The sequence below is a fragment of the Canis lupus genome, chromosome 1 (genome assembly GCF_011100685.1).
Source record: "Canis lupus familiaris isolate Mischka breed German Shepherd chromosome 1, alternate assembly UU_Cfam_GSD_1.0, whole genome shotgun sequence".
Lineage (NCBI taxonomy): Eukaryota > Metazoa > Chordata > Mammalia > Carnivora > Canidae > Canis > Canis lupus.
Genome location: NC_049222.1, coordinates 49,555,961 through 49,616,908, shown reverse-complemented (window position 1 = coordinate 49,616,908; position 60,948 = coordinate 49,555,961). Strand labels below are relative to the sequence as shown.

The 60,948-nt window shown below is 46.2% G+C and overlaps 5 protein-coding genes and 2 non-coding genes across 18 annotated transcripts in view; 3 read left to right on the top strand and 4 right to left on the bottom strand.

The window, feature by feature from the left end:
• Positions 1 to 217: 217 nt before the first annotated feature.
• Positions 218 to 18,402, bottom strand: PNLDC1 (PARN like, ribonuclease domain containing 1). Of its 5 annotated transcripts, none has more exons than XR_005353761.1 (19): positions 18,269 to 18,402; positions 17,822 to 17,879; positions 17,497 to 17,570; positions 16,425 to 16,464; positions 15,572 to 15,695; positions 15,321 to 15,409; positions 13,614 to 13,762; positions 11,989 to 12,065; positions 11,662 to 11,805; positions 11,158 to 11,227; positions 9,539 to 9,624; positions 7,874 to 7,929; positions 4,823 to 4,887; positions 4,340 to 4,393; positions 4,085 to 4,127; positions 2,505 to 2,604; positions 2,108 to 2,201; positions 1,812 to 1,910; positions 218 to 708 (listed from the first exon to the last, which is right to left on the bottom strand). XR_005353761.1 is itself a non-coding variant. In XM_038526492.1 (19 exons), the coding sequence occupies exons 1-19, from the start codon at positions 18,342 to 18,344 to the stop codon at positions 645 to 647; spliced, it is 1,644 nt and encodes a 547-aa protein (XP_038382420.1). In that variant the 5' UTR covers positions 18,345 to 18,402; the 3' UTR covers positions 218 to 644. The 5 variants fall into 5 exon arrangements, 3 of the variants coding, with proteins under 3 accessions (XP_038382420.1, XP_038382421.1, XP_038382422.1); XR_005353762.1 differs by having other exon boundaries at positions 2,538 to 2,604; XM_038526492.1 differs by having other exon boundaries at positions 2,026 to 2,201.
• Positions 18,403 to 19,888: 1,486 nt separating this feature from the next.
• On the bottom strand, positions 19,889 to 24,755 carry MRPL18 (mitochondrial ribosomal protein L18). 3 transcript variants are annotated; one of them, XM_038526491.1, is made up of 4 exons: positions 24,541 to 24,755; positions 24,112 to 24,298; positions 20,958 to 21,018; positions 19,889 to 20,301 (listed from the first exon to the last, which is right to left on the bottom strand). In XM_038526491.1, the coding sequence occupies exons 1-4, from the start codon at positions 24,632 to 24,634 to the stop codon at positions 20,230 to 20,232; spliced, it is 414 nt and encodes a 137-aa protein (XP_038382419.1). In that variant the 5' UTR covers positions 24,635 to 24,755; the 3' UTR covers positions 19,889 to 20,229. The 3 variants fall into 3 exon arrangements, with proteins under 3 accessions (XP_038382419.1, XP_038382418.1, XP_038382417.1); XM_038526490.1 differs by having other exon boundaries at positions 19,889 to 20,315; positions 20,787 to 21,018; positions 24,541 to 24,754; XM_038526489.1 differs by having other exon boundaries at positions 20,787 to 21,018; positions 24,541 to 24,752.
• An 817-nt stretch (positions 24,756 to 25,572) lies between these two features.
• On the top strand, positions 25,573 to 34,328 carry TCP1 (t-complex 1). Of its 2 annotated transcripts, none has more exons than XM_038526480.1 (12): positions 25,573 to 25,800; positions 26,642 to 26,727; positions 26,928 to 27,056; positions 28,469 to 28,566; positions 28,943 to 29,053; positions 29,331 to 29,512; positions 29,906 to 30,032; positions 32,099 to 32,274; positions 32,659 to 32,782; positions 33,087 to 33,279; positions 33,411 to 33,574; positions 34,029 to 34,328. In XM_038526480.1, the coding sequence occupies exons 1-12, from the start codon at positions 25,737 to 25,739 to the stop codon at positions 34,243 to 34,245; spliced, it is 1,671 nt and encodes a 556-aa protein (XP_038382408.1). In that variant the 5' UTR covers positions 25,573 to 25,736; the 3' UTR covers positions 34,246 to 34,328. The 2 variants fall into 2 exon arrangements, with proteins under 2 accessions (XP_038382408.1, XP_038382409.1); XM_038526481.1 differs by lacking the exon at positions 25,573 to 25,800 and adding an exon at positions 26,395 to 26,511.
• LOC119869912 lies at positions 28,719 to 28,858 on the top strand. Its single transcript, XR_005354895.1, has one exon. It is a non-coding gene; the product is annotated as a small nucleolar RNA SNORA29 (small nucleolar RNA).
• On the top strand, positions 32,916 to 32,970 carry MIR1836 (microRNA mir-1836). The gene is given in 1 exon segment (NR_049245.1): positions 32,916 to 32,970. It is a non-coding gene; the product is annotated as a microRNA mir-1836 (primary transcript).
• On the bottom strand, positions 34,233 to 52,136 carry ACAT2 (acetyl-CoA acetyltransferase 2). The gene is made up of 9 exons (XM_038526482.1): positions 51,994 to 52,136; positions 51,320 to 51,454; positions 48,302 to 48,483; positions 46,791 to 46,908; positions 37,277 to 37,420; positions 36,352 to 36,474; positions 35,618 to 35,772; positions 34,988 to 35,098; positions 34,233 to 34,634 (listed from the first exon to the last, which is right to left on the bottom strand). The coding sequence occupies exons 1-9, from the start codon at positions 52,046 to 52,048 to the stop codon at positions 34,464 to 34,466; spliced, it is 1,194 nt and encodes a 397-aa protein (XP_038382410.1). The 5' UTR covers positions 52,049 to 52,136; the 3' UTR covers positions 34,233 to 34,463.
• Positions 52,137 to 59,485: 7,349 nt separating this feature from the next.
• The window catches only part of WTAP (WT1 associated protein), a 28,116-nt gene continuing 26,653 nt past the window's right edge, over positions 59,486 to 60,948 (bottom strand). For all 5 annotated transcript variants that reach the window (XM_038526487.1, XM_038526483.1, XM_038526486.1 and 2 more), the window contains exon 8: positions 59,486 to 60,742. In XM_038526487.1, the coding sequence (XP_038382415.1) occupies positions 60,159 to 60,742 (584 nt within the window). In that variant the 3' untranslated portion in view covers positions 59,486 to 60,158. The remainder of the gene's footprint in view (positions 60,743 to 60,948) is intronic.

The following is a 60,948-nucleotide window of genomic DNA, read 5'->3' as shown; positions in this document are numbered from 1 at the left end:
TGGCCATCTGCCTTTGGCTGAGGTCATGACCCCAGAGTCCTGGGATAGAGCCCCACATCCAGTTCCCTGCTCAGCAGGGAGCCTGCTTCTCCCTCTCCTCCCCATCAGCCCTCCACTCCACTCGTGCTTCCAATCTCTCTCTCAAATCTTCAAAAAAACATCACAAATACATATAGACACTTAGCTTCATTTTTTTTTTTTTTTTTTTTTTTGCCTCTTTACTAAACTCAGGCTGGTAGAGGTTCCCAACTGGGAAATGGCCTATCGGCCAAAACTTTCTCTCCCAGAAATAACGTAGTCTTTGGTTCACCTGCTGTCCAGCTCCCATGCTCATGGTCTGTGCAGGAGACCCTCTGGGGGTGGGGTGGGGTCTAGCCTAAATTCCCAGGGGTGGGAACATCTCCCCATTTACAGAAAGAAAAGTTCTGGCCACCAAAGTGCCACATCTAAGGATTTCTTTATCGTTGATGATCATTACAGTATTTCACATTCAGAACAAAGCTTCTCATAAGGACCTCACAGATCGGTCTACATGTAAAATATGATTTATACAAACAAAACCCACAAAGAAAAAAAAAAAAAAAAAAAACCCGGCTGGCTGTCCCAGGTTGGTGCAGAGATAGGACAGGGGCTGCAGGCTGCACTCAGGGGCCAGGTCTTCCGAGGAGAAGCGCCAGGAGAGCCCAGGTAGTGACCACACCACAGACCCTGCAAGACAGAGAGCAGGTCAGCGGCTCCACCGACAGCCGTGTGAGAACAGGCAGGTCCAGAGGACAGACAGGCAGGTCCAGAGGACAGACAGGCAGGTCCAGAGGACAGACAGGCAGGTCCAGAGGACAGACGCGCAGGCCCGGCCCCGCTCACCCAAACATCCCCATCTTCCCATCCTTCTCCCCACATGAACTTCTGACTCCAGGGCAGAATGGCCCAAGACACATGCAGACAAGTCATTTTCCTGGTGATTTACATCAAAGGTTGACAGATGGAAAAGATAGCCAAACATTTTTCTCCAAGCATGTGGTTTTCTACAGATAAGGCTCTTAACCAGCAGCCAAAACCCTCATAGAGCAATTCCATCTGTGTCACGCAGGCTGAAAACCCAAACTCGACCCTGCTCCAGGCTGCCCATGATCCCGCCTCAGCACCCCACTCTGCCACCAACGCAGTCCAAGCCCAACTGGACAGGATGCCTGCCTGGTTTCCCGACCACCTCCCTGGCCCTCTGCAGCCTGCCTCACACAGAGCACCTCACCTGGCCGCCCACAGCTCCTCCCAACAGCCCAGGCCCACAAACCTCTCCAGCCCCTCTCCGTGGTCTCCTCATTGCCCCTTGGCACACCAGACATTTCCCCACCCAAGAGCCTCGGCCCCACACCCAGGCAGTCTCCCCCAGAGCTCTGCCGGGCTCATTCCCTCACATCCTTTAAGACTTTAATGGGGTTCCCATCTACTCCCTCACCGGCAGCCCCCCTCTAGCCCCCTACTCCCACCTTCTGACCTGCTCTTGTTTTTGCCACACACTTGTCACCTGATCTATAATTCACTTGTTCACAGTTACCTCCCGCTGGAGGGTGAGTTCCAAGAGAACAGGGATTTTGTTTTATTGGCTGATGCAACCTAGAACCCACAATAGTACCCAATATAGCAGATGTTTAATAAATGCTTGCCCGGTGTTACCGAACGACACTCAGGTCACCATACTTGTCAATGACCCCTTCATAACACACACTAGCTAGTGAACTCCACTCCATGCAGAGCCCACCAACATTGTAGTCTTAGTCCGAAAGGCGGCCTTGGTCCTGGTCACTTACTGTAACAAGCAGTTGATGTTCGGGGAGTGTCTCCAGTATCGGTACAGGGAGACTTGCAGGGTGGGGTGGCCCCTGTACTCCTTCAGGATGCTCCGAGCGCTGCCAAGAGGAGTTCTCAGGTCAGGCATGCAAGTATCAGACCTGCTGCCCCAAGAGACCACTAGGAGACAGAGGCTGTGGGGCCCAAGGACAGGCTGGAGGCCAAGGCACCTACTCCTTAAACTTATTGGTCAAGAGCAGGAACTGGCTCCGTGAGAGGCGCCGCACATCAAACTTGCAGACATTCTGAAACTCACGATAGACTTGCTGCTCGCTGACCCCAGGCCACCTACGGACACGCAGGAGGAGGATGGGAGGCCGGATACTGGGGCAATCTGGACCAGAAAAGTTCTAGAAGACAGGGAGAAGAACAGAGATTTTCTGAAATTCCCACTGACAAACTACCTGGTTTGAAAATCCTGAGGCTACAAGATGTCCTGTGTGGACTGGGAGGGGGATGGAAGGAATGTACACATCCGCATTGGTTTGCGCAGGAAGACAAGGAAAGAACAAGCCTATCGGGGTGGAAGCATCCCTCTTCACTCTGGTTTTTGGTCGTCATCAGACCACCTCTGAGATATCCCCCAGGAAACCAGGCTGCTTCCCAGCACATGCCTCTGAGTAGGGGAAAGGAACAAAAGAAAGGCTACTCACAATCTTAGGGACCCCAGCTCGGATAAGATTCACCTGGTTCACATAGGGAGCCAGCACGTCAAGGTAGAGAGAAAAGGAGGGCTCAGGCATGGGACCAGCACTGTAGGGACAGAGAAAACCCCAGAGCATTCAGGCAGAGCAGCGATCAAGCACAGGTCCTCAGCCACAGCTAAGAGTCCGCTGATGGAACAGAGGAAGGGGCCGCCTCGGATCACTCTTCCCCCTCCTCCCTCCAAATCACCGTGCTTCCCCCACCAACCAATCTCACAAAGTTCTCTCCAGGGCCCAAATCAAAGCAGGGCTTCCAGGTGGTCACTGCCTGTTGGTGACACTTTTGGTAAGAATTCCTTGACAAATGTTAGCAATGGGCTCAGAGAATTAGTGAGAGGCCATGGTCCAGAGGTGCACTTGACAGGACATCACCCTTGATTCCTAATGGCCGCCCCTCAGCCGTCATTCTACTATGCCCTACCTCCATCCAGATACAACCACACATCTGAGCACAGGTCCGTGGAGAAGCACAAGCCTTGGAGCCAGGCAGGCCCCAGGCCACTATAGAACTTCTCTAAACCTAGGAGGGTTTTTAAGTCATGAGGTTCAGAGCAAAAGGCTGTAAGGCACCCAGGTGCAGGGCACGATGGGGCTCCCCTGCCATTAGCAGCCTTCACTGTCTTGCATGCATGTACCTCCCCAGTCAGCACTCAGATGCTGTCAAAGGAAAGAGTAAGGGGAGGGGGTGGGGACAGACTTCTTATTCAAGCTATCAGCCTCACGTCAACAGGTCATAGAGTATTTCTATGCATAACAGCCATTACTAAAATGGGCAAATGCAGGCAGTACCAAAGTTAAATTAGTCCATGATTATTAGTTTTCTTAGTCAGAAAAGGTTTCAAGTCAGCCTCAAAGACCCTGCTACAATTTTGATTAGCTCCTCCACCAGGCCTAATTCCTACTTATCAAATGCATACACCAAGGACGGGGCTACAGAACACATATTTCTTTTTTTTTTTTTTCAGAACACATATTTCAAGTGTGGCATCGGTGTCCTAGGAGCCTGGTGCCATAGGAATCAAGAATGCTGCTGCCATGGGGAAATGCATTTACGATGCCAACTTGGGGTTAAGAAGCTCTTCCCTACAGCCCTTATTCCAAGCAGCTCCCCTTCTCCCCAGCCTGTACAGGCCCCAAGGAGGTGCCATTCATTGACCAGAACACTCCGTCCTCCTACCTGTGATTTATGCAGTTAGGAGAACCAGGTGGGTAATAAAGCCAGCATACTACACTGGGAAGCACTGAGGCAGGTGCGGGGACCTGCAGCTGACCTCCCTCCCTTGGCCTCCTGGCACGTGAACGATCCCAAAGTGGAGACGAGGGCCCAGGACCAGCAGGGAAGGCCATCCTCCACGGGGTAGGGTGGGGGGGTGGGGGAGCTGCTGCCCAGTCAGGGACCATCCCTGCCCAATGATACTGCCTCCCCCCGTCTTTGGGAGAGCCAGAGGAGCCAGGAGGTCTTAGCTTACAGCGAGGGCTCAGAATGCGGCCACTGTTCCGGGAACAGGACGAAAGGAAGGAACGCTCACCTGTGTACTCTCCATAGGAGCAAGTGTGCCACTTTCAGAAGAACTGGTGGTGGGGGGGGGGGGGGGGGGGGAGAGAGAAAAGCTAGAGATGTAACACACGTCCAGGCTCAACCGGATCACCTCCTCAAAATATGCCAACTCCTGCTTTGTGTCCGTTACGTGCAACCCACCTGGAAATAAACGGAGACCCTCAGGATGGTGGGAGATTACCACAAGTAAAGCAGGAGCCCCCTTGCAGAGGAAAGCAACTCTCACCTGATCCACAGAGGAAGGCGTCATAGGCGGCCTCATGGGGGTACTTGGTCTCAACTGAAGAGAGAGAGAGAGAGAGAGAGAGAGAGAGAGAGAGAGAGAGAGAGAGAGCGAGCGCGCATGGAGCCACCATCAGAACACGGCCTGGACGAGGAATCTCTTCCCCACCCAGCTCCACACCTGCACCGGCCAAGCACACACCACCAGCACCCATCATTCCTCCAGAGAGGTGTGTGTGCTTCTCCCCGCCTGTCTTCACCGTGGGCTCCCGCCGCCCAGCAAGCCAGCCACATGTCAAAGGGGGCAGAGGACCCCCAGGAGTTACGATCCCTTCCAGGATGGCTCCTTCATAAGGCAGAGGGGAGACATAGAGCACCCCATGTGACCTTCCCACACACCTGCCCCTGATCAGGAGAGGCGAGGCCTCATCCCTGGCACCTCAATACTTTGCCAACCATGGAGCAGCATACACTCACAGGAACATACCGTATTTTTCACACTTGCTTGCATGAATAACCACTGGCCCAGAATTTTTGGTAGGATTCAAGTCACTAGTAGAGAAAAGCAGCGTAAGGAACAGTCACTGCAAATAAGCCCTTCTTGGGCTCTCCACACCACGTTAAGTCAATAAAAATAAAAGGGTCCTAGAGACTGGGGTGCCTTTCTAAAAAGAACAAAAAGGCACAAACCCAGGAGTGGGGGGGGGAGGTAGGGTCTTGGTAACCAGGCAATCGGGCAGATGTGCCAGAGGCTGCAGCTGGGTCACTCACTCTGAGCAACTGCCATGCACCGAGCCTGATACACTTGGCATCAGCTCTGCCTGGAACTACCCTGTAGTCTAAAGGGCAGGTTGGGAGCTGGTCCCACTACCGCAGCAGCACCCCAGGAGTCCTGAACCACAGGAACTCATACGGTTGGAGGCACAAAGAGGTGTCCGGCAAGTTGAACATGGAGAACAGGCAAAGGCAGCAAGGCCCAAACAGTGCCACTGAGGCATTAAGTGTGGCCAAAGCCCCCATGGGAAGGGCAGGGGCCAGGAAAAGAGCTCGGATGATCGGGGAGGAGAGGTGAGGGGGTATGGAAAGCCCTTTCAGAAACATGGGGAAGACAGCCCAGAAACACAGCCCAGGTGATTCATGTTTTAAAAGATCACACCAGTGTCGATGGGAAACGAGCCAGACAGGCCCTGAGATGCCCACAGGTTGCATGCCTGCAATGAGAGAGGACGGGGCGAAGGCAGGGATGCTAGGCATACAGAGGAAGGGCACACGAGAAAGCCTCCAGGCATGCTCAGGGCGTCAGCCGACTAGGAGTGGCTGGCCTGGCCCGGCTCAGGCACAGGTGGGGGCACTCCACGAGGAAAACTTCCCTTGGTTTTCCAACAAAGCCTCTCAACATGGGTCAGTGCCAAGCACCTCAGAACTGCCAGCTTCTGTCTCAGGTGTGTGCCCATTTGGTTTAGGGCCACTGGCTACCATGCCAGCCGCCAACACCAACACTGCACAGGTAGGGACCCTAGTCCTTCCCTGCATGTGAGCTGTTCACCTCTACTGCCACCTGTGGGTTTCCCGTGGCCACTTACTCGGGTCACAGGCGGGAAGACAGAGGCCCAGAGAGATTCAGTCATTCTCTAGAGGTTGCTCACAAGCCACTGGGTGGCAAAGCCAGACCTTGAACCTGAGGAGTCTCAGTTCAGAGCCTAGGCATTTCCAGTAGAGCCTCCCACATGCACATGGGCCTGGGGCCAGAGGACCTAGCAGGGGTTGCCTCAGGCACAGAGGTGGGCTTGAGGGCCAAGAACAGAGCAGGTTAAAAGTGGTTTGTGGCCATGCGGGTAGGAAGGGCCACCAGACAGGGGGCAAGCGAAGGGGCCCTGGGGGTCTCAACAGTCACAGGTGGTGGCAGTGGAAGCTGAGGAAGTGGATTCAGTCACCCAGGGACATGGTCATGAGCAAGAGGAGGGCTGGGGAGCCGCCCTGAAGGAACTAAAGGGGTGGGTGGAAGAACAAGACCCCAGGAAGAATGGATTAAAAAAATTAAAAACCCACCAGAAATCTGGGAAAGGATCTTAGGGAAGGCCTGGGAGGGGAGAGGCTGGGAGTGCCAGGCACCAGAGGGTGGGTCATACACCATGCACCTCACACACATCGGCCCCTCGGCTGCGACCATGGCAGAGCCTGCACCCAGCAAGCTGGCAAGAACAAGGTTCATGAAGGAAGAGAACCCGACCTCCGTGGGCCAAGGCTATGTAGAGCACCCTCTCACCCCGCCCTGCATACAGGCGGCGCTCACATGTGCAGGCTGGCAGGAGAGACTCTTAAAAAGACAACACTGGAGGGCAGGGAGGGAGCGGAGACTCCCCGCATAGGGCCTCTTACTGTCTTCCTGTAACTAGACCATGGGCGCCGCTGGAGGACCCAGTGCCCAGGCATGGCACAGCAAGGGGTGGTCAGAAGACAGCCACCAACAGAGGCACAGATCTGATCACCTCTCAAAAAGGTGCCACTTTCAGCTGCCGCAATGTGGCACTCTCCCCACCGCTGCTCTGGGTGCTAGTCCTCCCAGCTGGGGCAGAAGGAGGTGAGCTGCCCCTACACCCTTGGGTTCCCAGGCCCTGTGTCCCCACCAACTTGCACCCAGGCCACAGTGGGTCAAGGCCAGGAAGGGAGGTGGGAGCTGCTTCTCCTACAGAAAGATCAGGGTCGTCCCTAGTACTGAGGTCGTTCATTCACTCAAATGCTTGGGGGCACATCTACCAGCTCTGCTGTGGGCCCAGGAGAACCACCATCAGATGAAAGGAGACGAGCCTGATCTCATGGAGATTATCTCCAGTAATCAGAAACCAATCAAAAGAAATTAAACCGTGGCCAACAGAAACCACCACGTAGGGACACTTGGGTGGCTCAGCAGTTGAGCGTCTGCCTTTGGCTCAGGGCATGATCCTGGGGTCCTGGGATCAAGTCCTGCATCGGGCTCCCTGCATGGAGCCTGCTTCTCCCTCTGCCTGTATCTCTGCCTCTCGCTCTGTGTCTTTCTCATGAATAAATATATAAAATCTTTTTTTTTAAAAAAAGGAAGTATCAATATTTTGGGATGCCTGGGTGGCTCAGTGGTTGAGTGTCTGCTTTCAGCTCAGGTCAGGATCCCAGGGTCCCAAGATCGTGTTCCACATCAGGCTCTCTGCGTGGAGCCTGCTTCTCCCTCTACCTGTGTCTCTGCCTCTCTGTCTCTCATAAATAAATTTTTAAAAATCTTAAAAAAAAAAAAAAAAAAAAAAAAAAAAAATCACATAATCCATCAGCCGTAGGTATTTTACTGGATTCCTGGCCCTCTAGACAGGGTTAACCTCAGCACTAGAACATTTCGGGCTGGAGAATCCTCTGCTGTGGGGGGCTGTCCTGTGCCTCTACTCAGCAGATACCAATCCAAAGTCTCAACACTGCAGCCATGTCCTGGAGAATAAAATTCCCCCTGCCCTGGACTGAGAATCCCTGCACTGCTTTTTAAAAAAAAAAAAAAAAAAAAAAAATTCCTTACCTGTTTAGGACTTCATAAACTTCTGAAAGGTTTGAAACTCTTGGAAAATTCAGTTCCTAAAATTATGGAAAACAAATCAGGGAGATAAAACTTGTGCTTTTGTTATCTACTTTGAGGATTACCAAATGGCCATTAAAGAACCTAGAAAATAATCCCTATAAGCCCCTCTTTCTATTCAAACTTAAATCTCCTTATTCTTTGATATCTGGGCACCTACTAATCTTGGGTTTCCTAGAAAGTACCCAAAGACCTAAACTAGAAGAATGGCAACAACTACTACCTTCCTTCAAAGACAAGTGTTTAAGAGGTTCCATAAATGTATGCCTCCAAGGCTCCCGGCCATGGCCAAGGACATACATGTAGAACACCAGGTGCTTTGAGAACTAGCAAGCCTTGGGGAACTCCAGGTTGCCTTAGAGCTCATCAACTCTTGTGTGGCAAAGGGTACACACGGTCCCCTCAGATCAGCCCACATCCTCTCTGCTTCACCCTAGGACTCCACCACATGGACACAGACAACATCACATTAGCGTGTTAAGAGCTAGGAACTGGTGAGGTGCAAGTAGTGAACACAGCTCCAGGCAAAGATGTACCAAGTAACCCAGTGCCATTTCTGTGGCTCCCTTATTGAGTAATTCATCTTAAGTGACCAGCTTGAGGCTTTTAAATGTTGATCTGAGGGACACCTGGGTGGCTCAGTGGTTGAATGTCTGCCTTCGGCTCAGATCGTAATCCCAGGATCCTAGAACAGAGTTCTGCATCGGGCTCCCTGCAGACAGCCTGCTTCGCCCTCTGCCTAGGTCTCTGCCGGTCTCTCTGGGTATCTCTCATGAATAAATAAAATCTTAAAAAAAAAAAAAAATGCTGATCTGACTCCTCTTCTCTGTTCTTCAGTTTAATTTCTAAGAAACATTTAAGCTAGCTGGTGGGTCCCTTCTCCAGGTGTAGTTCACGCCCTAACTGCACAACAGAAGCCATCTGGGAGCTTTTAAAACACTCGCCCATCCCTCTAAACCACAGGAAGCTGGTGGTGGGACCCAGGTGTCAGGACTTGGTTTCCCAGGTGACTAATGTGCTCAGGGTGGAAAACTCATGACCTTATGGCTCAGTAAAGATTTTTCAGAACCTCCTCCATCCTGATGCTCTTGAAGTTGGCTGCAAATACTCATCACTCATATCAAGCTCTAGAACAAGCTGTTCCATGACATGCTTATTTAGATCAGACAAGCTAAAGAGAACTCATTCAAAACATGAGAACTTGGGATCCCTGGGTGGCGCAGCGGTTTGGCGCCTGCCTTTGGCCCAGGGCGTGATCCTGGAGACCCGGGATCGAATCCCACGTCGGGCTCCCGGTGCATGGAGCCTGCTTCTCCCTCTGCCTGTGTCTCTGCCTCTCCCTCTCTCTGTGACTATCATGAATAAATAAATTTAAAAAAAAAAAAAACAAACAAAAAAAAAACATGAGAACTTGAAGGAAAAATAAACTCGGAAGCTAATAGGATAACCCAACGCTAAAATACAAATGAAAAAATAAAATAAAATACAAATGAAGCCAATATTGGTGGTAAAATAGAGAAGGGTTCCAGGAAAAACTTTTAGAAAGAGACAAAGTGAAGTGTGACTGGGACAAAGCACTCCTTAACCCAAAGCAGTCCCGTTCATTACCTTCCAGATGTCCTTGGTCACATTCTTGGTGTCAATGAGAATGGGAAATAGGTTGTGGATATTCAACTTAAATTGATCATAGCTTTCTAAAGGGAAAGACCAGACAAAAGAGGGTACGTTGGTAAAAATGGGGAAGAAGATTCTCCAATCTAACTTGTCACCAACGCTAACAAATAAAGCAAACAAAACGAGAATTAAAAACATCCCTGCTCTTAATCATTAAGAATTGACAGATCTCAAACCAACCTGCCATCACCATTCGTGGTGGTGAAAGCCAATGACTATTAAATTCAGGATATTTTCTATGGTCAACATTAATGTAGTTTGCAAGGTTTTAGCCAACGGGGAAAAAAAAAAAAAAGGAGAAAGAAATGCTATTGGAAAGGCAGATATGAAATTGTCATTTGTAAGGGACTGTTCAGAGAAGATTCAAGAAAAGTCAACTAAAAATTATATTCAGATCAAAGGCCTACCTGCATATAGTTTAAAGAGGTTTGTTGCGAAACCAACCAACACCAAGCCTTGCTCTCCTCTTCCCACTCCCCACACACTTTCCATTCCTTTTCTCTGGGTGTTTGTTCCCAGATCTCTCAACGGGCAGCACCATGCTGCTGCCAATTTCTCCAGTTTTAGGCATCTACCTGTGATTTCCTACAACGTAGGAGGACGGCTCAACTCATGACTCATCTCCAGCCCACACCTCCTCGCGCTCTCACAGGGCCAGGCCATGTTCCCCGACCTTTCCTTACCCAGCTCTGGTTCTCCTAGAAATCTTGTCTTAGCTCTTCTGGTGAATGCTTATTAATTTTACCCCTACTCCTCCCCCAATTTTCTTAGTATGCTCAAAGTAAGGTGTTTTATCAATACATTTCTTGGGGAAATCTTAGCACCATCTTGCCCTCCTTGTCTAGATAGTGTACAGGACTTCATTTAATCCCTGTATCAGGATGTTGGTTCTATTTTTACCCTCAATTTTATGGGCAAGGAAATGGAGAAAGTAGCTTGCTGGAGCTCACACAGGTAACAGGGGTGGAATGAGGACCCAAGCATGGCTCTCAAGTCCGTGCTTTAACAGCAGCACTACACGGTTGTATATCCAAGCAAGGGCATCAGTCATAGAAAAGCACGGTCCAGCCATAAAACAAGGCCACACAGCCACCGAATTGGCATTTATTGAGTGAATGACATACATGCTTTGGGTAAGTGGGGTGGTGGTGGGGAGAGCCAAACAGCCAAACATACCATCAACTATGTAGTGCGACCTAATTTGTGAGAACTCAGAGGAAAAAGCCAAGTGTTAGGATTATAGCTGAGATTGAAGGCAGCTTCCCTCCTGCTCCCATTTCTGATTTTGCAAGGTTATATATGAGAATAAGGGACAATTTCCATAATGGGGATCAGAGGATCAAGTCAAATGTAAGCTTTCCTGCCAGAAAAATCAGTCACCTGGCTTCCCCTCTGGGAGGATGGCAACAAGGACAGATGTGCTGGAACTCTGCAGAAGCCCACCAAGTCGTGGGGAGCAGTGCATGTCAGGGCTACTGCAGGAGCACTCTGGACCCAAGCCCCCTGCAAGGGTCGAGAGAAGCCCGGAAAGGGAACGGAAGGTGTACCCGTACCTGGGAGCGGCCTGAAGAACTTCTCGTGGAGATGCAGCAGGTCCATCATCATGTTGTGGCCCACTAGGGGCTACTTGGACGAATCGACAGGTGCACAGAAGAGGTGTAAGAACAGACATCCTAGGTGAACACCCTCTCACAGAAGGGGTGGCTTTAGAACCCACTGTGATCTTTCACCCCACCCTCATGACACTCGACGCAACCGCTCCACGGCCAGGACGACAAGCAGGGTGTAGGAGGATGTGGGACAGGGTCCACGCTGGGGCTCTGAATGAAACAAGGTTCCCCCAGCAGTTCTAGGTCAGCTAGTAGTGAAGCAGCCGTGTATGTAACAGCGGAAAAGAACCACAGTGTTTTATGCGGACCCTCTGTCCCAGCTTAACTCATCAGTTTAGGGGAAGCAAGGCTAGATCCAGAAAGCCAGTTATGGACAAGAAAGAACCACTTATCTCAAGGAATACAAAGGACTGCTAGAGAGCAAGAGAAGAGATTTTTCTTGCCTACCTTCTGGGCTTTCACCAGCATCTGGAAAAACACCGAGAAGCCCCTCGCAGAGAGAAGAATCTTCTCCTTCCAACAGCTCTCTCGATCACAGGAGGTGTTCTCAAGATACCAGCGGTGTTGTTTACTCACTTTTTTTACTATAATCTGAGACAAAAGTAGAGACAAGTTCTCTGAATCCTGGGTTCCTGGGAACAAAGCCAAAGAAGTGGTTCATCTCACGAGGAGAAGGGGAAAAGACGAAAGAAAGAAAGCCTTTCAGAGGCCAGATTTGGTGGGATGAGAGAAAATGGGGCCACTGAGACAGCCTGCTCGCAGGTAGGAACTCACCCCCTGGTCTCTCAGGACCGTCCAGATGTCAGGGAGGGCCTGCCTCAGCACCAACTGGACCTCAAAGGCCTGGAAGCCTGTGGCAAGGAGACATGAGGCTCGCATAGAACCATCACAGACGGCAGTCTAGCTTCCTCAGGAGGAGTTGAGAGATGCATAGAGCCAACGGAGAGGCAGCGCGGAGGTGTGCCTAAGCCCAGGAGCCCCATGACAGGACAGCACAGCATTCACATCCACATCCATTCTTGAAGTTTACTTCAGGGCCACTCTGAGATGGAGTACCCCGATGGGCCTTTGTGGCCGGCGGGGGGGGGAAGGGGGCGTAGGTGATAGCTTTTGACACTTAGCACGTTAGAACAGCGTGCGGTAAACAACATAAAGAGTTCTCTTTTAAAATAACAAGCCCAGAAAAATAAATAAATTAAATAAAATAACAAGCCCAAGGGCTCAGTCGGTTAAGCATCTGCCTTCGGCTCAGGTTATGATCCCGGGGTCCTGGGATCCCGGTTTCCCCTTCTCCCCACTCGTGCTCTCTCACATAAATAAAATCTTTACAAATGTAATAAACCCATTATATCGCTGCCCATGGTTTTGTAATCTCATGCATTGGTTACGTGAAAGATACTGGTTTGTGGAGGTACTCGAGTCTCCTGAAGTTCACACATTTCGTTAAACGCTATCAACAAGAGACACTTGCACATGTGGCCACCGACCATCAGAAAGGTCTCGGTATTGGCAAGCTGTCAAACTCCTGGTGGCAGAGCCAAGTTTCCCAGAATTTTAGTTTCTGATTGAAAGCTCAAATTTTATCACTAGCAAATTCTGTGAGTTCTTTTTCTGCAAGTGACAGGTTTGCTTTTCTCACTTGACAAAATGGCTGAAAATACCCAAATTGAAATAACCACAGTCAGCACTGTGCCGAGGTGCTGGCAGGGTTACCCACCAGTGCTTCACTGGCTACTATTCCTGCAAAGGCACAGTGACAACGGCCAGTGAGATTCTGAAATACTTTCGAACTTGTGGACGCCCAGGGAAAGGGTTGGAGACCCTGGGGTTGGGAGGAGGTGTCACAGGCCAGGCCTGAGAACCACTAATCCAGGGTATGTTCATTGTGATTCTACACTGTGCCATGAGGGGAAGAAAATGCAGAGATGAACAAGAGAGCCCCACAGGACTCTCAGGATTGGGATGAAAAAGACGACTCTAAACAGAGCTGGACTTCAGTCTGAAAACTCAAAATAGGGGCGCCTGGGGGGCTCAGTCAGTTAAATGTCTGCCTTCAGCTTGGGTCATGATCCTCGGATCGAGGCCCCTTATCAGGCTCCCTGCTCAGTGGGGAGCCTGCTTCTCCATCTCCCTCTGCCTCTCCTGCACCCCCTCCACTTATGTGCCCTCTCTCAAGTAAATAAAATTAAAACACACACACACACACACAAACAACTCCAAATGGGTCAGAAAACCTCAAGCTTCTGAGTTGAGGTCAGAGCTTTAACCCCAACGACAATTCACCTGCTGAGCCGGTGCCCAGAACATACACTCCCCACAGGGAGCAGAGTGTATGCTCCCCCCAACCCCTGCACCCAACAGTCACCAGCCCCAACACCCCAGGCTGGGGGACAGCCTACCAGCGATACCGGGGAGAGTCATCCAGTCGCCCTCCTCAGCCAAATCCAGCCACCGTGTCACCTCATCAATCACCACCTTGATCTGGTCTTTATCCAGAGAACTGAAAGTGGGCACATGAGAGTGGGATGCTGCAGAAAACCACCAGAACCTTAAAAGCAGAGTTAATGTGACAGCAGTTTTGGAGGACTCCAGTCTTAACACTGCCAACTCAGCAAAAAAATAGATCCAAATAAGACTATATTTTCTGAGTCTTGTTCTACAAGAAAGCGCCAACCACTCGGCCCATACTCTCCCATACATTCGCAGGAGAAGGTCCCATCCCTTTCTCCTGCATGGGAGCTAGCCAGCACTAAGCACTACTGTGAGGCCTGTCTGCTTAATTCAGCGTTTGGGGTGAAAAAGCACCATCTGGTGAAATAAGGAAAAGACAGGAACTTTGGTAAGCACGTCTTCTCCTATGTTAGAAACGTAAGAACACGATGTTATTTTGAGATGAGGAAAGACTTTTCTCCAACATTTGAAAATAACAGAACGTTAAAAATTCAAATAGTTCTTCTCTTACAAAAAGCTACATTTTCGGGTGCCTGGGTAGCTCGGTCGGTGAAGCATCTGCCTTCAGCTCAGGTCATGATCCCAGAATCCTGGGACCAAGTCCCACATCAGGCTCCCTGCTCAGTGGGGAGCCTGTGTCTCCCCCTCCCTCTGCTCCTCCCCTTGCTCGTGTGCTCTCTCTCAAAATCTTAAATTAAAAAAAGCTACATTTTTATATGAAAAGCCAAGAATAAGAATTTCAGAAAAAAACAAAAACTTCCACGGGCACTTGGCTGGCTCATTCAGTGGAATACAAGACTCTTGATCTTGGGGTTGAGTTCAAGCCCCACATCAGGCATAGAGCCTACTTAAAACAAAACAAAAAAAAACCTCTACTAATACATGGTTTTCTGGACCCAGTATTCAAGTTACAACATTCCAGAGCTAAAAATCAGGGTACTTTAACCCTGTCCTGATAAAGGTAAAGAATCGAAAGCTCAAAGAGCTGAAAGGACTAGTTCAGCTCCATCCAACTCTGCCAGCATGTCTTCCTGGGGCCCAGGTGACCACACGATGCTATCACGCCATCACTCCTGGCCCTGTCTACAGCAGTATTGGGTTTTAAGTAGGACAAGTGGCCTCGAGGGGTAAAGAGAAAAGGCTGAGACCCCGCCTTCAGGAGTGCACAAATTCAGGAACATGGGGCAGGATGTCCAGGCGAAGGTACGTGACTGGCATGGTCACCTGTGATTTACTCCCCAAGGTCACACTGAAGGCCAGTGTAACATCCCAGAGTGAGTCCAATACAACCTGCTTCTCCCCCTGCAGCACTGGAATGAAGTTCCTGCTTTTTCATTTGAGGACGTAGAGTTAAGAGTCTGTGTTTTCTCTTTTCCCCCCTTCACTTTTAGACATTAAAGATCGTCCTCAATGCAGTAAGACAGCTCTCATCTGAGATGAGAGAACAGGACCGCCAGGACTCGGAGCTGCGGTGTCTGGCTGATTGTGTGCTGCCAAAGCCACTCAGCTAAAGGTGCTGGCGTGAGGTCACCGTACCCCGGCGCCAGCACGCTAACCCACAGGAAACACAGAAGAACGCCGGTGACAGAGACAAGAGACACCCCCGCCCCCACCCCTACCCCTATCCCCAAAGCACCTGGAGAAACAGGCTCTACCTGCGAACTCTCCAGTTCCCAGTCAGGATGTTGTGTTTGATTTTCTTCTCCTGCTCTTCATTCATATAGGGGATCCCATTTTTGAGAAACTAGACAGGGGACAAGGAGACAAGTGGAGGCAGCCTCTACACACAGGAGCAGAGGGGAAAGAAACCATCCTCGTCCAGGTCACATGGAAGGCAAATGGGACTCCGCCCACCTGGACCAAAGAACTTTTCCAACCTTCCCCTTGCCCTCCTCTGCTGCCATACCTTGTTATAGTCGAAGCCATACTGATTCAGAAACTGAACACTAGAAGCCTGGAAAGAGAATTCGGAATCCAAAATCCCAAATGTCGTAGGGAAGAGAAAGAAGTTACATGAATGGGCTACATACCTATGAGAAAAAAATAAACATAAGGAAAAGCCAAAACGGTCTTTAAAATTCTAGCTCACAAGGGACACCTGGGTGGCTCAGTGGTTGAGCATTTGCCTTTGACTCAGGTCATGATCCTGGATCCTGGGATTGAGTCTCGCATCAGGTTCCCCACAGGGAGCCTGTTTCTCCTCCTGCCTGTGTCTCTGCCTCTCTGTGTGTCTCTCATGGATAAAAAATCTTAAAAAATTCTAACTCACAGTGCAGACTTGGAGCAGGCTCCTCCTTTCATTCGAGGAGTGTTTGAATGTTGGCTGTTCCTAGTACTCCTGCCTGGCTCTGGGTCCAGAGGGAAAAGGCAGAGATCCTGCCCCCTGGGAAGGGTCTACTCCCCATCCCGAGCCTACCGTGTGGCACGCTCTCTGACGGTGCCCAGGAACCAGGTCACCCTCACTAGGACACCATGTTAACTGCTCCCCTGAGGCACAGGTGCAGAAACGGGCGGGGGGCGGGGCGGGGGCTCAGTGCTGGGAAAGGCCCCAGAAAAGATGCTGGGCCAAGAGAGACTTGGAAGAGCCAGAAGCCGCAGAGGACAGTGGGGTAAGAGGGCACAGAAGCAGGTAGAAGGGCAAGAAGACTGTGGAACATCCGGGGCCCAAGTGGTTCAGACCCTGAGGCAGGAGGTGGAGGGCAGCAGGTGAAGATTAGTGGGCAAGTGCCGGGTGCTTTGCAAAAGGTCTTCATACTTACTTGTTTGATTCTCCTTCAATACTGGAAAACACGGACAATCCTAGAAGAACGAGCACAGAGGAAATGAATACCAAAGAAAACCTATCTGAAGTGAGCTTCAGAAAGGCAACATTTTGACCAGTACTTTGCACCTAGGGATATTGTGTATGCTTTAGAATAAGATCATCTCTTAGACTGGAAACAGGAGAACTGTCAAGCTGTAACTCATACCGAAAATACTACAATAGAACATCAAGGGGTTTTTCATGCACAGAATATTGACATTTTTTCTAGTTTTAAAATCAGAGATTTATACACTTAATGGCTTTAAACTGTCCATACTGTTAAACAGACCCTGCACAAAATGAAGAAGGCTTCAAAGTAGAGGAAGACAACAGAAACCTACTTATTTGTTTTGTATACTTTTCACAGAGGTCTTATAATTATGAAAAACACCACAATAGAACAATAGCAGAGAAAAAGGATAGAGCACACACACAGATGTGCATCATTCACAGAAAAAACAGGCGTCAGTAAAATCTGCTGGGGGTATACCGAACACATATATACAAACCAAGATAATTAATACAGCTTGTTCTATCACACACAGAGTATCCTAATATGCATCATCAGGAGACTGAGTCAATTGATGCATTCACTTTGTAAGACTAGGGAGTCACATAGTTAAAAATGGAGGTCTGTTTATGCTGATATTGAAATATCTCTAAGCCCCATTATTGGAAAAAAAAAAAAAAAACAAACCAGGCTGCGGACAAGATGTTTATAACACAACCTTGTTTCTATAAGTTTTCTGTAAACAAAATTCCTACAGGTCTTCCCTTGAATGATGGTAAAGCCTCCTTAACGTTGATTAACCGTAAGGCATGGCAACGAAGCTGCTAAATTCAGTTTCTGCTTGTTCCACAGCGTTGGCCCCTGCAGGCACAACACAGCCCAAAACGAAACAATCACGTGAAACAATAGCCAGGCTCTCTGAAAGGAGTCCAGGCCGTTTGTAACCAGTGGGAATTACGGAGATGATACAAACACCTCCTTTATTAACTCCTTACAAACAGCTGAAGAGCACACTCACCAATCTGACAGATGGTGAACTGCTGAACACTGTGGCGGGTCTTCAGATACCATTCCGAGGGCAAGTCAAAAAGACTGTGGAAAAACACAGGCATCTCAGTGCCCAGGCAGGGAGAGGGCCGGAGGCACCTGCTGGCTCAGCACCCTGTTACTACTGGGGGCAAAGGCCGGGTCCCCAGGCCCTCTACCCCTCAAAGTGCTGTCCTGCCCCCTCACTGCCCACACGGTGACTGCTGCCAAAGAGCAGGGAGGTGCCAGAGTCACAGGCAGCAGGGCGCAGGTGAGCACACCTCCCTAGCTCAGCTGGAAGGCAGCTCTGGCTTTACCTGATCTGTTGGGGCCGGGACAGGTTGGAGCGAAGGCCCGTGAACTCGATGTCCAGACCTGCAGGCCAAAAAAGAAAAATAAAGGAAGACAAAGGTCCCCGGACGCAGACCATTGCCAGCTCTTCCTGCCGTAAAGGCTGCAGGTGGCAAACGTATCCGGCTCACCGTCCGGGATCAGAGGCCAGGCGGGGTCAAGACGAGAAGCAGAAAGCCAAAGCGAGGACAAGGCGGGCCACTCACCCCACGGGCTCTGCTCTGCTGGGGCCGCACTGGGGCCCGGGGGCCCAGGCAGGGGAAGGAATCCCCCCGCCCTCCGAGGCCCTCTGGGCGCCTCCCGCGGCCTGGTGCCCGTCCCCGCGCCCGTCCCCGCGCCCGTCCCCGCTGGGCCGCGCCCCTCCCCCACCCGGCCCACCCGAGCCGCGGCCTCCGCCGCCTCCCGCGCCTCACCCACGAAGTCGGCGCCCAGGACCAGCTCCTGCAGCAGAGGGAGGCTCTGCTCGAACTCGTCGGCGCCCACGTCCATGGCCACGCAGCTCGGCCCAGGGCGCCGGTGCGGCCACGTGCTGCCACTCTCTTCACGCGCTTCCGCCGCGCCGCCGCCTTAAGGGGCTCGCTCCTGATTGGCCGCGTGCCCCCACCTGCCCGCCCCCAGGTGTTTCCACCCCCCCCCCCCCCACACACACACACCTCGCCAACCCGCGGGGCTGCCGGAGCCCCCGCCTTCGCAGCCAGAGCCCAGCCCTCCGGCGGGCGCCGCAAAGATGGCTCTGCGGTGGCCCGAAGGTGAGTCACCTAGGTAGACCCAGGGTATTGAGAGGGGTGGTAGGTGAAAATAATGCCCGGAGGGCACCTGAAGGAACTTCGGTGAGTAGGTAATCACCGCAGCTGGGGCAGCGCGGGGGCAGGGGGCCGCACCTTGTCCCGTTTATATCAGCGCGTCCTTGCACGTGGCCCATAGTGAGCTGTGCCTGAATCTCCGCCACCCCATCCTATCATTTTCTTCACTTTTTCTGGCTCATCATTTAGAACACAGTCTCTCAAACTTGCCACAAAGGCCCTCAGGAACTGCCTATCAAACTTGGAGAATCTTTGGTGCAGAGATGATCTAGGACAATCCTATTCCTTGCAGGAAAAACCCTAGGTCACTTCCAGGTGAACCCTGTTTTTGTCACTGCGGATTCCAAAAATACTAGTCCAGTTTTTGGTCTTTACGTCCTCCTCTGAACACCAGACCTATTTTGAGAAGCCTTCTACAACCACAGTCTTCAAAGTGAGATGCTCCAGTCTTTTAAGATGAGGGAAGAAAATATTAGACCTATATTATACATTTTTAAATGTCCCCACTTGGGGTAGTTACTGATCACAAAGGGGCCACTGAGTCACTGCATCCTGAAGGCCTCTCAGAACCAAGCATACTTTGAAAAAATGGTACATACATATCTTTTAAAAATATCCAACACTCAGATTATAAATAGTAATGTTACTTCACTTCTGTATGAATACATAATTGGGATACATGTTTAAAATTGGGAAGTACTCTAGAAGCCACCTTAACTACTTACAGGTCTTCTCTTCACACCGGTCTTAAATAGCCAAAAATAGTTACTTTGATTTAATCGACTCCTGTAGAGAGCTGCCATGATTCCCACCTAGCCCAGTTTCATCTTAGATTAACATGATTTCAAGCTTCACCTCCAATTCCACAAACCCTGACTTCAAAGCAAATTTAGCAACACCAATCCTGCTCCTTTCCACTTCCACTTACAGTTTTTCACTGCATTCCTTTCTTCTTTCACAACTCGTTTTGCATGTCAGAGTTCAGGAGCCCAACTAAGGTCCCACTCTGCCCCTTTTATCTTCATAGCACTAAGACTGTTAATAGTAAATTGATGGATAGAGCATTTCCTATTTTAAGAAAAGGCCCAAACCCTAAGCAGCAACAAATACCATTTTTTGAGATCACCCACTATGAGCTGGACGTGGTAACAATTAGTTTGCACAAACTTCCTATGTATACTCTTGCCACAGTGAGCTCAAAGGCAAAGAAAACTTCACGTAACCACAAAGTGCTCATAATATGCCTTTATTCATTAACTTATAAACATTTAACTTGTCCTTTGAAAGTTAATTATAATTGGCAACCGCTTTTCCCAGATAATTCTCTCCTGTCCAAGAGAGGGGAAGAATTTAGCCTTCGATTTAACCACCGCCACCCAACCCCGAAAACAGACCTAAGGGGAGGAGGGAGTGATGTTAACTACAGTAATGTAGTTAACTTAACTACAGTAATGTTCCACACTGTTACGGGATTGTACAAAACTTCCCAGCTGGCCCTTCTTCCAGATGCTCTCTTCTGAAGGACGTAGCACCTCACAGCTTCCTAGTTCCCCGTTTGGAACAATGCTATTTCATTCATAGATTCTCCGAGGCTCCTGCAGCACCACACCGCCTTCTGTCATGGCATTCTGTAGTCGTTTCATCTGGTTTTGAAGATCCATAAAAGGGAAAAGATTAAGTCAGCACAAGTAAGCTGATAATAAACAGTTCACTTCCCAAGAGAAATAAAACAGCCGATTTGTTCCTTGCTAACTTCCAAGCCCACACTGGTTTTCCAGAAAGTGATCTTAATAATGACACAGATAAGAAACTGTAGATGTCCAAGATTACTAGTGTTTCATCATACAGACAAGATGTTAACCTGAACGGGGAAGCAAAGTGGTGGTCATTGCAGCGATAGAATCAGTGACCCTGGACTGACTCTGGACAAGCCTGCCTCAGGTGACTTGGGAATACTAATCTTGACCCTCTGGGCAATGAGGATGGAATGAGGTCAGGCATGTCAACCTCATTCCCACCTCAACATGTGCTACATGGAAAGAACTTGATAAATGCAACTATTGTTACTACGTAAGCACCTGTTGTCAAGAATTAATTACCTTTTAAATAAGTACAAAAACCAAAATACCGAGTCTGAGGCTGCCTCCCAAGGAGTGGGTTGGTAGACCATGAAGTTGATCCCTGCCTCTAAGCATCGCTCTGCCAGCACTCGTCCTATACTCTCACAGGCCACCACATTTCTGGTGCTATAAAGGTGCTTTTTAATAGCCCATTCCCGAGTAGATGCTGAAACCACGACCTTGCCGTTGCGATGCTCAACGAGTGCTTCTACGTGATGCTGAGTCTTTATAACTCGCAACCTAAATGAGATGAGAACAGAATCAAATCAAAACAATCTTAAAGATAAAAGGCCTCAGGTGAATAAACGCCTCCATATTTCTCTAGAACGCTATGTTCAATTTGTTTACTTCAACACAGTTAACCTGGATTTTACTTGGGAAAAGTATTTTTCCTGTCTTTATGACAATATCCTCAATAAATCAAACACTTCCACTTAACCTCAAATATCCAGGAGTAATTTGATATTTCTGAGATGTGAGAATTATTTTTTTTTAATTTTTATTTATTTATGATAGAGAGAGAGAGAGAGAGAGAGAGAGAGAGGCAGAGACATAGGCAGAGGGAGAAGCAGGCTCCATGCACCGGGAGCCCGACATGGGACTCGATCCCAGGTCTCCAGGATCGCGCCCTGGGCCAAAGGCAGGCACTAAACCGCTGCGCCACCCAGGGATCCCAGATGTGAGAATTATTATATAACATCTACTTCAAAAAAGGATTCGAGGAGGCAGAGCTATAAGTTATGACTTTCCAATGAGGAAGGATATACTTATTCTACGCTTCTACTTTCCAGCTAACACCAAAATAAATAAAAGAGCAATCAAAGGTTTAAATTAAAAACTGAAACAGGAATACTAGCAAGCAGGATTTTTTTTTAATAATCTCAGGGTAAGCCTATTTAAATAGGACATCAAACCATATCATCCAGCTTTTATAAAGAAAAAACAGTTTTCTACAGTTTAAAAAACAGTAAACTGAAGTCAAAAGGCAAGCAAGAAACAAAAAATACTTAAAACACATATTATACAAAGGACTAATTTCCATTTGTAAAAAGCCTCCTCTCAATAAAAAACCCCCACTAACTTAGTAGGCAAATGATTTGAACAGACTATTCCCAGAAACAAAATATTAATACTTAGGCCCATGAAAATACACTCAGGTCACTGATGAGATGCATACGCAATTCATTGCAACATGGTTTGGATCACTAAGGTAATCATCAGTATGGAGCTAGCTAACTAAAACATCCATGCAGTGGTATTCTATAGTTACCAGAAAGAATGCTGCTGACCATTTATTGAGTGCCTACTATGTCAGGCACGGTCTTGTTTACTGGGATAGCTCATGTTTCAAAATAATCTCTCTTTTTTTAAAGATTTTCTTTATTTATTCATGAGAGACACAGAAAGAGAGAGAGGCAGAGACACAGAGGGAGAAGCAGGCTCCATGCAAGAAGCCCAATGCAGGACTCAATCCTGCATCTCCAGGATCAGGCCCTGGGCTGAAGGCGGTGCTAAACCGCTGAGCCATCAGGGCTGCCCATAATCTTTTTTTTTTTTTTTTAAGGCCACAGAAACTGACACAGAAAGGTTTAGAAACTTTAACAAGATCACAACTAATGGTAAGTAATGGAGCTAGGACTTCAGTCCAGGGTTTTGGCCCCAGAATTAATGTTCCTAAACACCATAAAGGATTTCCAAGATGTATTTTGAAGGGAGCGGAGAGGATTCAGATGAATAACAGTGTACATGGTGTGCTAAGATTTGTAATTTAAAACTATAAGTTTATACCGGTATACACAAATTCTCTCTAAAAGGATACACAAACTATCCCCCCTTTGGATTTTATAGCATATGTTTATATTACACGTTTAAAAATTAAGCTCACGTTAAAGAAAACACTAAAATTAGAGATCACACTAGGATTCTTAGTGTGAAACAGCAGAAAAAGCACTAGATTGAGAAATGTGGGTTCTACACCTGGTTTTGCTGGAAGCCCTAGTGAAAAATCACAATTTCTTAATCAAGGGTCAACAATCCTTTTCCCTAAAGTCTCAGATAGTAAATACTTTAAGCTTTATAAGCCGTAGGGTCTCTTGCAACTGCTCAACTCAGCCACAGTTAACACTAGAACAGCCAGGTGAGAATGAGTGGTGGTATGTTACAATAAAATTTTCTTTGTGGGGAACCCTGGGTGGTGCAGCGGTTTAGCGCCTGCCTTTGGCCTGGGGCGCGATCCTGGGGACCCAGGATCAAATCCCATGTCGGGCTCCCGGTGCATGGAGCCTGCTTCTCCCTCTGCTTGTGTCTCTGCCTCTCTCTCTCTCTGACTATCATAAATAAATAAAAATTAAAAAAAAAATTTCTTTGTGGATAATGAAATCTGAATTTTATATAATTTTCACGTCACAAAATATTATTTTTTGAAATTTGTTTTCACACTTTAAAAAAGAAATTTTTAGTTTGCAAGCCAACTTTGGCCCATTGGCCATCGTTTGCTGATCTGTATGTTAAACCATTTGTTGAACCTTTGTCCAACAAAGGCACAGGACTCATCTTCTCTGAGGTCACTTCCCACTATAATATGCCAAAATTCCATACTGATGATAATGTGAATATAGCAGATAGGAAATTAAAAAAGTGGGAAAATACATCTCTATTTAGATGGTCCAAATATTAAGTTGAAACGGTTGGGTTTCAAAAGAATTTTAGACTTAAGATCCAAATTATTTCAAAAGTGACCTACCTACTCCCTTTCTTTGACTCCTCCTATGAACACTAAGTAAAAACGCATCACAGCAATCGTAAAATTTTATTATCCCTATTCCATCTTCCAAAACAAAACCTAAAATTTTTGCTAACAAGGATGAAATCTACTTTCTTTGCATCTCCTGCATCTAGCACAATGCCTATGAAGTGCCATAGGCCTAATGTTTGTGGAATGAATATATCATAGTTATGACTCTAACTTCCTGTTACGATTTTATATAGTCCTTAGGAAAGGATTCCCATTCCCACCCACCCCAGCCGTTTCTTCTGCTGGGAGTGCTCTTCTCGGCAGGTTACCTTATCTTTCAGAAGGGGCCTTAGCAGGCACCCAGGCTCCCCAACCTCACATCATCCTCTTTAAATTTTCTCCCTGACATTCATTTATTTACTTCCATTATTGTTGGTTTGTGTCCCCGCCCCCGGCCACTGAACCCTCCTCCACCACCAAACGGCGGTTTCCCGAGAAGAGAATCGCCACAAGTATCCGGCCTGTGGACTGAGCTGAGGAACGCTTTGCAGGGCAGCGTGCACTGCTCCGTCGGTCGGCTAACCGGCCGCCGCAGTTACCTGTGCCAGAACTCCCGGGAGGGCCAGGTTGTCCCCCAACCCCGCTCTTTCCTGGCCACACCTAGGAGCTCCAGGTTGCGGGGGTTCCGGTTGGTGAACTCTGGGGCGACGGCTGCGTTTTCCACAGGGTCCACTTCAGGCTTCGCCGCGGGCTCGGCACTCGTTGACAGCGCTGCGACCCCACACCCTAAGAACGGGAACCACCACGCGTATCTTAAAAACTGACACACACGGACAAAACGGGAATAAGGCCCAACCGCTATCCCCGTCCACTCCCCGAATCCTCGCTCCCCGGGAGGGAGGGAGGGAGGGAAGTCTGGTCACGGGACGCAGTCATCACAGGTCCTAGTACTGTCGTCACAGCGCTGTCGGCCCGTAAGCTGCTCGGCGGGGTGGACTACAAAACACGACTTGCATGTGCACACTTACTGTGCAGCCCCCGAGGAGTCGTCTGAGAGAAATGGGAATTCCCGGGGTTTCTGCAAACCGACAGGCACTCCCAGAACCGCGAGCGGAGCGCCATCGCTGAGGGATCGCGGGCTACGCCTCGGAAAAGCCTCACGTCCTCCCCTCACCGGCGTCCCAGCCGCTCGCCGGCCGCAGCCATGTTGACTCAGGGAGAACTGGTTCCCCGGGGTTCCCCGGGGTCACCGACGCCTCCGCCCGGAACTGGCGAGCCGGGTCGCCGAGTGGCCGACGGAGCGATCAGTCACCTCGGCTCCTCCAATCACTGCCCACGCAGAGGCGCACGCTACGCTGGAGCCCGCCAACCACCTCGCAGCACCGCGCGGGGGGCGGGGCGCAGCTCGCTAGGTCGCGGGCGGCGTCTCGCCGGACCGGCAGGCGCGAGGCACCCGTAACTTCACGTTGCCTTATTTGGTCCTGCGGTCGCAAAGCGTCTGCCGACCGCGGTCAGATCCACACACGGCCCCGCTGGGCAACGGGAGGAACCGGCGCAGCGCAAGATGCAGTTTCTCTCCAGAAACCGTGGTGGCCATTTTCCTCGTAGAAAGCACTTGGCCCGTCCCACCCAGGTTCAGGCCCCCAAGCGTATGCTCGTGGGCTCGGAAGTCAGCCCCGACTCGCCACGTTCTCTCTGAAGACCCTTAGGGAACCTGCCGAACTCGCTCAGGAGTGCAGCCGAACCGGGAGAGGCCCGCCCTCTCGTCACACCCCAACTGCAAGCTCCGCCCCACCGTCCACTTTTTCTAGAAAGCACTAGAAGGTGCAAGCGCGCACGCGCAACCCGTTCCCGCAGGAGGGGAAGAGAAGCCTCAACCGTGCACCTCCTTCCTCCTCCAGTGCGCGATCCTGACTTCCGTTCTCCTGCCTTCGCGCCCTGCTCATTCGCTCTCTAATTGGGCGAAAGTGCTGCTCCCGCCTTCTCCCGCCCCCTCACTTCCGGCTCCTTCGCACTCTCGCTCCCCCCGCCCTTTCTTTCCTTCCCGCCCTGCCCCGCGGCCCGGCCGCGGCAGCGGTGTTCCCAGCAGCCCCCGCGGCCTCGCTCGGCCCCGTTCCACGCCGTAGCCGCCGCCGCCGCGCTGCAGTGGCCGCCGCCGGGCCTGGGATCCAGACGCTGGTTGCCCGCGGTCAGCGTGAACCTCGACGTGCACCCCGCCGCCAAGATGGAGGGGCCTTTGTCCGTGTTCGGAGACCGCAGCACCGGGGAGGCGATCCGCTCCCAGAACGGTAAGCGCGAACGAGGCCTGTGCCGGGCGGGCCCACGGCGGGGCGGGCCCCCGCCCCCAGCCCGCTCGGCTCGGGCCGCCACCGCGCCCCTTCCGTCCTGGAGGGTCCGGGATGCGCCTCGCGGGGCTCCCCGGGGCGGGGCGGGGCGGGGCGGGGCGGCAGCGCCCTCTCGCCGTCCGCAAGGCGTTGCGGAGAGCCCCGCACGTTTGGGGGCACAGCCCTGCCGATTGTGGTCGGCAGCGGATCCCCGGGCCCTGGGCCGCCCAGCCCTGCAGTGACACGTGCCGTCACGCCTCGAGTCCCCTTTGGGCCGGGCGCCCTGCGCCTCCGATTCTAACCTGCAGGAGCGCCTAACTCCATGTTTGGGCCTCGTTTTAGGGCCATTACCCAGGAAAAGACGAGCTTTAACTGCTCGCTCTCCTGATGAGCGAATGGCCGCGACCCGGATGTCTTGCCCGTTGTAGAACCTGCTGGTTCGAGCCTGCGGTGGTAGCCGCCGGTGCCCGCGTCCAGACCCAGTTCTTTGCACGCATCGCTGACAGGTTCTTACCGTACGGTTGACCGGCGAAATTTCGGTTGAACGTTCGCGTGAGTGGTACTTAGGACGAGTTCATCCTGGCAAACGATACGGATTCACACGTTTGCTGCAGTTAAGCCTCTTTTGCAAGCGTGTTCGCTTTGAAGTCATGGATGCCTGCCCATCTTACCCTTTTAAGTATTTCGGATTGATTTGTATATTTGGAAAATGCAAAGGCTGTGGCTGTCACTTTCTTTAGGCCGAAATGAAATGGCCGTCATTTGGAGCAGTGGATTTAATTTTTTTTTTTTCTTTTTCCTGCAGTTATGGCTGCGGCTTCTATTGCCAATATTGTAAAAAGCTCTCTTGGTCCAGTTGGCTTGGATAAAATGTTGGTTGATGATATTGGTGTAAGTACACCTACATGTTGTGTTTGTGACTTTAACAAAAAATAACAGTGCTTAAATATTTAGCGCCATGAATTGTTTTTATCACAATGCTGATATCGAAAGGTGTTGTTAAGGGGCTGGTGGGCTTGTGTTCATTTAGAGGAGGTTCTCTGTTTGTAGTTGATTGTGTTGTCTTTTTTTCTTCCCTGCAAATTCCTTAGGATGTAACCATTACTAACGATGGTGCCACCATCCTGAAGTTACTGGAGGTGGAACATCCTGCAGCTAAAGTTCTTTGTGAGCTGGCAGATCTGCAAGACAAAGAAGTGGGAGATGGAACTACCTCAGTGGTAGGTAGTTTGTCACCTGCTAGATCGCTATAGATTAGTTGTTTTCCTTTTTTTTTTTTTTTTAAGATTTTATTTATTCATTTATGAGAAGACAGAGAGAGAGAAGCAGGCTCCTTATAGGGAGCTCTATGTGGGACTCTATTCCGGGACCCGGGATCAGGCCCTGAGCCAAAGGATGACACTTAACCAGTGAGCCACCCAGGAGCCCCTAGATTAGTTGTTTTCCTAAAACTGAACCTTGACAAAGTGCAGCCAGAAGTAAGTCGTTTGTTTCTCAGTCAGATGAGGTACATACTTGAGAGGGAGAAAATTTAAGTTGGGATAGTGATTTAGAAACAGAATTTAAAATCAATATTTACTGCTAGTTTGTAGGATTTAAAGGAGAGAAGCTTAAGAGGTAATATAGTACAGTCATTTTAAATGTGAGTTTTCAAATGGTTTGTGAGTTTTTCAGCTACAACAATATTTATACATCACATACAGGGCTTTTGTTTGTTTTATGTTCTGTTTCCAGGATGTCTGGGTAGCTCAGTCAGTTAATCGTCCAACTCTCGATCTCAGGCTCAGATCTTGATCTCAGGGTTGTGAGTTCAAGCCCCACATTGGACTCTACATTGAGTGTGGAGCCTACTTTAAAAATTTTGTTTTGTTTTCTCCTTACTACCTGAAACTTAGAAGTTCCTAAATTCTTAAGTTAGGGGAGAAATGTTACTGGGCTTTTTTTTTTAAGGTGTTTTTATATTAAATCCTGATAGGCAAACTCCTAAGTTCAGAATGATAAGGAACAAATAATTTGCTGTAAAAAAAAAAAAAAAAAAAAAAAAAACAGGCAGTGATTTGCAGGGAAAATGTTTATATTTGTAGATTGAACTTCAAACCATGAAAGAATGGAATGGAATCTACCTTTTCTGAAATAATGAAAATAGTTTAAGTAACTTGTTTACAGTAATATGATTTTTAAAATAAAGTGATTTTAATTTTCCCTAGAAGAGCCAGACTGAATTTTTGATTCTTTAATGTCCTTAGAAGAATGATTTTTTAAAAGATTTTATTTATTTATTCATGAGAGAGGCAGAGACATAGGCAGAGGGAGAAGCAGGCTCCATGCGGGGAGCTCAGTGTGGGACTCGATCCCCGGTCTCCAGGATCACGCCCTGGGCTGAAGGCGGCGCTAAACTGCTGAGCCACCCAGCAGTCCCCAGAAGAATGATTTTTAAAGTAAAAAAGTAAACCAAGTAAAAATTTAAAGTAATAAAGATTATCGGAGTAGTAGACTTTTTTTCAGGTTCCCAATAACCAGTTATTCACCATCATTGGCACTCTGATTAATTGTAGGTAGTCATTTTAGTGCTGTTTTTACATATGTGTTGCACATATTGTCAGACTAAAAGCAGTGAATATTTTCTCAACAGGTTATTATTGCAGCAGAACTTCTTAAAAATGCAGATGAACTAGTCAAACAGAAAATTCATCCCACATCAGTTATTAGTGGCTATCGACTTGCTTGCAAGTAAGATTGTTTGCATTCAGAGGAAATTTTACATTATGTGATGTTATAGTTGTAAATAGTCTGTGTTCTTTAAATGTTAATGACTAAATTTTATTTTGAAAAAGTGCTATTTTAGTAATAATATCTGGAGTAAGAATAAGGCTAGCATCTTTTTTCCCATTTGACTACCACATTTTCTCCCAATAATAGATTTTGGTGGCTATGCTTATGGGATAGATTAAAATTGCCATGATCTGAAGAGGGAGGATTTATTTGTGTCCTCCTCCTATATGAAATGGCCAAACAGAAAATTGGTGCCTAAGATATTTTGACACTTTGGTAAAACAAAGTTTGAGTAGTGCATTTACAAATGTTTTCTCCCACACACTTCAAACAGGGAGGCAGTGCGATACATCAGTGAAAATCTGATTATTAACACAGATGAACTTGGAAGAGATTGCCTAATCAATGCTGCTAAGACGTCGATGTCTTCCAAAATCATTGGAATGTATCCTTGTGATAAAATCTTGGTTAGTTTTTATGCCGTGTGATACTGTATTAAAATTGCTCCCTTCCTTGATTTTCTAGGGGGAGAGATGATAATAAAGTGTGTAATAGTACTATGAATTTCAAGTAGTGATAACTCCTGCGTTTTGATGGAGTTTTATTATTAATGCTTGTTTCTTTGATGAATTGCTAAAAGGAAGTGCCTTGGATTACTCTTGATTTTTGTGTGCACCTGTTCATTCCATGTCTCTCCATGTTCCCCTTAACCCTTGTCTTAGAAATGGTGATTTCTTTGCCAATATGGTAGTAGATGCTGTACTTGCGGTTAAGTATACAGACGTAAGAGGCCAGCCTCGCTATCCAGTCAATTCTGTTAACATTCTGAAAGCCCATGGGAGAAGTCAGACAGAGAGTTTGCTTATCAGTGGCTATGCACTCAACTGTGTGGTGGGATCCCAAGGTAAGGCTTAGGATTTAGTACTAAAAGTGAAAATTTGCTTTTTGTGGACTACTTACTTACTATACATCTTTCAGGTGGGCTATCCAAGACTTGCACCTACTTTTCTTCAGTAAAGCCCAGAGTAAAGGAAATCGTATATCCAGGTTTCCGGTTTCCCTTGTGTAACTTAGTACATAAAACTTAGGAGAAGTGCAATGCAAGTTAAAATTACCATTACGTGTGGTAATGGCCCTAAAAATTTGTTTGTAGAGTTAAATATAATAAAAATGTAAGTTTTTGTCTTTAAAGATAATTTAATATCTTTTGCTACTTTTGTGCTTAAGAATAGGTGTATTTTATAAGATGTGACATTGTTACAGTTCTTATAAAGGTATTCAATGTGTTCAATTATAGGCATGCCCAAGAGGATAGTTAATGCAAAAATTGCTTGCCTTGACTTCAGCCTGCAGAAAACAAAAATGAAGCTTGGTGTACAGGTGGTTATTACAGACCCTGAGAAACTCGACCAGATTAGGCAGAGGTATGTTTAGATATTATTTTTGACTTTTGGAAAAGGTGTTTATAAATTATGCTTGTTAAAGCAGGTAACAGTAAAGAAGTACACCCAAAAGGAGCGGGGCACTGGGGTGGCTCAGTGGGTTAAGCGTCTGACTTGTCTGACTTGGGCTGAGGTTCGTAATGGCATGGTCTTGGTTCTAAAAGGGAGTTCATGGACTCTGCTCAGCAGGAAGTCGGCCTGTGCCTCTGCCACCGCCCCCTCTCATGGTTGCGCGCTCTCAAAGAAATACGATAAAATCTTCTTTTAAAAAAGCACATTATACTTTCTAGAAAACAGCAAGTAAACCAGTTGCCAGGTAGCAGAGGATGATGATGATGCAACTGGATTTTTTTAAATGTGGATGTAAAAAACAGTAGTAACCAAACCTATAAGAAATCTTTGCCAGGAGTCAGGCATGCTTTTTCCTTTTGGATCTGCATGTGTGCTTTTTTCATTCCAATAAACAAAGTGTCCTTTCTTCCACCAAAGGTCAGGCTCTAGAGTATTATCAAACTGCATCTTCAATTACTAATTCTGTTTCTCATTCCTTTTCTAGATTCCACTTGCAGCCACTTTGTAGCTCTCATACCCAGAAATAAAAGCCTCCTGCTCCAGTTACTCCGTCTTTCCCCATCTCTTCACAGCTGGACGTCCTGGGTTTTTGTTTTATTTTGCTTTGTTTTTAATTTCACAAAATCAGTTTCCTGGTATTTTCCTTTCTCATTTCCTTTTCATCTCTGTTCTTCACTGGAGGGACCATTTGCAAAGGGCACTAGTGGTCCCTAGTGTAAAATTCACTAGACACTTAACAACCTTCGCTTGTCCTTTATCAAGCTGTTCGTTACTTCCTTCTTGAAACACTTGGAAGAGGCGGGGATGGGCTTTGTGATACAGCCCCATCTATATCTGTATGCCAGAGTAACTCCTCCTCACTCCTAGGACATCAGATAATATCTCAGTGCTGGACACTTCCAATTCTGTTTCTTTGCACTCCAGACACCTGTGAATACTCCTTATGCATCTCAAAATCAATATTTAAAACTGAACTTCAGGGCAGCCTGGGTGGCTCAGTGGTTTAGTGCCGCTTTCAGCCCAGGGTGTGATCCTGGAAACCCGGGATCAAGACCCACATCAGGCTCCCTGCATAGAGTCTGCTTCTCCCTCTGCCTGTGTCTCTGCCTCTCTTTCTCTGTCTCTCATGAGTAAATAAATAAAATCTTAAAAAAATAAAACTGAACTTCAGGTGGTACCCATAAATCGACTTGTGCTATTTTAGTGATGAGGATCTTCAGAGAAAACTAGGAAATATCTTTAATGCCTCTTTATAGTTATACCTTTCTCTTTTCTATTTATCTTCAAATTAAATCTCAGCTTCGTCTACTTTTCATTCTCTTGCCCAGACTGTTGTAGAGGAAGCCACGCTGGTCACCTGGGTTCACTCTTGTCCCCTCCCAGACTGTTTTCCCCACAGAAGCCACTTCATCCTCATAACTTCCAAGTCCAGAGCTTTATGTAGGTTTTTCATTGCTCTGCAGTAGGTGTTTTTAATTTCTTATATATCTTTTTTCACTGTGGTCCAGCAACACCCAGTACTAGGACTTACCAAACTCTTCCCCCGGTTGCTTCAGTAATGTTCTCTCTGCCTATGGCCTACTCTCTGCTTGTTTGGTCTGATTAATTTTTTACTTGTTTTTTTTAGCTAATCAATCTCTCAGGCTTATTTTTCTCCTTTAATCTAAATCCTACTTTACCATGAGTTCCTGTACTTGATCTTCCCGGCCCTTAAGCAGTTTTTGTGTGTTTGTAGGACTTCGACTAACCGCAGTTCTTGGTTAGGAACTCCCATTGGGATTGGGGGGGAACCTAAGTAGTAATTTTAAATTTCTTTGCTTTTTCTGTAAATCAATTTAAATTTTGGTCACAGAAGGGAAAGAATGTTTGATATAATTTAATGTGCAATTATTTTGTGGAAAGTACTTAATGGAAGAACTAGATTAACAACATAGAAGATAACTTTGGGTTATTACCCAAATACTTCATCTCTGTAGAGAATCTGATATCACCAAGGAGCGGATCCAGAAGATCCTGGCAACTGGTGCCAACGTTATTCTAACCACTGGTGGAATTGACGACATGTGTTTGAAGTATTTTGTGGAGACAGGCGCCATGGCAGTTAGAAGAGTTTTAAAAAGGGACCTTAAACGCATCGCTAAAGCTTCTGGAGGTAGGGCCTCTGCTGGCTCCCGGTTGTGGTGTGTCACTCACTATACCATTTACACAAACGTGTGTCTTTACATTGGAATGTCCTCACTAAGCAGCTTCAAAAACATAAGTTTTTTATTTTTATTATTCTCCCAATGCTTTGTGCTACAGATAGAGCCATTTTTCATGTTACTGGGAAAGTTTTTTAACTTACTGAATTTTTTTACATCAAAAAGACATAGTTTCACGTTAGGATAAAAGGACTCAGTGGTTTGTCTCATGCTTAACTGTAAACCTTCGATTGTATCTATACATTGCTTTTATCAAATGTTTCTAAATCTAAGTCAGGATATGAAAACATTCATGGGAAAACAGTGTTTATAGGTGTTTGTCATTATCTTAACAGCAACTGTTCTGTCAACCCTGGCCAATTTGGAAGGAGAAGAAACTTTTGAAGCTTCCATGTTGGGACAAGCAGAAGAGGTGGTACAGGAGAGAATTTGTGATGATGAACTGATCTTGATCAAAAAGTAAGCTGCTTTCTAAATTACAAAGCTGTACAGATTTTATTAATGAGTAGAAATAGATCACCTTCCCATTGATTTGCTGCTCTAGTCTTTCAGTGATAGGAGCAGTTATACGCATGGGAGAGAACAATGTTAGGGCCATGGTAGATAGAGATGGAGTAACCATTTCATCTCATCTGCACTGCCCAGACACTGCTGCTCTGTCTGAGTGAACCATGTGAGCAGGACTCAAGGTGCTTGCAGTGAATTTCTATGTAGACTAATGTTATAAAATATTGACATAAGAATTCTACTTTATTTTAAATAGCACTAAGGCTCGTACGTCTGCATCAATTATCTTACGTGGGGCAAATGATTTCATGTGTGACGAGATGGAGCGCTCTTTACATGATGCTCTCTGCGTGGTGAAGAGAGTTTTGGAGTCCAAATCCGTGGTCCCAGGTGGGGGTGCTGTAGAAGCAGCCCTTTCCATATACCTTGAGAACTATGCAACCAGCATGGTAAGAATATATAGAAATGTGGTTTCTTTGTTTTTCAAGAAGGGCATGGGACCCCATCTTTAGCATTTGGTTAGTCTACCTTGTCTGAGACCAGTGCTGCTTTGTGAAGACTGTTCATTGTTTGTTCTCAGGGGTCTCGGGAACAGCTTGCTATTGCGGAATTTGCAAGATCTCTCCTTGTTATTCCTAATACACTGGCAGTTAACGCTGCTCAAGACTCCACAGATCTGGTGGCAAAGTTAAGAGCTTTCCATAATGAGGCTCAAGTTAACCCAGAACGCAAAAATCTAAAATGGTAAGCTTATAGTTGCCTTGTCTTTTTCCCTGTCATCTGTGTATCCTATATGGTAGTTTAGCTTTGTTTTAAATTTAAGAAAGGTGATGGCTAGTGCTTACCTCATGTTAGCATGTGTTAGTTAGCACTTCTAGTCTCGGCCTCCCTGCTTCTCTGGGTAGTCCCTGCACCTACACAGATATCTCACAGAGGCAGAGGGGGGATTATTTTGGGGTGATCTGAATCTTCTTAAGCAGTCTCTTTCAGTGATGTTTAGAAACATCTTTGGGATCATCTAATAATCTTTCTATAATTCTTTTCAGTACTGCTAACTACTATAGTCTTAAAGGCTCTACTGTAAGGTCCCAAGGTTTCCCAGGATTCACATTTGAGTGGAATGGCTGGATTCAAAGAGCTGGAATGGGATAGGTATATGTTATCTAAGAAGCCACTTAGTTTTTTTCCTAAATTGCAGGATTGGTCTTGATTTGATCAATGGTAAACCTCGAGACAACAAGCAAGCAGGGGTGTTTGAACCAACCATAGTGAAAGTGAAGAGTTTGAAGTTTGCAACAGAAGCTGCAATTACCATTCTTCGAATTGATGATCTCATCAAATTACACCCAGAGAGCAAAGATGACAAACATGGAGGTTATGAAGATGCCGTTCACTCGGGAGCCCTTGATGACTGATGTGCTTTCTTTTATTTATAACAATGTTGGATGCAATTCTCTTGTTCCTCTAGTATTACACATTAAAAATAACAAGCTGTCAAGCCTTGGGTTCTTATGAAAGATAAGTTTCCATCCTTTTGGTCCTGTGGTTTCATACACTGTAACTTAGTACCATATTAGCTTAAAAAGAGATTAGGTTCCAGTTGAGTTCCAACACAGGTAATTGTTAAGCAATTTCATCCTCTCTGAACACACATTGCTATGCCCATCCCACCCCCTATGCACAGGGCAGCAACACCACGGTGTCCACCCTTTCGCTCCATTGTGTGTAACAGGGTAACAAGAATCCGACAGCCAGATGCTCCAAGAGGATGGCCCAAGGCTATAGCCCCTCCTTGAATGTTGACCTAAGAGGGAAAAGATATATATCATTTATTTTGTGGACATCAGGTAAAAATCCCGAATTACCCTTCCCTTTCTAATGTTCCACCAGGAACTATCCTTTCAAATTCTACTTTGATTTTAAGTGCTTAGGAACTGAGACACCCACCCTACCTTACTAGTTTAGTCAAAATGCTCTGTTTATGTCAAAAGTAGAAAAACAGTCCAGGGGTTTTGCCTTAGGAAACAGAGTAACTCCTGAGTCCCAGAAGGAGCTTCCCAGTGTCTGCCTCTAATAGTATGGCCTGTACCTGGGTTTTGCTATTTATAATCAGATTTGCATTGCAAGCTGTCCTCAGGACTGCTTGCTCAGGTTTACCTTCTCTGGGTTTAATCCAAGTTCTTTAGTTATTGCAACAGAGAGGGCTGCAAAGGCTTCGTTGATCTCAAATATGTCCACATCCTCCAGGGACCAGCCTGCTTTTGCAACCTAAAGGAAAGATTAATGGATTAGAGTCCTAAAAACTTAGATGAAATCTATTCTAGATACTTGAGGATCTCACAGGTTTTTACATGAGTCTGGTGATACCACATTTTGCCTTGGCTACACCAATTCTAAAATGTTAAGGATAAAACATCTGGGTTCCAAAAAAAAAGTTCTGAAGCCGTAACGTACATGTGGTGAGATGATCTAGGTGATTTAGCAGTTCCCCTGAAAAGTACATGATAAATGTTCTTGGCTGTTCTTTGTGGCAGAGAAGTAGACTAGAGATAAAACTACATGAATAAGTTCATTGAAAGCTAATGGGAAGACTCACAAAAGGGAAAGCAGGTGAAATGTGACAGGAATAAAAAAGCCAACTCAACCTTGGTATTTTGGAGTAGAGAGGATCTGAGCCAAGGTGTAAGAACGCAGAACTGAAAAGGGAATTACATGGTATTGGCCTGGCCCAAAGAGATTCATTCTACAGAGCAAAGAATAGGTACTAATATTCAGAATTAAACTCACAGCTTGCTTTATTGCTGGAATTGGTCCTGTCCCCATGATGGAAGGTTCCACACCTACTTGTGACCAGGAAACTATCTGTGCTAATGGTGTGAGCCCTCGATTAGCAGCCTCTGACTTCTTCATAAGAACCACAGCAGCAGCACCATCATTTATTCCTGTAAGCAATAGGAACATCTTCATTTTTTAAATGCTCGTTAACTTGAGCTCTAACCTGTGTCTACTTTCTCTTATTACATGTTCAATTATTCTTAATACATCTTGGCAAAATCGTTTGCCCTAATTCCTCTTTTACAGTGTAATTAGAAATGTTAAGTTAGGTAATAGGACATAATTGACCACAGAACATTCTAACCAAGGAAAGTAGAAAGATTAAAAAATACCAGGGGAGGGGAAGAGTGATAAAAAGAAATGGAAGAAATAGCCTCGTGCTCTCACAGAAGGTATGAGGAGTTTCTGGTTTTGGAAAAGCATTGAGGCAGAAGATGAAACTCCACGGTTCCCTATTTTGATTTTTCATCTGTATGTCTAGTTGGATGTGGGGAAGTCCAATCACTTCTTTCGTATATAGGTTAAGCCGAAAATAAGACGATGCTAAGTAATGATGAAGTAGAAACTACATTTTCCCTCCAAATGAAGGCTTTAGCATAATTTTTACATAAATAACGAAAAAGGCATTGATTTAGTAGACCTAGAAGAAGACTGTATTTCCCCCAACTGCCCTTGGGAATTCTAACCTGAAGCATTAGCTGGGGTGACTGTTCCTGTTCCATCCGTAAGAAAGTAAGGCTTTAACTTAGATACGGCTTCTAAGTTGCTCCCATGGCGAGGAAACTCATCTGTTTTCACTTCAGTAAGACCTAACAGGAGAATCAATTACTCAAGATTAGTACAGTGACGGACGGCAGTCTGTGCTAGAATGGTGGAGTCCTCAGACACAAAGCGTGAGGGTTCATATTTGGAAAGAAGGTTCATTTAGAAATACTTTGATTCCAACAATAAAGTACACACTAAAAAGCTGCATATTCAAACAGGCCTATAAGCCCTGTCCTCAGACACTTTGAGTGTTTTCCACATCCACAGTGCTTTCTGAGGAAAGCAAGTCTTTGTGAGAAAGGTTGCTAGGGTGTGGGGCTTGGCTGGTTACAACTGCCGGATTCATAAGGGCTGGACATATGCATTGTCAGTTATCGGTAACAACAGGTATCAGTAACAGCATCCATATTAGATAACAGCAAAGGACCCAAAAAGATAGACCCTCAAGAAATAGGAAATGTATACAAAAACAGGAAGGAATGGATATTCATTTCTGAGGAGATTCAGCCTGGAGGGGCAAGTCAGCTGTTGCCTCCTGACAACCTTGAGCCAATGCTCCAGTTTCTTAGACAAAACCTGCTGTATCTCCAGAGCCATGTGTACACTGGAACCAGGAGTGCCCAGTGCTGACATAGCATCCCATGTTCTTCACCCTTCCACACCCCATAAACACACCCCCTCCACCCGCCATTTTCAGAGGTATCCAAGATGAAGCTTTTCTTTGCAACCTGAAAGACATAACTAAGATACAATGTACAAACTTTCCTCTATATTATTCTTTGAAGTATTACTCCTACCTATAAATAGGCATGCAAATGTTCAAACCATTATGATCTATAGACTCACCTTTTCTAGAAGATACAAAAACCGGTACAATCTCTTTGTCAAAGTAGCCAGCTTTCTGTGCACTCTCTGTCCTGTTCTGGGACAGAACTGCACACTTGTCCTGATCTTCTCTACTCACTTGCCATTTTTTGGCTACATTTTCAGCTGTGAAAGAAAATAATAATAATAATGATAAAGCAAAAGATATTTTCAGAAACTGGCTTTTGGTAGCTCAAGTTCTGCCCCTGTAAGCAAGCACCGCTTGCCCCAGACAAGCCCTAACAGATGGGAGGAGACCTTGGTCTGTGGCCATCTGGCCTCCCCCTGGTGATGGATTTGGGAATCCTGCAGTGACTCTTTTAAGAAGTCACTTTTCCTCTCTGCTTCCTTCCTAGGTAACTAAATTTTCAGAAATTTCCTTTATGCAGATTCGCCAACAGTTTATATTTTTGCCCCATTTACTTTATCATTCTCTCTCTGAACCATCTGAGAAAAGTTACAATCATGCTTCTTTATTCCCTAAATTTTAATTTCTCTGTATATGTCCCCCAGACAGCCATTCTCTTACATAAGCACAGTTATCAAAATCAGGAAACTGGTACAATCCTGTTATCTAATTTTTGGTCCATATACAAGTTTCACCCACCTCCTGTCCCAGTGATGTCCTTTGTGGCTAATTTGTATGTTCAGCACAGGATCATGCCCTGCACCTCACCATCCATCTCTTTAGTGTCTTTTTATTGAGAACACTTCCTCACACTATCTTTGTGTTTCTTAACCTCAATATTTTTGAAGAGCGGGGGCTAGTTCTTTTATCAAATGTCTCCAATTTAGGCTCGAGATTTCTCAAGATTAGATTAAGATTTTGCAGAAAAGCAGGTATCCTACTGACATGATCTCAGTGAATCTTATCATGATACCTGTGATATTAGTTTATCCCAGGTGTGTGAACTCTGATCACTTGGTGAAAGCATCTCTACACCATAAAGTTACTACTTTTCCATTTATAATTTATATTTGATCAGGAAGTTATGGGGAGTATTTTTGACATGACGAAATGCCTTTTCCCTATTCCCCCTGCTACTCATCAGCATTCATGATTTTCCAACTCCAACCTTCCTTGGCATATAGTAACTGCCATCTACAGGGCTTTTCCCTCTCTCCATTTATCGTACTGACATCAGTATGGACTCAAATATTTTCACTTCATTTAGTAAGTTCTATAACCCATTACTGTCATTTTTATTGTGATGTTCAAATTGTTCAAGATTTGGGCAGTTGGAGTCCTTTAAGTTGGCTCCTGTGTCCTTCTGACATGTCCCCATGTGCTCTAAGCACTTTTTCTTATAGTTTTATGGATTTATTAACACAAATATGATATGCACATAAGCTGTTCATTTTCTTTGCTGTGCAGCCTGGCATTGGGATTGGTAACTCTGATGGCCAGCAGGGCTGCTCCTGCCACGGTGGCTTGGTGGTCCTTGAGGAAACACTATGAGCCGTCTCCATGCAGGAAGATGTGTTGCACATCAGTAGCACTTCAAGCTCCCTGACTAGAAACTTCTGGAAGCCACTGGGCAGCATGTGCTTTGTCATCTTGCTACTCCCATAACCAGTGCTGGGCATCAAGTTCTGGTCGCTGAATCTTCTGTGCACCCTCCTGTCAGTGCCTCTGGGTTTCTGCCAGCCGTGCTTAAATTTGACACATTGGTCTGACTGGTCCTGGGTGAACTTCCTGGCCCTTTCTAATGATCTTGGGCTTTACTAGAGGTCTGAGAGTGGCTGTGATGTCGAGCGGGAGGGGGCTGCCCCATCCACAGGCAGTGCCAGGGAGGAGCCTGATTTTTGTAGCACTTTGCCCTACCCTGGAATGAGCCACTTCTCAAAGGAACCTTAGTTCTCTTTAGTGGAGAAGGGTTTTTTTTTTGTTTTTTTTTTTTAAGATTTTATTTATTTATTCATGAGAGACAAAGAAAGAGAGGGAGAGAGAGGCAGAGGGAGAAGCAGGCTCCACACATGGAGCCCGATGTGGGACTCAATCCCAGGTCTCCAGGATCACGCCCTAGGTGGAAGTCGGCGCTAAACCGCTGAGCCACCCAGGCTGCCAAGAGAACGTATTTAGAAAGAAAGATCTGGGTGTCAGGACTGCTCACTATTACTGGCATGTCAATGTTTCTGTGCCTGTTCACTAGGAACTTACATACACATACAATTTGCAATTGTATACACCCTCGCGGGATACCTTGCACTGTCGTCTCTGGGTGCAATCTAACGCCACTAGTGCACATTTCCCTTTGCCATACTTGAACTCCCTTCTATAATTGTGAGAAGCCTGGTTCCCACTATCCTCAATATATCCACTCCTTTGCTCAGATCTAGAATTTATACAAGATAGTTTCAGAACATGCTGGCCCACATCACTGGGAAAAGCAAACCTAATAACTAGAGCTCAATATTTGTTTACAATTCTTTTCTTTTTTTAGGTAAAACTTATACAGAGTGAAATACAAAAATATTAAGTGTATAATTCAATGAGTTCTGACAAATGCATGCAACTACATATCCCATATATGTAGTATTTCCATCACCCTAGAAAGTTCTCACAAGCCCCTTCCCCATCTCGCCCTCTTTGAAGCAAATAATGTTCTGATTTCTTTCACCATAAATTAGAAATGCAACTCAGTGTCTTTTGCTCAGTATTCTGTTTATCATATTTACCCATATTGGTTCTTTTTTAAAGATTTAATTTATTTGGGAGGGAGAGGCAATGAGAGAGATCACAAGAGGGGGAGTGGCAGAGGGAAAAGCAGACTCTCCACTGAGCAGGGAGCCTAATGATGTGCGACTTGATCCCAAGACCCTGAGATCACGACCTGAGCTGAAGGCAGACACTTAACTGACTGGGCCACCCAGGCACCCCATATTTACCCATATTGTTAAATTGATTACTGTTTGTTCCTTTTTTCTTGCTGAGTGGTATTCCATGGTACAACTTTTTTATTATGTATTCTCCTTTGGTGGATACCTCAACCATTTCTACATCTTGACTCTTACGAATAAAGCTACTGTGAACTTGCTTGTGCAAAGCTTTTAGTGATCATGTCTTCACGTGACTTTGGTAGAGAAATTGCCCAATCTTTTCCAAAGTACATTGTACCACTTTATGCCTGCAATGTAGGAAGAATTCTAATTGCTCTACATCCTTGCCAATATTTGGTGATGTCAATTATTTTAATCTTAATCATTCTGGTAGGTGTAGAGTAGTATCTTACTGTGTTTTTTTGTTGTTGTTGTTTTTGTTTTTGTTTTTTTTAATGGCCCACGCTCTTTCAGGAGATTTCTTTTTTTTTTTTTTTTTTTAAGATTTTATTTATTTATTCATGAGAGACAGAGAAAGAGAGGCAGAGACACAGGCAAAGGAAGAAGCAGGCTCCATGCAGGGAGCCCGATGTGGGACTCGATCCCGGGACTCCAGGATCATGCCCCGGGCCAAAGGCAGGTGCCAAACCACTGAGCCACCCAGGAATCCCTCTTACTGTGGTTTTAATTTACATTTCCTGAAGTGACGATGAGCCCCATTTTTGTGCTTATTGGCCATTCATATATCTTCCTTTGTGAAATACGTGCAGGATCTTTAGATCATTTTTCAATTGGGTTGTCTTTTTTATTCTTATTATAGAAATTCTTATATGTATCATGAATATTTTCTCCCAGTTGGTGGCTTATTTTCTTTCTTTCTTTCTTTCTTTCTTTCTTTCTTTCTTTCTTTCTTTCTTTCTTTCTTTTCTTTCTTTCTTTCTTTCTTTCTTTCGGCTTATTTTCTTAATAGTGCCTTTGATGATAAGTTTTCTTTTCTTTTTTTTTTTTTTTAATTCATAGAGACACAGAGAGAGAGAGAGAGAGAGAGAGAGAGGCAGAGACACAGGCAGAGGGACAAGCAGGCACCATGCAGAGAGCCCGATGTGGGACTTGATCCAGGGTCTCCAGGATCACGCCCTAGGCTACAGGAAACCACTACGCCACTGGGGCTGCCCATAAGTTTTCATTTTTAGAAATCTAATTTATCTAGTTTTTCTTCTGAGGTTATTGCCTTCTTAGTACTGTCTTTACTTATTGCTCTTTGGTTCAGAAGCTATTCTATGTCGACTTCTTTGGTTTTAATTTTAGGTACATGATTCATCACAAGTGACTATCTGTTTAGTATGAGGTAGGAATTGAAGGTCATCTTTCCCATGTAACTCTGGTGGTATAAAAGTTGAGGGTTCTCTTTTCTATATGGGTAACTATGGTGTGAGATAGGAGTTGAGGGTCATCATTTCCACATGTGTAACTATGGTGAAAAGTAGGAATTGAGGGTCATCTTTTCCATGTGTGTAATTATGGTATGAGGTAGGAGTTGAGGGTCATCTTTCCCACATGAGTAACTTGTTCCAGGACCACTCACTGGAAAAGGTTTCCCTTCCCTCATCTCATTACACTGGTACCTTCGTTGAAAATCAGCACAAGTCTATATCCATTTCTGAACTCTACTCCATTCCACTGGCCCACCTACCTGTCCTTATGCCACAACCACACTGTCTTGGTTATCACAGCTTTATACTCAGTGTTTGAATTGGATAATGTAAGTCCTATTTTTCCTTTGTTTGGCTATTCTAGGTCCTCTGTGTTTCCATATAAATGTTAGCATCAACTTGTCAATTCCTAAGAGAAAGTCTGCTACAGTTATGATGGGACCACCCTGCGGCCATAAGTCTTTGCACAGTCTTTAGTGACAATCTAGGTATTACATTATGCGTCCTTAACCTGTTTACTTCGAGTTAATACTGTAGTGCTCTGTTTTAAATTTAAGGACATTGAGACAGTATATGCCCACTTTCTTCCATCCTTAGTTCTCACACAATAGCATATGTTGTAAACCTTACGATACAGTGTTAAACTTTTTGCTTTCAACAGAAAAAAAAAAAAAAAAAAAAAAAACTAACAGGAAAAAAAAAAGAACCCTTTTACATTTACCAGCAGAGTTAAAATTTGTGGTGCTCCTCATTCATTCCTGTAGATCTGAATTTCCATCTGCTTTCAATTCCCTCTGGTTTCAGGCAGCCCCAGTGGCTCAGCGGTTTAGTGCCACCTTCAGCCTGGAGCGGGATCCTGGAGACCCAGGATAGAGTCCCACATCAGGCTCCCTGCATGGAGCCTGCTTCTCCCTCTGCCTGGGTCTCTGCCCCGCCGCCCCCCCCTCTCTCTCTGTCTCTCATGAATAAATAAATAAAATATTTTTAAAATTTCCCTCTAGTTTCAAGAACGTCCTTCAGCATTTCTGAAAGGAGGGGTGTTGGCAATAAATTCATTTTTCCTCACCTAAGAAAGGTCTTTATTTCACTCTCAATTCTTGAAGGCTATTTTCACTTGTTGCAGAATTCTGGGTGGATGACTTTCTTCCAGCACTTTAGTCCAGCAGCTTCCACTGTTTCTGATGAGTTATCCAGCATTCATATTGTTGTTCCCATGCCCATAAGATAATAGTTTTTCTCTGGTTGATTTCCATATTTTTTTTATCTTTTCTTTTTCAGTAGCTTTATTAAGTTTGCCAGAGAGCAACTTTTATCTTTCTTGGTAAATGAATTGTGTTTTTCACAAAATCTGGACATTTTCTGCTATTATTTCTTCAATATTTTTTTCTGCTTCCTTTCTCTTTCTTCCAAGACTCCTATTCCACGCATGTCAGTTCAGTTTATTTTGCTCTGGACCAGGTCATTGAGGCTCTGTTCATTTTTTCTTCCATCTTTTTTCTCTGTGTTCTTCAGGTCGTATCTGCTACTATAAATCAACCAAGCCTGTCTTCTGTCTCCAGTTTTCCGTGAGGGCTATCCAGTGGGGTTCTCATCTCAGATCGTGGGCTTTGCAGTTCTAATTTTCATCTGGTACTTGTGTGTATTTCCCCTTTTACTACTGAGATTCTCCCCATGTTTTCCTTTATATCTTTTTTTTTTAAGATTTTATTTATTTATTTATGAGAGACACAGAGAGAGAGAGGCAGAGACACAGGCAGAGGGAGAAGCAGGCTCCCTGCAAGGAGCCTGATGTGGGACTCAATCTCAGATCCCAGGATCACACCCTGAGCCCAAGGCAGACGCTCAACCGCTGAGCCACTCAGGCGTCCCCTCCTTTATCCTTAAACACAGGTAAAGTAGCATCTTTAAAATCTTTGTTTCCAAAAACAAAACAAAACAAAACAAAAGAAAACAAAACAAAAAAATAAAATAAAATCTTTGTTTCCTGATTCCAATTATCTGCCATTGAGGATCAGATTCTATTGACCATTTTTTCTCCTGGTTATAGGCTACATTTTCCTACTTCTGTGAGTGTCTAGAAATTTCTTATTGCATGCTGGACATTACATTTGCTATACTATTGAACATCTGGATTTTATTATCTTTAGCAAGTACACTGAGTTTCATTCCCATTAACATACTGGCAGATCTTCTAGATCCTTTTGAAGCTTATTTTTTAAACTTATTAGTTTGGGTCTAGAGTATTCCTTACTGTGGGGCTACAGTGGCCCTGGCCGTAAACAGTGGCCTTTCTGAGAGGTCAATGGAGTGTCCAGCGGGTTCAGTAAAGTTTCTACTCTGAATGATCAGAACACTCCTGTTTCCAAGTAATCAAGTCACAGCTCCCCAGCAGCTATTTCTACTAGACCTTGTAGGGTGTGGTCCTGCACATGCATAGCTGAGTATCTGACCCAAGAGTTGAGGGAACACTTATGGAGATTTCCGGAGCTCCTTTTCTAGCTCCCTTCTCTCCAATACTCTGCCCCACAAACTCCAGGCATCTCAGCAGCTTCAAACTCTGACCTCTGCATCCCTAGCTCAATAGACACCATCCTCCCAGGTAGAAAGTAAGTGAGGGTGGGATTTTCCCCTTCTTCCAAGAATCTTGGGGTGTCTGGGTAGCTTAGTCAGTTCCACATCTGACTCCTGATCTCAGCTCAGGTCCTGATCTCACGGTCAAGAGTTTAAGCCTCTTACTTAAAAAAAAAAAATCTGTCTTGTGACTGACCACATTTGAGGTAGAGACGGTACTTGTATGGGAGAGTCCCCCTCTCTTATCCAGGGGATGCCTAGAACAGCCCCCAGAGAGGGGACCCCAGAAGAAGGGCAAGAAATTGCCCGGAAGGGGAAGCAAGGCCCTCTGCTAACTGCCCCTCCCTTGCCATAGGATCGTGCAGGGCAGGAGGAGGGAACCCGAGGCCCCAGTGCCCTGATAGGAATCTTCAAGCATCCCTCTCCACCATTTCGGATGCTGCCCAAACTTGGGTCTCTTATTTCCCCTGGGCCGAGACCCTGAAAGGGGCACACTGAGAACATTCAGCAGGCTATGGCTCTGTGACATAATTCAATCTGGAGTGATCCCAGGGATGTAGCCATTCCAAGCCCAGGTGGACTCCCTGTACCTTGTCCCCAGGGTCTCAAGCACCTGAAAGGGAAGAACAACATGTTCCTCCATATTATTCTAGAAAGGAAGATTTCCCAAGGCTGAGAGGAGTGAAGATCTGATAGGCATCAGACAGAGGCTCCGTGGGGAACAGCCCAGGTATTGACTTATGTGGAAAGAATGCATCTACCCTTGTTAGAACAAGCCATCCAGGAGCAGAGGAAATACCAACAAGAGAAGGACAGTAGCCAGTAGGAAATGTTAGATCCTGGCAACCGTCCCTCCCAACCTACTCCTGAGGCCCAGCCCACTAGAGATACCTGCATCATTGTGGAAAAGATGCAGGACCTTCCCCAGAGTCACAGCCTTTGTCTGGAGCCTGAAAGAAGGGGGGTAGAGGGTGGTTGCTAATTTGGACTATTCCAAATAGTCCCCCAAAAGGAGCCTGCGGGCGGCAGGGCTGTGGGGTGCTGGGAATTTGGAAGGTTCTGGAAGGCCCTTGTGAATAAAGGCCCTAGCAGGGGAAGGGGAAAAAAAAAGAATCTCAGTCTTACGTGCTTATTGGCCAATACCTGAAAACAGCTGCTTGTTACTACAATACGGCCTGAGGCTTTTTTTTTTTTTAAGCAACAGAAATTTATGTTCCCATAATTATGGAGAACAGAAGTTCACAATTAAGGCTTGAGCAGGTCTGTTTTCTCCTGAGGCCTCACTTCCAACCGCTTTCTCGCTGTGTCTGCCTAGTCTTTGTCCTGGGCTGACATCTCCCATATTTCATCCTCTTCTTACAAGGCCACCAGTTAGACAGCATTAAGGGCCACAGTAAAGGCCTTGTTTTAACTTAATTACTCCTTCAAATGCCCCAACTACCAATACAGTCCTATTCTGAGGTTCTGGGGGTTAGGGCTTCAATGTATGACCTTCGGAAGATCACAATTCAGCCTGTGACCCTGCGGAAAGGGGCTTGGGAGCTAGATTTTCAAGGACAGCCTATGGTGATGTTGAGACAGTTGGCTGGAGTATGACACTTTGAGGATCTCCGGTTGGGACAGGATGACAAGTAAGAGCCCGGCACGGCATACAGAGCCTCCCGTGGCTTGGCCACCCTTTCCAGCCATCCTCGCTGCTGGTCTCGCTCTTGGTGGCCAAGACACTTCAGCTTCTCACTGCTCCCCATGCCTGTATGCCTCTCCGCCTTTGCCTTGACACATGCTGTTCCCTCTGCTTAGAATCTTGCTCTTTCCCCCACTTTTTCATATGACTTCCATCAGATTTATTATACCTTCACCTAGACCCAGAACCACTACCATATGCATTTAAACAAGGGTGGAGGGGATTCCTGGGTGGCTCAGCGGTTTGGTGCCTGCCTTCGGCTCAGGGTGTGATCCTGGAGTCCTGGATTGAGTCCCGCATCAGGCTCCCGGCATGGAGCCTGCTTCTCCCTCTGCCTCTGCCTCTGCCTCTCTCTCTCTCTCTGTCTGTCTGTGTCTTTCATGAATAAATAAATGAAATCATTAAAAAAAAAAAAAAAAAAAAGAAAAGAATTTTTAAAAATAAATAATAAATAAATAAATAAACAAGGGTGGAACCTCTCAGGGCTTATTCCTTTAACTCTAAAGTTAAATGTTCCTTTTGTTCTTAAGCTTTACATTCTAAATGCAGGAAAAGACAGGAGCTCATTTGATCTTCTGGCTGCCCTGCCAGGACACCTGAACCGCAGACAACCTACAAAGACTGGGTCGTGCCAGGCAAAGAAGGCAGTGCAAGGCACCAGAAGCACCTGTTCGCCTCTGATGTTGCCTGGGCCACAAAACCTCTGTTCAGGGGCCCTGGTTTCTTCCAACAGTAAAATGGGACATTGCTCAGAGCTCTGAAACACCACCTGCCTCTAACATTCCACGATGGTCAAGGAGTCAACACTGGGGAGACAGGCTATCTCCCCAGGTTGGCTTATCCAGGTGGACTGAGCCTCACCAGCAGTGATGCAGAGTCATCAGGACGTGGTGCCCACCCTCCAGGAGGAAAGCATCTGTAAAGTTAGCAATTACATGATCTTTTTTAAACTTCGTGCAGTTACTGTTTCCAGTGGCGTCGGCCTTACCTGTTATGCCCATGTGATAGTTGTGGAATGCATCAGTGAGCCCGTCACAGAGGATGCTGTCGGCCAATGGCATTTCCCCGATCTTGACTCCTGCCCTCAAGTGAACCAAGTGAGGAGCCTGGAAACAAGAAATACAAATGGACTTAGGACTGGGTGTAACTAGTCTTTTCCTCAAAATCCCACTCAACACTACCTGGTGTTGCTCAGTCTTCACCTAGTTGCCCCTGGGACCTGTCCTCTTCCTCACCCAGGGCCTAGGGCCTGAAGACCCCTAGAATCAGCAGTCTATTCTATCCTGTCTGCTCCTGAGAAGCTGATCCTCTCCTACCTAGCTATTTCCATTTACCACCACATCAACCCATTTTGTGTCCTATTTCCTTAAAAACTTCATTTATTCTTTCCAAAGAGGCAACTAGCTATTTGTTAAATGAGGATCTCATCCAAAGGCATAAAGGATGCTAACAATGTGTCATTTATTTATGAAAGATGTAATGCTGGGACGCGTGGATAGCTCAATGGTTGAGTGTCTGCCTTCAGCTCAGGGCATGATCTCAGGGTCCTGGGACAGAGTCTCGCATCAGGCTCCCCACAGGGAGCATGCTTCTCCCTCTCCTTATGTGTCTGTCTCTCTCATGAAGAAATAAATAAAATCTTTTAAAAAAACAAAAGATGTAATGCCTATAGTGAGAATAACCAGGTTGCCTAATTAACTCGGGATTTCTGGGTGGGGGGATCTTTTTAACTCCTACCAACTCTATAGCAGCTCTAATAGAATGGAAAGACCTGGAGTCAGAAACTTGGCTCTGGGCCTCAGTTTCCTGACCTGTAAATTGGGAATGATACCACCTACCTTCAAAGGGCTGTTGTGACTGTATGTACAAAAGCATCTTGCAAAGTGCGACACAGACACTAGCACAGTCCCGTCAGGGTTACGCTGACCCTGTTTGATGCCTTCACCTTACCTCCTCCTGGGCCACTGAGCAGAATCAGCCTCTGTCTAGCGGACCTTCAGGTCAGACCTGCAACTGCCTGGAGGAAGCAAGGGCTATACTTTCTCCTTTTCACTGCCATGCCAATTCGAGGGATGGACCTTGGTGAAACAAATCCCACCTGGCAAGCCTATTAGAGAAGGTACCACTCACTGGTCCTCTTTTCCACATTCCAAATGCTTTCAAAAGGGTCGACCAAATTTGGTCCCTGGGGTCCTCCTTGTCAAGTGCAGGACAGTAAGTGAAAACATCTGTTTTTGACTTTTTCCGACAAGGAGAAAGAAATTTAAGATGAACCAACTAATGTAGTAAGTTTAATTCAGGAAATGTTTTATGCTTTTTTATGCTGATAACATTTTAGAAAAAAAAGTATCCTATCCAGGTAGAGATGGAGGTGGAATCCATTGTTTATTTGTTTACTGTTTGGTTTCAGCTCTAAGACGCATCAGTTTACTCTGCTATGGTATGGACAGGAGTTTATTAGGGAGCGGTCAGTGACAGCCTTACCTCCAGAAGCCTCACCTTGCTCATACTTTCCATGCCTCCTGCCACCACAATGCTGGAGTCTCCGATCCCTATTGACTGTGCTGCAAGACACACGGCTTTTAGGCCTGACCCACAGACCATTTGGCAGCTCCACGCTGGAACGGCGTAAGGGATTCCTGCACCCATACTGGCCTGTCGAACAGGATTTTGCCCACAACCTGACAGGGAACACAGAGACCTCTCAGCAAGAAATAGACCACGCACATAATCGTAGCAGAGAAGGGAAGGGAGTTGAAAGTTCCAAATGTTCTCAGTCCCCACTGTCTGTTATCAAAGGATCAATGTTTATACAGTGGTTAATCTGTTGCAAATTTCAGATCTACCCATACCTAGCATCCTTCCTCAATGAGTTTGTTAGCAAAACACTAGCAAATGGGTCACAGACAAAAATTTAAAGATTATCTTCATCATAATGTTCCTTAACTGGGATTAGACTGGTAGCCTTGAGACTGAGACTGAAGACAGGTATAGGAAAAATTATTAAAAAGACAGAATCAAGGATGCCGGGACACCTGGGTGGCTCAGCAGTTGAGCACCGGCCTTCGGCCCAGGGTGTGATCCCGGAGTCCCAGGATCGAGTCCCACAATCGAGTCCCATGCTGGGCTCCCTGCAGGGAGCCTGCTTCTCCCTCTGCCTGTGTCTCTGCCTCAATCTCTCTCTGTGTCTCTCATGAATAAATAAATAAAATCTTAAAATTAAATAAAAATTTTTTAAAAAGAATCAAAGATGCCTAGGTGGCTCAGTCGGTTAGGTGGCCGGCTCTTGATTCTGGCTCATGTCATACATGATCTCAGGGTCCTGAACCTGAACCTCAAGTCCGGCTCCAAGCTCAGTGGGGAGTCTGCTTAACATTTTCCCTCTCTCTCTGCCTCTCCTCCCACTCATGCAGATACTTTCTCTCAAATAAATAAATCTTAAATGAAACACATAGCATGGTAGTTAATAAAAAAGACAATCACTTCAGGCTCGTTTTTGAAGCTACAATTAATTACATATACATTTAAATAAATAACTCCTTCATAAAAATATTATGTGTTTATTTATAACCCCCATCTTCAAGGTAAGAAATGAGTCCTACACATAATTAGATAATATAGTCTAGCATTTAGCAGTATATGAGCTCCACAAGAATGATGAATTCTACCCTTTATGAACACTGCTTATCCCTAGTGGTGCATAGCAGGTGCTTGGTTAATATTTTTACAGGACTGTGAAAGGTACCTGGCTTTAAGGACTAGAACAGATGAGGGTTCAAATGCTAGCTGCACTTCAAACTGTGCCCCTGGAGAAGTGACTTGACCTGGGGGATCCCTGGGTGGCTCAGCGGTTGAGTGTCTGCCTTCGGACCAGGGCCTGATCCTGGAGACCCAGGATCGAGTCCCACATCAGGCTCCCTGCATGGAGCCTGCTCTCCCTCTGCCTGTGTCTCTGCGCTTCTCTCTCTCTCTCTCTGTGTTTCTCATGAATAAACAAAATCTTAAAAAAAATTAAAAAAAAGAAGTGACTTGACCTCTCAAAATCTCATTTATTCATTTGCAAAATGGAGATAATACAAGTCAGTGGAGTTATGGATAGGACTCAGTAAAGCAATGAAAGCACTAAGCACAGTGCTTTAAAAGCCCAGCGCTTATTAGGCCCTCAATGAACACAGCTATTATTTCCATTAAATTATGTAGAGGTACTATCAAGGACAGATGTGTTAGAGATAACAGGGAAACCAGCATGGAGCACCCTATGGCAACTGAGTAAGTCTGAATTGTGGGTAGGTCTGGGAAGGAAGGAGGATGTGGACTGAAGGTGGCCAGTCTGAGGATGTTACTCGTGTATTTTAAAGCCCTTGAGAGGGGAATCCCTGGGTGGCCCAGTGGTTTAGCACCTGCCTTCGGCCCAGGGCATGGTCCTGGGGTCCCAGGACTGAGTTTCGCATCTGGCTCCCTGCATGGAGCCTGTCTCTCTCTCTCTCATTCTCTCTCTCTCTGCGTCTCTCATGAATAAATAAAAATCTTTTTTTTTTTTTTAACATTTTTTTTAAATTTATTTATGATAGTCATACAGAGAGAGAGAGAGAGAGAGGCAGAGACACAACAGGCAGAGGGAGAAGCAGGCTCCATGCACCGGGAGCCTGATGTGGGATTCGATCCCGGGTCTCCAGGATCGCGCCCTGGGCCAAAGGCAGGCGCCAAACCGCTGCGCCACCCAGGGATCCCAATAAAAATCTTTAAAATAAATAAATAAAGCCCTTTCATGAGAAAGCATTAGGCTCCAACTTTACAGCCCGTAAGGACAATTTGAGAATCAGGAAGAGGAACTAGAAAACCATCAAGTGACTTCACCAAACAATGGGCCAGGTCTCAGGGTAAAGACAGAAGTCAGTTGTAAGTGAGCATTACCCAGTACCACTAGGAATAATGAGAATTTATGCTACTGAGTGAGCATGAATCTATTAATAACTAACCAGGAACTTTCAGTGATCGCAGGTCTGTAAACTCAGTGGGAACCAGAAGTGAGGCTGGAGCGCTCTGATGACTCAGTGTCCCCACCCAGGGAGCCAGAGCCCTGTGAGGAGCAGGAAGTGCGGCCTCCCTTCCCAGGTGGGAAGTGAGCCCTTACCTGGGTGGTTGGAGCCCTGGCCCCAGCACCTAGCACGGTGCAGGGCACAAACGAGGAATTCATACATGTTTGTTGAACATGTGGCACTTTAGGGGCATAGGGAGGGCCGTGTACAGTCTCTGGTGGGTGAGGCTGAGCCTGGTACTAAGGAGTGAAAAGACGGTGGAGGGCGGTGGTCTAGCCCGGGCTCACCAGGAAATGCCTGTGAAGGGGCTTGGCACGGGGGAGCCTGAAGAAATCCAACAGAGGGAACCCCCGCGAGCAGATCTCTGGAGGTAGGAACTTAGATTTCGGCAGCTGGGTGGCGGGGTGGGGGAGAGGGGGGTGAAAGGGGGGTATGATGAGTGGCTTCCAATAAACCTCCGCGGTCCCTGAGGAGTTACCTGCCGCCAAAACGTGTCCAAATATGACCTCCGACACCTCTTCGGGAGCCACAGCGGCCCTCCTCAGGACTTCTTTGATGACAGATGAGCCCAGGTCATGGGCAGGGACGGTGGCTAGGGCACCATTGAAGGAGCCTAGGGCAGAAGGGCAGGCAGGGGCGATGAGATGCGCGCCCCGCGCGGCTGGCCCGCGACCGAGCGGACCCGCGGGAAACCCACCCCTCCATTTCCCCAGCGCCAGCAGATGGGGGCGGCCCACGCTCCCCCCAACAAAAGGGGTCGACAGCCCAAGGGCTTTGAAATCTCCACGGCGCTAAGCCACGGGAGGCAAGTCTCAGGAATCCTCCGTTCACCACCCCCGCCCGGCTCAGGCCACCCCGCGACCCCGCCCCTGCCGCCACAGGGCCGACATGGTTCCTCCCGGAGCTGGCCAACCAGAGGACTCGAAAGACAGCGCCTATCTCCGCCAGCCAATAGCACGGCAGGGCGGCGCGATGGTTCTACCCGGGGACCCAATCAGAGCACGCGACGCGCGGTGGGCCTCACCGGGCGAGGACGGGGCGGGGCTGCCGGCCGGCAGGCCCGAGGAGGCGCGAGGTGCGGGGTTCCGAGGGGCTCCGGGGGATCCCCGGGGCTCCGGGGTCCGCGCGGCCGAGCCGCCGCCGGCCACTTACCTATGGGGGTCCGCGCCGCCGAGACGATGACCACGGGATCAGAGCCTGCACTCATCCTGCCGCACGAACACCTCGCGCTGCTGCTGCCCGGCGATGAGAGCGAGCGAGGCAGTCTTGCCAAGCAGCCGAAGGGCCGCGCCAGGGGGCGGAGCCGCGGGCTGCCCCGCCTCCGGCCCCGCGGGCGCCAGTGCGCAGGCGCGACGGCGGGGCGCGCGGGGGCTGGGAGGGCCGTCAGCGGGCCGCGCACCGGGAGTCGCCCGCCATCACCCAGCCTTTATCCGAAAACCCTAGGGCTGTAGTTTGTCCCGACGTTTTTGGTTTGGGGGGCGGAGGGGAAGACAAGTCTTTTTGAACTTCTTTCGAGTCAGTGAAAAGTGGGGGTGACAAGATAGTACCCCACGTTGAGCCCAGGACTCAAATCCCAGTGGGGAGGATGTGGGTGCGAATCCTGCCAGCTGAAGGCCTGCAGGCGGTTGCGTCCTGCTCTGGTGGCTTGGAAAGCTCCTCCATTCATCAGGGGTTAACTTGGTTCTCTGGGCAAACCCTTCTCCGTGCTCTCCTGTGAGGGTGGCTCATCAGCTCCAGCGCCGAATGGGTGAGGAAAATGTGAAGGGTCTTAATCCCACAGACCAAAAGGATTTCCTCCAGGGAGCAGTCTGGAGAATCTGCAGGAAGTGGGTGCATGGAATACGTTGGGCCACTCTTGTGTTTCAAAGTGTTTACGGCTTACTCTCGCTGTCTCATCGGGGGAAGCTCAATTTTTCAGAGCTATCTAGAACCTTAATACCCACCTCCTTCCCCCCACCCAGTCACTTTCCAGGCTCAGGTCTGGGTGTTTCTCCTGGACACGCCCCCACAGCGCGGACTAGTCTTCGAGAGAGAGCTCTTGCTTTGTCTTCTCTCTAGCTCTCAGGCCAGTGTCAGACCCACAGTAGCGGCTGCTTAATGCATTAATAAATATTAATGAATTTTCAGGACATTCTCTCCAAAAGCTTTAACCATCCCCAAGGGCTGCATAAGACCCCCATACAAAGATTAGAGTCAGCCACAGATACGGAAACAATTCTTATTTGAATAATAATTGGGGAGGCTCAGCTGGCAGAGCATGCAACTCTTGGTCTGGGGCTATTCAGATCAAGTCCCACATTAAGGGTAGAGATTACTTAAAATATTTAGGGGTGAGCTGAGTGAAGTAAGTCAGTCGGTGAAGGACAAACATTATATGTTCTCATTCATTTGGGGAATATAAATAATAGTGAAAGGGAATATAAGGGAAGGGAGAAGAAATGTGTGGGAAATATCAGAAAGGGAGACAGAACGTAAAGACTGCTAACTCTGGGAAACGAACTAGGGGTGGTGGAAGGGGAGAAGGGCGGGGGGTGGGAGTGAATGGGTGATGGGCACTGGGGGTTATTCTGTATGTTAGTAAATTGAACGCCAATAAAAAATAAATTAAAAAAAAATAATAAAATAAAATAAAAATATTTAGGGGTGACTGGGTTGCTCAGTGGGTTAAGCATTTGACACTTGTTTCGGCTCAGGTCGTTATCTCAGGGTTGTGAGATGGAGACCCAGGTTGGGCTCCTTGCCAGCACTGCATCTGCTTGAGATTCTCTCTCCCTCCATCCCTCCCCCCTGCTTACACCACCCATACGCTCTCTCAAATAAATAAAGCTCAGAAAAAATTTAAAACTCCTTAGAAATTTTAAATAATTAACATTTAACAATCACTGATGGTCAATATTGGCAAGGGTAAACACCTGGGTGGAGTAATTGGTGACAGAATATTATGGTTATTTAGACTTGATACTTTTTCACCTCTTTCCCATAATCGAGTTATAGTGATTGATTCCCACTATCCATTTTACTCTATATAATTAACCTTAGCCCTGGGCAATGCTTTCAGAACACTCACGTGACCCAATCTTGGCCTTCGAAGTGTGAAGGGAAGCTTGCTAGATTGGCTGTGGAAACCAAAGATCCCACCTAGGATCTAGAAAGAAGGATGGATCCTTCTTACATTTGGACGGTGTCTTGGTGTGAGGCCTGAAACTGTTGCATCCATCTTTTGAGCATGAGGAGAGACAGCATGACCCTTGCCAAGACCAACACACTGAGGATAGCAGAGCTAATATGGAAAGAGTACAACCTTTGAGGGCATCTCTGAAGTGAACACTAAATTCAGTCTCTAAATTCAACCTCTGATTTTCCAACTATGTGAGACAAATATCCCTTCTTGTTTAAGCCAGCTTGAATTAGACAAGCTATTGTGTCACATGCCACTGAGAGCATCCTGATATATCCACATGGAATTCCTGTGAGGAAGTTAAGATTTTTGAATATGGCAGGAAGGAAAGGGGTTTCTAGGTGGGCAGGGCAGCTTGTTGAGAACACTGGGGCAAGAGAATTGTGTCACAATGTGCAAGGGAAATGGTTGCCAAGCCTGGAGAATCCTCCTGAAGTAGACTGAAAACTCATTAGGTCCTCGGAATCTGCATTAAGACTTTGCAGAGGAGGGATCCCTGGGTGGCGCAGCGGTTTGGCGCCTGCCTTTGGCCCAGGGCGCGATCCTGGAGACCCGGGATCGATTCCCACATCGGGCTCCCGGTGCATGGAGCCTGCTTCTCCCTCTGCCTGTGTCTCTGCCTCTCTCTCTCTCTGTGACTATCATAAATAAATAAAAAAAAAAAAAAAAAAAAAAAAAAGACTTTGCAGAGGAATATGGATGGGCCAAAGGAACCAGAGAAGAAAGCTAGAGCACTGGCCACACAGGTAGGAAATGCTTGTATAACAGTGTTTTCTTTGGGAGAAATCCTTAAGAGTCTGGAGTAGTGATGGAATCAGCAGTCCTCCCTAAGAATTCAGCAGCAAATCTGTCTGCAATGTGTTCCCTGTCCGAAAAATACGAGAGTCCAAGGAATGTATGGAACTTTGTGCCTTGGCTTCATGCTCTGTTCTATTTGTGTCCCCTTACATCTTAGGCTACTTAGTCTCCTTTGTGGGCTTACTTTGCCCCTTATTATATATTCAAGGTTGTTACTCTGCACCAGCACTCTGAGTAATACCAGTCACTCCCATGGCTTCAGTTACCATGACATGCTGACCACTCTGAAATCTCTAATCTAGTCCCCTGAGCAGATGCCTTCTCCATTAAAATTTCTCAACACACCAAGTTTAACTCATCTAAACCAAACTCATTAAATCCACCTCTTCCAGGCTTTATTATTTCCTTTCTGTTCAAAATCTCAATTAGGGGCAGCCCAGGTGGCTCAGCAGTTTATTGCTGCCTTCGGCCCAGGACGTGATCCTGGAGTCCCAGGATCGAGTCCCACGTCGGGCTCCCTGCATGGAGCCTGCTTCTCCCTCTGCCTGTCTCTCTGTTTTTAAATAAATAAATAAATACATACATACATACAAAATCTCAATTAGCAGTGCAACTTGTCTTTTGCTGGGTAGCAAGCACTCCACTTAGATTATCACTTCTTCCAGGAAGCCTTCCTATCTCCTGCATTTGGTGCCCCTTGGCATCATCTACCTAACTTTTCTTACAAGATGTTAAAATTCCTGGTTTCATCGGTCTCCTGTACTCAACTACATAAGCTTTGCAAGTTCGTCTTGTTATACTGCTTTATGCACAGGTCCTAATACATTACAGGCATTAAATATGAATGAATACTAATATATTCTTTATGCCCAATGCCTAACAAATATGAGTATGTTCTTCTGGATGCAAGGAATGCATTCAATAGTTTCCTACCTGGAGGGTCTATCAAGAACCAAGAGCAAAAACTGAGAGGATAATTGCTTGCTTTTGTTGAGGGGGCACACAGCACCTGGGGAGTCCTCATTATAGTTGTTCACCAAGCTCTCTTCAGAGCTTTGAATGGGCCAGATAGGAACTAAGAATAACAAATAGGCAAAAGAAGAGTATCATTTTAAAAACTGTATCGAGGGACTCCTGGGTGGCTCAGTGGTTGAGCATCTGCCTTTGGCTCAGGGCATGATCCCGGAGTACCAGGATCGAGTCCTACAGCTCCGTGTCTAGGTCTCTGCCTCTCTCTGTCTGTCATGAATAAATAAATAAAATCCTAAAAAGCAAACAAAAAATTATCTAAATCTATAAGCATATGCTACCCAGGCTGGTAAGGAATGAGTGGGTAGCCACCATAATCTCCAAGTGCAAGTGAAGGGCCACTGCTACAGCAGCTACTGGGCCAGTTTCTCCTGAAGGGGCCTCACAACTGTTCTTCATTAAGTTCCACAAATAGGGTTGCAAGAGTGCAAGCCAGATTTAAGCCAGAAGGTAGAATCCCCCAACCTTCCATGTAGCAAACTCCCTGGTTGGTCTAAAAGAACAATGACTCAACACTATGGATTGGCCACAGCTGGTTTGCGGTGCACTCCTGACAATAGGGGTAGCTCGGTTCTTGGCACAACTCCCCCGTGATGGCTCCAGATCAAAGGTAATGACATTATTCAGGGTTGTAAGATCCTGGGGATAAATGAACTCCCAAGAAAGCGTCAACAGAGGAGGGGGCAATGACTGGTCTAAAGGACAAACTGCTACTAATGAGAAATAAGGAATATCTGAGAGAAAACTGTGAGACAGAATGACTTTGCATTTTGTTTGCAGAAGTGTCCCAGAAACTAGAGTGGTCAGTTGCATCAAATATAACTGAGAGGCCAAGAGAAGGAACATCTAGTGAGACCTCTGTATCAAGCACGGTTATACTTCTGTTCTCCTTACAACCTTCCCAGCAGCTGCATCCATTGAACCTTATGTGAAGAGATGGCAACGGGCAAACCCCCCTCCAATAATGCCAGACCTTCATGAAATGTTCTCAATCCTCTTGTTCACAGACTGGTATTGCCTTCAAAAGTCAAACTAACCACTTCTCAGACTATTCTTAACCCTCTTACTTTAACCAGCATCTTCAATGATATATTCAGAATCTTTATAATTTATATTTTACCCCATCACTGCATTGTTGGTTCATTTGGTTGTCTCTAGCTCCTACATATTTGGCACAGCAACCATTCGGACTGCTTCTGAGATGTCACGCTCAGCTCCAGCACAGTTCTTCCTCCTACTCCAGAGGATGAGTCAAGAGGACACAGCGCCAAGCCTGGGTTCTTGGAATCAGACACGCTTCTGCTGCCAGGTCTGAGGGGGGTTATGTCCAGGAAGCTTTGATGACAGCACCCTAGAGGGCAGACGCAACACTTATCAACCTTTGGGTGATCACTTAAGCCTTTTAAATTCCTTTGTTCTGTAAAATGGTCAACAAGTGCCTCTTCTCATGGAGGTGAGAGTAAAAACATATATATAAAATGTGTTGGGACGCCTGGGTGGCTCAAGGGCTGAGCATCTGCCTTTGGCTCAGGTTGTGATCCCGGGGTCCCGGGATCCAGTCCCGCATCGGGCTCCCCACAGGGAGCTTGCTTCCGCCCCTGCCTCTGTCTCTCTGTGTCTCTCATGAATTAACAAACACATCGGTCAGTTAAGTACTCAACAGACATCAAAAATATTAAGGCATTTCCTACTATCCTCATAGTACAAATCTCCCTGGAATGATGCTAAAGGAGAGACATCACAATTATCTTACTTTTGGGGTTTTATTCAAGTTGACTGCCCTTACAATTAACCTTTTTTGGCAGTACTCAAGTTTCTGCCAAATGGCAGGATTCTGTTCTCAGGAGTCATCTATAAAGAATCTTCAGCACTGGGACATCTGGGTGGCTCAGCAGTTTAGCGCCTGCCTTTGGCCCAGGGCATGATCCCGGAGTCCCTGGGTCCGGTCCCACATCGGGCTCCCTGTGTGGAGCCTGCTTCTCCCTCTACCTATGTCTCTCTCTCTCTCTCTCTCATGAATAAATAAAATATTAAAAAAAAAAATCTTCAGCACTCCTACTTGTTCCACTTAAAGGGAACACACTTTTTACAGGGGAAAATGGAGCCACAGAGGGAGAAAGCAGTTTGCCCAAGCCATGAAACAGGTAAGCAGTAAAGCCAGAATTCAGATCCATTAGCTCCAGAAGCCACTAGCTCATCCTGGATTATGACTTACAACCTCTCTTATCTTAGACGTACCAACAAAAAGTTTCCAGTTCCAAAAAGGAAGAATATAGACTTTGCACAAACCAAAGTTCTCTCTGCCCTAGTTACTCATCAACTAACACAGATCCACCAGAAACTTGAAAATCGGTAATGATGTACCACAGGTCTATATTAAATTTAGTCATGAAATTCTATCACTAGTTGAAAAGTTAATTTCCTATTGTACACCAAAGATTACAGATCAAAAGAGAAATTCCATTTTTGTTAAAATGCGGCCAAGTTAAAAAAGGACATAAGAAAAACTAGTGTCAAAAGTACTTCATAAACAGAATATTTAGTATTGTAATATACAACAAAATGTAAATTATACTAAGTAAATGTATTTAAAATTGTGTAGGATCTATTTACTTGAGACTACAAGAGACTAAACAAAGCAATGAAGACAAGATATAACACCTGGATGCCAGGAGCTATTTTCAAATAAGTGTACCTGTTTCAAGTGTCGTTAATTCCACTTCTGAGGTTCCTTGATTATGATGGAATACCTAAAACCAAAAAATATTTTGCTTTCAGCAGAAATAACATTTCATCCCAACCACACATATGAAAAGCTACGAATTCTAAAACCATTCCATACCATACACTGATACTTAATGTTTAAAATAAGACAACAAAGCAAGCTTTTGAATCTTAAAAACATACTCCCCTTCACTCTAACACCCCATTAAGCCTTAACCATGTAACATCAGCAGGCATGTTATTAATATAAATCAATAGCAGTGGCCAATGTTTATTATTTATTTTAAAGATTTATTTTAGAGAGAGCAAGCGAAAATGGGGGGTGGAAGGGGGGTAGAGGACCGGAGGGAGAGACAAACTCTAAGCAGACTGTGCACTGAGCACGGAACCCGACGTAGGGCTTGATCTCACCCACCCTGAGATTGTGACCTGAATGTAGCCGATGTTTTAAAATGAACATCACTGACTATACAGATATCCCTATTACGTGAAATCATTTCACAAAAACAAACTGTACTTTTCAACTAAAACCTGACAAATACTTACATATTTTCTTCTTTTCTGAATATTTGAATATTTTATGATTTTTTACAAATCAGAAAAAAAATTTATAGTCCTAAATTCCATGTTGATCTTGCAAAACAGTTTTTAGAGATTTTTTTAATCTCTACATCCAGTGTGGGGCTGTAACACACAACTCTGTGATCAACAGTTGCACGCTCCACCAACCGAGCTGACCTGACACCCCAAAGCATACATTTCTAAAAAACTAAGTGCACAATCAAGATTGATGCATGAACTTAAGCTTCACCACTGTGGTATGCTGAAGGATGATGAGTAAAAATTCATCAATTCAATAAAAATAAATGACATGCTAAACACAGAGATACAAATAAAAAAAACTAATGCAAGCGGTTACAATAAAAATCTTTATTTAGGTTTGGTCAGTACAGGTAAGATATACTGGAGTCACAGAGCAATATGCATTAACAGGATACAACAGTTCATAAAAACTGAGTAACTATGCACACAAATTTCTTAAACATTCAGTCACCTAAAGAGAAAATGCACGGATGTATGGTGGAAAAAACTGTATCTAACACTGAAACTACTATAGGACTCCATCAGCAAGTCCAACTTTTAGTGATAAAACTACTGTACTGGGCAAACTTGGCAGTCATAAACCCACATCTACTCTAACAAGTCTGAATGGTGCATAAGTATAATAACAGCATGAGTAAGAATGCCCTTACACAGCACAGGTTCTAGGATAGACACAGATTTATACAGACATCATTGTGTTATACTTTAAGGAAAGATTTCCATTTACAACTTCACATTAACTCATATAAAAATAACTTGACCCTACACAAAATGTCCTGTTAGCAACATTCAAGGTAATTAACTGTTACAATTTCCAAAGTGGCAGAGGTATTGAAGCAAAGAAAGAGAGGGGGGAGAAAAAGAAAAAGAAAAAAACCACACCCACAAAAAAAGGCAAATTGTGACAAAAGTATGCAGTTAATTTTCTGGACAGTATCCTCTCCCAAATTAAATGACACTGTATAAAAATTTGCTGGAAAAAATATTACAAAACTGAACCCTGTACATTTACATTTGAGTCCAAGCCATTCTGAACGTGGCGGGAACCCGCAGTTCGGTTACCTTTCCCACTCACTGTTTTCTCCTCTTGAGGGTCATGATTGGAGTCTGTGTCATTTGAGTGGTGTGTGAGAGAGTTTTCACTGCCCGTGGGAGAGTCTACACTTTCATACCCCGCACTGAGTTGATTTACGTAACTACTACCTCCTCTGCCAGTTCTCTCCTCTGAGCTGTTGGAGGCCTTATTACCATTCCCTGGAGAAGAAGGAAAGTCATCTTCGGCTGTGTCCCCCTCCCTGTGAAATCCAGACCCAGACGTCCTCTGCCGGGAGGAACTGCCATTACTTGGTCCGTTGGCCAGCCGACTGCAGTCTTTACCTGTGGCCTCCGCCTGTCCTACAGGCTCAGAAGATGTAGTCCTGCTGGTACTTGGGGCTGGAGCTTGAGACTGCTGCTGTTGGTACTGAGCCAACTGCTGGCGCGTCTCTTTCAGTTGTTGCTGAAGAACTAGAATGGTGCTCTGCATACCCTCTACTTCTTCGTCAAGTTGAATGATGAAGTCATTCAGTTCTGTGCAAAGGAGAGTCAAACCTACTTTAATATTCTTATAACATTTATTTTTAAAAGATTTATAACAGACTTTATTAATGCCTATCACAAAGTCAGATAGTCAATAAATGTTTACGTGAACACAATTCTAAAAAAATATATATATATCTTAAAATTTTCCTTCAAATTTAAAAATAGCCATTTAAGAATGAGTTTGGTTCTCTTTT

Bases quoted from the DNA above. Each gene is read 5' to 3' on its own strand.
- PNLDC1 (XM_038526492.1), bottom strand. From the start codon at position 18,344: ATGGACGTGGGCGCCGACGAGTTCGAGCAGAGCCTCCCTCTGCTGCAG. The intron at 4,128-4,339 runs GTGAGAGTTGCT...CCCCACCACCAG, and splicing joins CGCCTTCCTCTGTGGATCAG to TTCTTCTGAAAGTGGCACAC. The intron at 1,911-2,025 runs GTAGGTGCCTTG...TCCTCTTGGCAG, and splicing joins TTGACCAATAAGTTTAAGGA to CGCTCGGAGCATCCTGAAGG.
- TCP1 (XM_038526480.1), top strand. From the start codon at position 25,737: ATGGAGGGGCCTTTGTCCGTGTTCGGAGACCGCAGCACCGGGGAGGCG. The intron at 29,054-29,330 runs GTATCCTTGTGA...CCCTTGTCTTAG, and splicing joins TCTTCCAAAATCATTGGAAT to AAATGGTGATTTCTTTGCCA. The intron at 29,513-29,905 runs GTAAGGCTTAGG...GTTCAATTATAG, and splicing joins CTGTGTGGTGGGATCCCAAG to GCATGCCCAAGAGGATAGTT.
- ACAT2 (XM_038526482.1), bottom strand. From the start codon at position 52,048: ATGAGTGCAGGCTCTGATCCCGTGGTCATCGTCTCGGCGGCGCGGACC. The intron at 37,421-46,790 runs GTAAGGCCGACG...TTTCTTTCACAG, and splicing joins CTATCACATGGGCATAACAG to CTGAAAATGTAGCCAAAAAA. The intron at 35,099-35,617 runs GTGAGTTTAATT...TCTTTCCTTTAG, and splicing joins TTCCAGCAATAAAGCAAGCT to GTTGCAAAAGCAGGCTGGTC.
- MRPL18 (XM_038526489.1), bottom strand. From the start codon at position 24,634: ATGGCGCTCCGCTCGCGGTTCTGGGAGTGCCTGTCGGTTTGCAGAAAC. The intron at 24,299-24,540 runs GTAAGTGTGCAC...TCCCGTTCTTAG, and splicing joins GACTCCTCGGGGGCTGCACA to GGTGTGGGGTCGCAGCGCTG. The intron at 21,019-24,111 runs GTAACTGCGGCG...CATCTCATTTAG, and splicing joins TCCCGGGAGTTCTGGCACAG to GTTGCGAGTTATAAAGACTC.